Source organism: Pezoporus wallicus, unplaced genomic scaffold (assembly GCF_028554395.1).
Source record: "Pezoporus wallicus isolate ANWC-B61680 ecotype Strahan unplaced genomic scaffold, APGP_CSIRO_Pwel_v1 contig_3952, whole genome shotgun sequence".
Taxonomy (NCBI): Eukaryota; Metazoa; Chordata; class Aves; order Psittaciformes; family Psittacidae; genus Pezoporus; species Pezoporus wallicus.
Window position 1 is genome coordinate 4,654,418 of NW_026635034.1, and position 71,586 is coordinate 4,726,003.

Genomic DNA, 71,586 nt, shown 5'->3' on the forward strand with positions numbered 1-71,586 from the left:
CCTGGGGGGGGGGGGGGGGGGTCCGGGGCTCGTTGCTGCCGGGACGCCGAGCCACCCCGCCCTCCCCCCCCCCAGCTTAAAGGCTGCGACAGCGGCCGGTACTTGCACTAATGATAAAGATAATAACAATGATAACGTAAAGGGCCGGAGCACGGGTCCCGGCTCCCCGCCGCGCACCGCCGCTGCGGGCCCCGCTGCCGCAGCGCTTGGGGCCGGCCGGGGCAGCCCCCCCGGCGGCTGCGGGCCCGGGGGCGGTGCAGGGAGGCTCGGCCTGAGCAGCCCCCTCCCTCCTCCTTTCCGTCTCTCCCTCCTCCCATGCCAACCTGCTGCCGCCTTTGTCAGCGCAGCCCGGCGCTATGGCATCCTGCTGGGGCTCCAGGCTCGGGCTCTTCATCCTCCTCCTCTTCCTCCGCTCTGGGCAGCGGCTGCTGCAGAGGCAGAGCCAGCCGTGACGGCCGCGCTCCCCAGGCAAGAGGCAGGCGGAACCCCCAGGTGAGCCCCAGGTACAGGGAGGGGGGCACGGGGGTGCGCTGGCGGAAAGGGGTGCGCTGGCGGAAAGGGGTGCTGAGGACAACCGCCCTCCGCTCCCCAGCCCCAGGGATGCAATGGGGTGCGGGATGGGGGCTTCAGCACCGGCTCCCTCCGCCGGGTCGGGGATAGGGGGAGTAAGCGCAGATAAGACCCCCCCCAGACCCTGCGGACCCTGCCGGGCTCCCCGAGGTCCCTGTTCTTTGTCTGGCTCCCCAGGAAAGGGAGGACTCCAAAATCCTGGAACTCCATCTGTGTCTTGGCAGCTCCACTTCAGTCCCGCACGGCTGGGTCTGTCCCCTAGCAGCTGGAGGGGGGGATATGGGTGACCCCCGGTCTGCGCCCCCAAACCCTAACCAGGGAGCCTGGAGGGATGGGAAGCACCAACGATGGGGACGAGGGAAACCGGACCCGCTAGCGTGAGGAAACCAGTCAGTGCAGAGTCAGGTCCGGGGTGGCAGTGAGGTGGTTGTAGGTTTGCCCATAGATGGAATAAATTGCTCACACTTAACTCCATTAGACCTTTTCGTGTCTATCTGTTGGTGTTTGCAGTGGTGTCTCCTTGTTCAGAAAATTTGGAGGAAAAGCGTGACTTAGATGTGCTCTGATAACGTATTGAGAGGATGGAATTTGTGTGTGTTTGCATGGGCCGGTAGTTGGCAAAGAATAACCAAGAGCATATGATGCAGTAATAATTCAAGTGATTTATTGCAGGTTTAGAATGATTGTTTGCACTTTTCCAGATTATATAGATCCTGGATTGCATAACTGAACAATGCAAATAATTAGCCTAATGTTGTGCAAGAAAAATCTATGGCAATCCTTGTTTGACTTGAGCCCTGACACATCTGTGGGGGTTCGCTGCTTCTATCCACAAGTTTCCCTTTAATTTATGCATTAGGAGCCTTTAAAAACTGCTGAATTCTGTAGTGGGGGGAAGCTGAGATTGTAAAGCGTGGTTTTTCCAAGCCTTGTTCCCACAAGATAAGAGCCAGAAAATAGCAACTTCCTCCAGTGCTCGTCCCCACTGAGCCCCCTGGTGATCAGCGGATGAGGTTAGCGGTGGGATGCTCGGAGAGTGCTGTTCCTGAGCAGAACAGCAGCGAGCTGCGGGCGAGAGCGGGTGCACAAGCCCTGTAAGCAGCCAGGCTGCAGGCGTTCATCCCCTTCGGCTCTGGAGGGGTAAATAAGAACCACATCAGCGAGGCTGGGAGCCAGCACCCGTTTCCTACCTGCGCTGGGGAGCGGAGCCCACCCGGCTCCGCACAGAGGAGGGAGCGGTCCGGAGGAGACGGCTGGTGTCGGGCTGTTCAGAGGAGTGTCTCTCCAATAAAAGGTGGAGAGAAGTAATGGCCACTGCGTGGGCAAGGCTCCAAAGTGCGCTTTTTAGTTTTCTTTCTAAGGAGCAGCAGAAGGCAGGGGAGGAGGAGGAATAAGGTGTGCGGAAATAGGCAGTGTTTCCCCAAATGCCGGCTCCGGTGCGTGTGTGTGTAGGAAGCCAGACAGAGCTTGAGATGCCTGTTTGTTCATCACAGGTTTCTTAATGTTTTGACAGAGAAATGGATTTGTGAGTATGGGGAAAAGCAAAAACTGAATTCCATCCCAATGGGTTACATGTTTCACGCGAGGCGTGCGTTGCCTGTTTTGTTTTATAGTGTCTGTCTTTGGGGAGACAGGCTGAAAGACTTATGAGTTCAAGTTAATAGTAAAACAGCATATCACAGGCTCTATATTAGTGTTTTCCTGCACTGAAGTAGCTGGCTCTTTCTGGGGGAATTTATGTGAGGATCGCTTGCTCTGCCTGGCGTCGCCGTAATGCTGTTATAGGGTGGCCCGTTAGTCACTGTGGGGGGAAGCAAAACAAGGATGCTCTTTCCCTCTCGGCTGGCAAATCAAAGGGAGAGGGGAAATGATGGCTCCAGCAACCGCGGCTGTGTATTAGCTGCACCTGCTGTGGATATTGGGAAATGTCAGAAGCACAAAGAACAGGGAAGGAAATGAAGGAGGAAATAACAGGGAGATAATGTAGTCTCTCTGTTAGTGGCCACGGTTCAGGCTTGTGAAAAGTACCTTGGCACTCCACAGCTGCTCAGGGAAGTCGGGTGGTGGGACTTTTCTCTTGAATCTTGTGCTGGGATTTGTCTGCCCCGATGTGCGCTGCCCCCAATGGGGCAGGGTTTGAGGGTTCCATGGGGGAAAGCAGCCAGAGCAACTGAGAACCACTACTAATATGAATTCCTGCATGGTGAATAGTCAGGAGGTGAGGGGACCCCCTGCCCTGATGCTGACTGGGGAGGTGGTGAGGAGGGAAATCACATTTTGCTTTTCCTGTGGGGAACCAAGCTGCATGAAAGAGTGCACAGGTTCCCTTGGTCTGGAGAGCCACAGGGGAGAGGTCTTATGGATGCTTGATTCCTAAGGACACCAGAAAATAGAACAGTAGATTCCCTTTGTGCAGCAGGAAGCACCACTAGGGATGGAGGTTGTAATTGTAATATTCTTGTTCTCCAGAGGCTGAGATAATGGTAAGATGAGAGCTCAGTTCATTGCTCTTGGTGCAGGGCAAGAAGACATTGATTTGTGGTAAGCCTGGAGCTCATCTGCGTGCAAGGAGAGTCAGACCCCATCGACTAGCCATGCAATATGATGCTGTACGAGTCCATGCTGGGATATAATTGTGCTGTTAGAGCAGCAAATGTCAAGTCTTAGGGAGCTGAGTCAAAGCAACCCTCCCAGTGTTAATATAACAAAATCATTAAAGATGAAATGTTAAGTGGCTCCTTTGGTCAGAGACTGTCTTGTTGAAGATAACTAAGCTAGATCCTGTCCTTGTGTCTGGTTAGCTCCATGTCTTTGGAGACCTAAGTCAGTTTGGGGGTGGTTTGGAGGATGCATGTGGATGCTAGTAGTGAAGGTAAGGCACGAGGATGTCAGTGGAATTGAGGCCATCTGAGGAGGCTCCGTGCTGCTACTCTTGCTGTGGGTCATTTCATTTGATTTGCTGCTTTTGACTGATTCATGACGCTATACCCTCTTTAAAAGGCCTTCCTGTACTCTTTTCTCTATGGAGCTTTGCATTTATGTGCCACGTCCAGGTCTATTCTGGTCCTACTCTGAGAGATAATGAATGAATGTCGCTATAACAGCTGAGATGGTGCTCGGCCAAATGCTTGGCACCTGGGATGCGGCATCTCCCGGTGTGACTTGCCAAGAGTCACCTGTCTCTGTCGCAAGCTGTTAGGAGGCTTGACAAGAGGCAGAGGAGCTTAATACGCCACTAAAAACCTTGGCACTAGGTTTTTCATTCCTGACCTAGAAAACAAGATTTCAAGGCTCTTATATATTATTCTTATAGGGTAATACATCTTATTCTTCACAGTCTGAATCTTTTGTGTGCTCCACTAGCAACATTTCCAATGCTCTGGCATGAGGGAATACATTTCCATGCCTAGGCTGAAGCCCAAAGGTACCTTTCGCACCTAATGTGCACTCACACCAGAAAGCTGTTAGTGAACAGCCAAGAGGAAATTATTCCAGCTAGCTGTTCCTCAAGACGCACATCTGATTTTGCAACTTGCCTTTTCCAAATCCCATGTCTCATAGCTGAGCCTCAGTTGAGAGAACTGCCCCAATTCCCACTTCAGCAAACTCAGCTCTCTCCTGGTCACCCTTGCCTTAATCCCTCTGTCACTTCCCTGTCCTCTCACTGTTTTACAGCTGACCATCACCCCCCAGACTTGGTTCTGGGGTACAGGATCCTAGATGGAGCTAGACTAGGTCAAGCAGACCTTTTCTGCTTGGGATCCGTGCTTCAGTGTAGCTGCCTTACTGCTTGGGTATGGATTGGAGTCCCCAAGCCAAGGCTCCTTGATGGTGCTAAATAAAAGCAGTGTGAGATTTGGAGGTGTGCAGGGCTTCCACCTAGGTTTTACTAGATTCATAGGGTTTAGAAACATAATTTGAAGTTAAAACCTCTGATGGGAGTGATATGCTAAGAATGGGCTGTTGCAAAACGAATAAAACTCTAGAAACTGTACCTAGGATATCCTTACTGGGATGAGAGCTCAAAGGCAGAAAGATAGGGAACAAAATAGGTTTACAGTTTTAAGAACTATGTTATTGCAAGGTGTTCTCTTATGTATTTTAGCAGGAGTGTGAGTGGGGAGAAAGCAGGGCACTGGCAGGCCAGTGCAGGCAGTGTACTGTGTGAGAAAATGCATATCCAGGTGAGGGTTTTGCAAGAAGCTCTGTGAAGTTACAAATGGGAGGAGACAGTTGGTGTTGCTGGTATTGAGCCTGGAGGTGACAAAAAGACAGATTTCCACTCTTTCCCCAAATGGCAGGCTTATAACATGCAGAAAACTGACTTGGAATGCCAGCCCCTGGCAGCTGGGAAAGTCTCTAAGCCCCACATGTGAAGTTTACTCTGGGAGTGCTCGGTGGCTCTGGTGGCAGGTAGTTTGGTTTAGTTCTAGCTTGGGAGCTTCATTGTCTAATGGTGACATGCCAGAGAAATATAAAGGCAGGCTGTTAAAAAGCCTGTGCCTCTGAGCACAGACTGCTGATAAAGAGAAAAGGGATACAAACATCCTTCTGCAGCTTTTAGCATTACTGTCTGAGCCGAGCTCTGAGCAATTTCACGTTTTTGCTCTTTGTCAGTGAACAGACGAGTTGGGCTGCTACGCGTAATACAGGAGCTTTAAAAGCAAACACACCTGCAGCAGAGGTGTTGGAAAATCCCTGTAGCCATTGGTTTCTGAGAGCTGTGTTTACAATCACAGAAATACCTTCACATTGCTGCTGCTCAAGTTCTGATCATAAGACAGTAGAAAGATGCTACTTAAACAGCCAAGTCTGTATGGAGACTTGTTTCATATTCACGTGGGCAACCTGGTGGTTTTCTTTTTTCCCTCTGGAAGATGCTACTGTGACTTTTGCCACATAACCTATTTATGCTGGCTTTTGACGCTGTGTGATCACCAGTGTGCAGTGTCATGGCAAGATGAAAGGTTGCAAGAATGGGAGCCCTGTATTCCTGGAGTGGTGCTCAGGAGTACTGAGGTTTTTGGCTGGGAGGTGACTTGAAATGAGTGATAAGAAGCCTTGCAAGCCTGACTTAATATGCTTTGCCATTTGGGTGGATGGAGATATTAGTTCAGGGGTCATCTAAGGGTGGGAGTGAATGGGGAAAGGTACCATACCTTTTTTGGGAAATGAAAATACTTTTGTCGTTCCTATCTGTAGGAATAACAAAGTGACCAAACATAGGAATTGGCAGACTGCATCATTGCGTGCTCTGCCTCTCCTAGTAGCCAACAGCAGAGACACTGACAAGGATATTCATAGTAGGCAGATGAAAAATAATCTGCCTCCCATCAATGTCCTTTCCTAATCCATAATAGTTAGAGGTTGGTTTGAAATCTGAAAGGGCAGGGGTTTATATCCTTCCCAAGATGTTTGCTAGCGCTAGCAGTGCTCGTTCAGGCTATTCTTGTTATCCACATAAATGCTCAGCCTTTGCTCTCCACCTCTGCCCTATCATTTCAGGCTGGTGAATGAAGCTGCACTCCCTGGGTTTCTCTGGGAGCACATCACTGAAGAGGATGTTCTCTGTCCTTGATATTGCTCAGTTTTCAAATCCACCCTGATTGGCAGGCAGCCCTCTAGCATCTGCTGGATTGGTTTCAAGGTTCAGTGGGATTTTTTGTGTTTAACTCTTTCTTCTCTTATCTAAATTTTGCACTTTTCAGCTGAAATGGGGCTCACATAGATATTTTTCATGAGACCAGGCAGCTTTTCCATTCCTTAGTCATAAACTTAGGAAAAGGTATTTCTGGGAAAAGCCCCATAGTATCCGGAGTAGAGGTGAAAATAATGTTTTGAAATAAGCACGATGGTAATTATGTGTTCAGGTAACTTCTAAAACCACATCAGAAGTTTACTGTCCGTAAATCTTTCTGAGAGCCATCTGCAGTCAGGTATGAAAACAGCTGGGGGTGTCATGGTGTGGTAGATCATCTCTGGTTAGGCTAGGGCTAGAATTATTGTCAAACAATTTGATGTGTCTGTTCTTTCAACCTCTCAGAAGTTGGTAAGGAATTCCGTGAAAGCCCCACAGGAAGCAGGCTGGGATTGTATATATTGTATATCTGCCATTAGTTCAGCCCCTCCAAAGCTTCTGCTGTTTATTCACTTCCTTGCTTTAGAAGACACTGACATAAACGAGCCTCCTTGGATGAAATCCTGATTCCATTTAAGTATTAAATCCACCAGTGCTAGGATTACAGCCTGGAGTTCAGAACCACGAGGATGGGTTATACAAGCAAACCTTCGACTACATGGCTAGAGAGTCAAGTCCCATCTGGGCTGAATTACAAGGTCCTGAATCTTATCTGTGGGTGACTTACAATCTTTTTTGTTTTGCTATTGTGTGTTGCTATAGAAGTGGAGCACAGTTTCCAGGCTAAACAGCAAAATACGCTTAAACCATGGAGTCCAATCAAGAATCCTCACTCTTCCTCATGAAGATCTTGGAGGAGCTGGACACGAAGCAGAATACTGTTTCTTACCAGGACCTCTGCAAGTCCCTGTGTGCGAGGTTTGATTTATCCCAGTTGGCCAAGCTCAGAAGTGTGCTGTTTTACACTGCTTGCCTGGATCCTAATTTCCCAGCGACTTTGTTCAAAGACAAAATGAGATGCACTGTAAACAATCAGCAATCAAAGAAAATCATGGTTGCAGCAGATATAGTAACAATATTCAACCTCATACAAATGAATGGGGGAGTGGCCAAGGAGAAGCTTCCAGTTGCAAGGCAGAAAGTGAAGAAGAAAGAGTCCTTCGAGTCCTGTAGATCTGACACAGAAATCTGCAATGTGGCAGACTGCGTGCCCAACTGTGAACTGAATGACCAGGAGTTCAACCGGGGTTTTCCAGTCAGAAGGTCCTCAAAATGCAGAAAGATGGACTGCAAAGACTGTCAGCAGTTTGTTCCCTCATCGGAACCCAACTTTTTACTTGGTGTTAATAAGGACATGAAGGGCCGGGCTGCCTCTCTGGATAGGCTGCAGGCATTGGCGTCCTACTCCATTGCCACATCTCCACCATGCGAGATGCAGAGTACGTACTTCCCCATGAACATTGAAAATGAATCAGACCAGGACTCCTTGCCTATACATCCAGGCATAAAAGAAACTTTCATTTCAAATGATGAGCCATTTGTGATGCAGACATGTGTCCAGAAAAGAAATATATTCAAAGAAGATTTTCATAATCTGATTACAATATCTCCCAGCTTAATACCGCCCAGCAAAAAGCCAGAAGATGGACACAGAGAGCCTAAGAACAGGAAAGAAAGCTCTAAGCAGACTTTCTTCAACCACAGCTTTGAAATGCCATACAGCAGCCAGTACTTGAATCCAGTTTATTCTCCTATACCAGACAAAAGACGAGTGAAGCATGAAAGCTTAGATGATCTTCAAGCTTCAACGTATTTTGGCCCAACTACTATTCTCGGGCCCCAGGAGACCAAAAAGTGGACTGGAAAGCCAGCCAAGCAAACTGCCTGGCCAGCTAAAAGCTGGAGTTTAAATACTGAGGAGGTACCCGACTTTGAAAGATCATTTTTTAATAGGAAGCAGTCTGAAGAGAAGCTGCGATACCAGAGTTCAAACAACCCATCTCCAAACTTTCCTTCGGCTGACAGGCATCAGTCCTACCTAAATGCGAAGGATTCACAACCAATTATGCAGGCAAACTATGCCGTGAAACCAAATGGGCATAAACCCAAGGAAATCCCTTCTATTCTAGATGTGGAGAAACATGAGCCAGTCAAAAAGTTTAAGGATAAAAGCATTAACTGTACTTCTGTTCAGATCTTGAGCATTGACAGGACCACAAGTGTTGGGACACAGACAGAGCAGCAAGTTCTGGACCACAAGAAGTGCAAGGACTTGTGTGCAGCAGGCCAAGCCAAGTACGGAGAGCGGCACTCTCTGAAGCACTCAGATGACGACTCTGAAATCGTGAGTGATGATATCAGTGACATTTTCCGGTTTTTGGATGACATGAGTATCAGCGGGTCCACAGGAGTGATGCAGTCTTCATGCTACAACAGCACCGGTTCCTTGTCCCAGGTGCACAAATCAGACTGTGAGAGTTCACCTGAGCACAATTTGACAAAGATCTCCAATGGGAGTGCCTGTAACAAGCTGGATAAAGTGGCCCGGGCAGACATCAGTAACACAGATGATGAACTAAAAACGAGCGTCTGCAAACTAGTGCTGAGGATTGGTGAAATAGAGAAGAAACTGGAATCTCTCTCAGGTGTCCGAGATGAAATCTCCCAAGTCCTGGGAAAACTAAGCAAGTTGGATCAAAAAATCCAGCAGCCGGAGAAGGTCAGTGTGCAAATAGATCTCAATTCTTTGACAAGTGAGGCTGCGTCGGATGAGAGTAACTCCCCGCAGATATTTCAGTGCCACAATACTCCTCATGGAGGCAAACTGGAGAATAATCCAGAATGGTGCTGCTCAGATGCCAGTGGAAGTAATAGCGAGAGTCTTCGAGTAAAAGCCTTAAAAAAAAGTTTATTTACTAGGAGGTCATCCAGATCATTAACAGAGGAAAACAGCGCAACGGAATCCAAAATAGCAAGTATTTCAAACTCTCCCCGAGACTGGAGAGCTATTACTTACACCAACCAAGTTGGCATTACGGAAGAGGAGAGGAAAGAGAGAGATGGAGGAGAAAATAAGGACTGGCACAGGAAATCTAAAGAGGTAATTTAAACTTTAACTCACGTAATAAGCACTTAAAAATAATTTAGTTATGAATGTCTTCCATAGTCATCACAAGCCTTAGGTTATGACGATACTTTGCCCTGCCATATTATGCCTGTCTTCATTGTTACCTTAATTGAGTGATTTTGCACCTATATGTTCTCGCTTGGCAGCTGCAATATGGTCAAGTTGTTTTTTAAAAGCTTTGCCCTTTTGGAAAGGGAAGGGGAATAATTTGGTTGACATCTTTGGAAGATGATGGTATTCTTCCTCATCAGTGGCAATACAAAGATGCTGGGTAATCAATTTGGTGAAAAGGGTGTGGGGAAAATTGCAATTCTCTAGTGGTTATTTTAGAAGGGATGTTTTGCAGTTACATTGTGATGGCTTTTATCCGAGAAATATGTGCATATTTAAAAGGCAACAAAATAGATTCATGGATTCAAATCCCTCAAGAAAAGAATCCTTGCATATGTACGGTGAGATGCTAACTGTAGCTATGTTGTGACTTTCACGGTCATTTAAGCAAGTCTTAAACCTCTCATTGTGGAAATGCAGCATAACTGTGGTCTTGTTTTGATTAGCCAGAAAAACTGCCCATAGCTCCCAGCAGCTGCCCACTGCTGTCTTTGTGCTGGGGTCTGGTTGCTGCTCAGTCAATACTGTGCATGCTGTGGGTGGCTGTTTCTATTCCATGGACACTGGAGAGGGGTGGGGATCCTTCAGCTACCTTGCTGATAAGGACCATGTGATAGGCATGCTGTGCCTCCTTACAATGGAGAATGAAGGCAGAGAAGGGTTGAAAAAGAGAGGAAGAGGCTCGGTGGAAATAAGTGCAGTTGGGTGAACAAGAAAGCATAAGCCATGGGTTATGAAGAAGGGGAAGAAGGTTACCCTAAAAAAATGTGCAGAAAACCCCCAAACTTGGCTTTTCTGTACATTGATCTGCTCAGCATGAAACTCTGACTTTGAAAGTCCCTTCCTTGCTCCTGCAGTAGACCATAGCTGACCCTGAACTGGTACCATGGATGGTGTGGTGTCAAGGAGGTACTATCTGGGGGCTTCACTCAAGACTTATTCATATTAAGATTTGATATCCTAACAGGAATCTAGAATCTGCATGGGTCTCAGCTTTTCCAGATCAGCTGGGCTTCTCTGGGGGTCAGGACCATTTCAGAATAGTTTTATAATCTGTAAACAATACAAACCCTAATTTTTCTTTATTGCATCAGCTTGGTGTTCATGTTATGGTGAACATGGATTTGTGTCTGTAAAATACCTCTTCGGTTGTGAGACGAAGTGGGCAAATGGATTAAGGCCATCCAAAACCTTCTTCCTAGCCAATACTTTATCTTATGGTGATTCTGAAAGGGATACCTCTGTGCTTTGTGTTTAACCCCCTCATAGTCCTGTTTCTTCTCTCAAATTCTTTTGAACCCTACTGCAGGCAGACAGGCAATACGAAATCCCACAGCCACATAGACTCTCTAAACAACCAAAAGATGCTTTCTTGATTGAACAAGTCTTTAGCCCTCATCCCTACCCTGCGTCACTCAAGTCACACATGAAAAGCAACCCACTCTACACAGACATGAGGTTGACAGAGCTGGCTGAAGTGAAACGTGCACAGCCGTCATGGACCATAGAGGAATACACGAGGAATTCGGGGGATAAAGGCAAGATTGCAGCATTGGATCTACAAGTGAGTCCTATTTGTTTAATTTGAATGACTTGATTGTGAATGAATGTAGCCAGAATATGCCTTTAAGAAGGGATTTGGATAGCTCAGGAAAGAGCTATGCAGTGTTGAGCCTCTAATCTTACTCATCCCTATCCATCCTGGCCAGGGACAAAGAAGAATGTGGGTGTTTCATTGCTGAATGGTGATTCTTGACAGGTTGATGCTCCCAGCTTATTCTGCAATGGAGAAATGTCTGCTAAGCCATCATGATGTTAGTGGCTCTAGAGTTGAGGGACAAAGGGGTGCAGAGATGAACCGGTCCCTAATTGCAGTAAAGCAGAGTGGTGCAGGAGCTGGCATTGCTGCTTTCTCTTCTATCCTTGTTCTGTCTGAATTATTCACAGAAAATTTAAGTGTTAGGGATTTTTCCATTTTGCTAGCAACATGAGACATGAAATAATTGTAGAAGATGTTCAACACCATGACTGGTTTTGAAACACATCACCGTTGCAGCTTTGAAGTAGCTGCTGGAAACCAGAGTCATGTGAAGAGCAGATCAGCTAATGGTGTGTCTTGTTTGCATTTTAGTTCAGCTTGGAAATGTGCAACAAACAGAGCAGAGAAAGTTACTGGGAGACAAATTCAAATGTTGGATTTAAATTTTCCCAAACTGTGGTGTATTTGAAATCAAAATCCTGATATATAATGGAATGCCCAGACCCAGGACTGACTGTCCATGATGGATATCCTGTCTAGCCTGATAAACACAAGATATCTTTAAGGAAGGAAGGTATCTGAGCACAAATTTAAAGGGAAAGTATGAAGAATGGTGTCCAGAATGTGTAAAGACCAAACAAAAGTTGCAGTATTTGGTTATGAAACCCAAAATGTATCACATAATGAAATCCACACTGATGCAGAGATTGCTGTGTATCAGTTATATGCATTTATTCAGCTGGTAAGAACCAGCCAGGGGACTGCTGCTGACTGCAGGCGTTTTGGGCTCTTTGCATGTGTGTGCATTCCTCAGAGCAGAGCAAGCTGCCTCAGCTGGAGACAGGCTTGGCAGCAGTTGGGACACACTGACCTGCAGCTCAGGGCTCTCTGATCAGCAATCTGTGTGGTGCAGCCGTACTCAGGCAGGGAGTCTGCTTGTATCCAGAGCTTCTCTGCCAGGGAACGTGGTGTGTGGGAGCGTGGGACTTGCTGCTCCACAGCAGCTCTCGATGGCTCAGTGCCAAGGTACCTAACCCAGCTCCAGACTGTCAGATGAAGCCCTATGAGAGAATCAGGGTACTGTGAGAAAAACTTGGTTAGCCCAAGTCTTCACGATTGATGCCATGTCTCAGGACTCCGTGTTGACTGGTTTGGCGTTAAAATAATCATCCACATGGTGCTCTAGTGCAGTGTGTGTTTGTGCAGGTATTTGTGCGAGACAAATTCACCTCCTGGCTTGGCTCATGGAAACTTCCCCATCCTCACCAGCCCCTGCTCCTTGCTGTGGCTAAAGAAGTACTCAGAGAGAAACCAAGCAGCACAGAGACCAGGCTGTATCTTGCCCCAGCTGCCTGCTGCTTTTTGGGTCTTCAAAGCTTTAGAGGGCTTACTAAATTCCTATTCCTGGCATTGCAGACTGTATGCTAGAGTAGGAATAGGCTGAAAGAAGTTCCTCTGCAAAGCATCCCTTACCTGCTGTGTGGAAGCAACAAGGGAGGTGATATTTGGGAGCAAAGCTCCCCTGGGAGAAGTGCTCTCCATCTGCTTCTCGTAGGGCCATTACATTCCCTGTAAGCAGCTCCGCACGACTGTGAGCAAACCAGAGAAATCGGCTTATTGCCATCATTTATCTTTAGGATCAAGGTTATAAAACTTTACTGGTTTGATTCTCTCCCTCCAAAGGACTGTCAGAATTGCATTTACTCTCCAAAGCCCATGTCTAGACTTCGTAATAGAGCTTACTGACAAACTTAAAAAATAGATGCAGACTGATGAGTGGTTTTTTTTTTTCCCAGTGATTAGGTTTATTAGAACTGAAAGTAAATACATTATGCTTTAATGAACATTCCTACATCTGGCAATGAAATGGGAAAGGAAGCTGATTAACAGTAATGGGCCTTTTTAATAATGCATCTTCCTTCTGAAGTAGTTAAAAGGTCAATACCAAGTCAGAGAAGTCCAAAACTGTAGTTTTCTGTGATACCATGGGTATCTTTGGGGGTTTTCTACCTCTGCTTATTTAAAATTTCTCCTGGAACATGACAAGTCTGCTGGGTTTTCCTTCAGGAAAAGGCAAAACTAGTCAGGCAAGTTTGTCCCATGTGTGGGGTCTGTGTGAGATCTCATCGCCTTGCTCTGTGTATGATGATCCACTGGGATGAAGCATTGTCAGGCTGTTTTCTGATGCATTGAGAGATGAAGTTGCTGTATTTTTGTTTTTTTTTTCAAAAGACTGGAATAGGTCATTCGGAGCCTGAATGGTGCAATCTCAGGCTTGTCTGATGGTCTTTTTCAGCATACTAGCACTATCCTAGGGATCTCCATTAAATGGTCGTAAAACTGCTGCTCGATTTTAATTGTCTATTTCTGCGGTAGCTACAAAATCACTTCTTGTAGTAGTTCTGTATAAAAAGCAAATGCTGCTAGCAGGCAAAGCAAGGTTTCAATCAGTAGCTCGTAGCCACAATCTGAATTAGCCAATTAAAAGCTTACCCAAATCCCTCTCAAGTCAGCTGGAATTTCTTTGTACGGAGTCCAATGAGCTTTAGATCAGGTTTGTTACGAGCACAGAAATGGTGTGTGTTTGGGTATTCCCACTGGAACATTTTTATGTGTAATCTTTTTCATTTTTTAAAGAAATGGCCTTTTGGAGCCCCAGAAACAGGAGACAGCTCTGAGGAAAAGCTGTCATTTTTCAGTATGTTCTTTCTGCTTTGTTACTTTCTGCTGGTAAGTGCTATAATACCAAGTGTTTGGGTTTCCCCCTCTAACAGAAATGATGAAGGGAGAAAAACAAGCAAGGTGGAAATGTGAAGCTTGAAGAGCTCACAAATTCCAAGGAAAAAAAAAAAGCCCTAAAGATTAAAACCAAAGAAGTAAATTATTCAGATGATAAAATCCTGAACCCAGAGAGACTCCGACTTTGGGAATAAGCAGGGTACTGCTTCCCGTAGAGATACAGACTGTGCCATTGGGGTTAAATGGTCTCGTCTATGAAGATGGTCCAGAGTAATGTGTGGTACCAAATCTTATTCCAGGTATCCTGTTCCCTTTCTCCTTTTGCCCCTAAAAGCATTATGCATTCAGGTGACTTTCAGAAGATGAATCTGGAAGGAGAGGTCAAAGCTGAGGATCACTGTCCTGGGGGATTTCATGGAAACCAACTTGCAGCCCCCACTCTGTGGGATGCTTAGTGCCTGCTGCCTGTGATTGTGTATTCCCATGCTGGAATGAAGGGCTGGTGTCCTAGGCATTCCTGTTCCAGAGGGCATCTGCAAATTGTCCTTTGGTGATGTGTGATGGATGGGGCTGAGCAACTGTGCCCTTGAAAGCAAGCTATGGTAGCAAAATTAAGGTTAGCTTTATAAAACATAATGCACAAGGACTATATGTTAAGAACCCTTCTCATCAGCTGGGCTTTAATAATTTAAAGAGCAGTAACAGGCCAGTAGTTGCTGACATCTCTGCTGTCTAGCAGATTAAAGAGTTGTTATTTAAATGCCATCCAAGATGACAAAGTTTCCGGTGAATCAGAGGTACTTGAGGGGCTTTGCAGCAGAATTACACTGCTATAGGAGTTTATTTTTTGCAGTATTTTGTTGCCACTTTCATCAGCCTTATGGAACTGGGAGCAGTAGTTGAAGGGATGTGAGAAGCAGCAATAACCCACTTTCTCCTGCCAGCAGATCCAAATGCAGCTGGGAGGCCTTCAGGCACATCTGCTTTATTTATTTTGTTAATGACAGATCCCAGACAATTAACAATTGTTTCCTTTTAATTTTCAGACTCAAGAATCTTTAAACCCAAACAACTTGGAATACTGGATGGAAGACATTTATACTCCTGGCTATGATTCCTTATTAAAACGCAAAGAAGCCGAGTTCAGAAGAGCAAAGGTTTGCAAGATAGCTGCTCTGATAGCAGCGGCAGCTTGTACGGTCATTCTGGTCATTGTAGTTCCCATTTGTACAATGAAATCCTGAACCTGTGGACAGAGCCGTGACTCCCAGCTGTGTGCATCTCGGATAGCTCATGCTGTGTTTCAAACGTCTGATGGCAGAACTGTAAGGAATTTGCTAAGGAAGAATGTTCCGAGGATAATCCTGATGGAGAATGCAGTAAACATAGTAAAACACAACTAGGGAAACATTTTTCGTTTTGAGTTTGATTTTAAATAACAGACTGGTGGAGTTAATGGGAACTCGGTTCAATTTTTATGCATTTTTAAAAGTGCAATATCTTTTTTTTCCTACAGAAACAATATAATGTTTTACAGAATCAGAGACTGATGAGAATCCAGGCAAAAGAGGAAGGTTGTCTGAGCTATGTTGCATTTAACGGAGGTGTGGGTACAAGGAGGTAGCACTGTATAGAAGGGAATGTTCTATATGCATTACATCGGGGAGCTAGGGAAGTCTTAAAGCTCTCTACAATGTAGAAAACTCTGAATGTATTGTATTTATTTTATAGTATTTATGTATTTCATGATCATTTGATTGAAAGCAGAATGTGTAGCCATGAACAGAGTTCGTTCCTATGTTCAGATTAAAAAAGGGCTCTTTGTATTTGGTCTTGCCCTAAGACCCACTCTATCATCACTGAGTACTTAGATAAGTGCAATGTGCTGCAGACCAAAAAGATTATGTTTTAAAGCAATCACAAGAGGTTTTAGTTGCTTCTGTTGAATAACATTTGCATAGAGCTGGCAAACTTGCCTTGCCAAAAGGGTATTCTTTACCTCCGCAGACAGTGAAATTGTCTCAGCTTCACTCCTGCCAGCAAGCAAAGCTGGCAAATCAAAGCAACGCTTGGTTAAAGTTCTTGGAAATGTAATCTGAACAGTTATAATTTTTTTCACAAAGTCTTTGTGCCTTTTTAGACTGTAGATTAAATAGAACTGTTTAATTTTGCTATTTTAAGCCCATAACATAAATCACTGCATAATGGGTACTAATGGAGGTTCTTTTCCCGCAAGCCTTCTATACAGTTCAGAGTGCTCCTCAAACAGCAGGGCTGGTGGTTGCTGAGCACTTATATTAAGGGCACAATTTTTCAGCACTAGTGCAAACTTGCTATTAATGCAATGCATTCAGCATGGGAAGATCTTCTGCTTCCCTCTTGCTAATGTACTTAAGAATGACGGTTGACTTTACCGGACATCAAGCAGCCTGTATCCCATGGGAAATGTCCATTTGATGCTTCATCCCAAATGCAAATAGCAGGTTCAAGGGAATTCTCAAGCTGTGACAGAAATGACCTGCCATGGTTAGTGAAAGCAGGTACACAGACAGTATTATTCTTCTGTCAAGCATAGATGAAAACAAAAAAATGAATTAAAAAAAAAATATATTTTCAGGAGATAACATGATCTTGCTGGTCCTGTAAGGGAAAAGAGATTCTTTTAGTGAATGTTTTTTATGTAGGGTAGTTTGTTTTCTTCAGAAGCAGCCTCCCTATGCGATGACACAGCAGCTAGGAAAGCATCGGATGCTCGTTCCTCCCTCTTGCTCTTTGTTTCTGGCTGGTTTATAAAAAGTAGCGAGGAAAGCGAAGGCTTTGTTGTGACTTTAGAAGTGTGTCAGTTCTTTCCTGCAGCTGGAGAGCTGTTTATGCGCTGCTCATATGCTGTGTTTGATTTAAGGGTAGGTGATCCTCATTGGTCTATCAGAAAAACAAGTGTAAGCACAAGGTTGGGTGTCCCATCAGCAAATACAGAGCAAGGAGAAACCCCTAGACCAAAATATGCCCCTTCCTGGCCCGAATCCTGATTCAAATTCTGCGTCTTTGGCCCATTCCTAACACCAAGATTATTTCTCTTTCCTCCCAGATGCTGCAGGATAGAGTCACAGCAGGGAGGGAGCAGTTCACACTTGTCTATTTTAAGCTGCCTTTGGTTATGGTGTGATTCAGAGCACCTGAGTTTAGGAGCTCAGGATCCATGTGTAGTAAATATAGACAGGTAGAGAAATGTCTCTGGGGATGATGTGGAGATGCCAGCAAGATATCTAATATTAGACATGTGAATATGCTCTGGAGCGCATTGCTCTGCAGTTTATCTTATGCACAATTTAGGTTGATAATATATGTAAAAAAATCTATTCCTGGTTCCAGGTAACATCAGAAAATCCTTCTACACCTCTTCCCTGGCCTGGCGACAGCAAGCACAAGGGACTGCAGGAAAGAGCAGCGTGCCCTGTGTTGGCACAGTCCCAGTCCCCTGTCTGCCAGTGCTTGGAGGGGCAGGGTGAATGTGGGACACTGGGCAGCACCCCCACCTTCACCAATCCCCCTCTGCTAGCATAAGCAGTCTGATCCCACATCCCCCAACCTGAAAGCAGCAGTGTTTCCTCGGCTGCATCTCAGAAATCTGATTTTAGAGAATATCTGAATGTCTAAGCGGAGATGTGAGAAGGGTGCCCTGGATGTTATTGATTGCTGGGGCAGGCTGGGGTTGTGCTTGCACTGATGCATTAGGGATGTAATGACCCCTGTTTTGTCTGTGCAGGGATTTTTCTTTTGTCTGTGCAAGACTCATCCAGTTGGCACCAGATGAGTTCTTTACATTAGAGGTTCCCAAAATCCTGGGAAGAATTTGGCAGGTTATGGAGCTATGGGTGATGTGGAGCTGGCCCAACCCAAGCACTCAGCATCCAAAGCATCCATGCTGCTCTTAATTTATCAAGGTGCTTTTGCCCATCTTACTTTGCACAAGCAGCCAGTGGCACCCACCTCCATCAGGGCAGCGTTTTCCCTATGTGCCATACAGTGATTTGTCATGCATCTCCCTCTTGGGGCTTGATCTCCACAGTGCCAGAAGCCCAAGGGGAATGGGGAAATCAGAGCCTGGCTCCTTGCCTCCCTGCTCCAAGAATACCTCTGTGAGCCACTGCTTGCCTTCTCCACTCCCTGTCTGCCTCTGGCACCACTGGGATGTGCATCCCCAGCCATTCCCAGTGGGTTCTGTATCTGGCACAGAGCTGTTCACTTAAAAATAGGTAAAGACATGGAGCAGTGGGATGCTGCTGCCAGAGGAGAGCAGCCTGGGAAGGAGGGACCCACGGCTCTGCACAGAGTATACAAGCTAGGGGAAATCCTGACAATATTAACCTGCAAGAATATTGTGATCAACCTTGTGAACCAGTTACCAACTAGAATATACTGTATACTATATGATAGACTTTTGTATTAAAAAGAAATAAACAAATTAAAGCTATAGGTACATTGTAATCCTTGGTGTGATTGAAAAAAGTGTCCTAGATTGTATTACTTAATTAAAATAATGATGAGCATATTGAACTGTTTTTCGTATTTATGCCTTATGAACTTGATATATTACACATGATAAAATGAAACGACAAGAATTAGAAAAGAGATATTCCATTTTTGGGGGCAAATCCCATTTGCTTTTCTTAAAACAAGAGTGCTGCTTGAACTGAGCTCAATAAACAATGTATGCAGAAGAGCAGGAGCAGGATCTGTCCCCAAACAACTTTTTAGGATTTTTTTTTTTTATTGGGGCTTTGGTTAATGTACTATGTAATAATTTTATTTTATAACATTACTGTACAACATTGCCTTTTGGTTCATTTAAATATAATACCAAATAAACTTGAACATTTCAGCGTCCTAAGTTTTAATGGAACTGTTATAATAATTTATTACTCTACTGCTTTTCTTCTTTCTTTTTTTTTCCCAGGGACATCAAGATAGCCATGGGATGCTAGTATCTCAGTGTTAAATAACTAAGCAGCCTATCTAGTTCTTGGCAGAATTGTTAATGGATTTCTCACTTGTGAAATAATAAGATGGCAGAAGATAATGAAAAATGAGTTTGTTTGGTTTCTTTTACAAGCTCCTTTGCTTGTCTGGGCTTCTGGGAGATTAGCTCTTGACACTAATCATAATATTTTATTTTATAGGTTATTTCATGACTGGGTTTTGCCATATCAACTGTTTTAACAAGGTCATGACTAATATTTTTGTATCTATTTCACTTACATGTTTATGCAACCACTGTCCTTTTTAAGTCAGTACTTTATATAACTATTTGTAGTCACCTACTAAAAGGTAATCAGTCTGCTTAGGATATCTTTATTAATACAATTTGCTGCTTTTGACTCATTAATTGCAAAACCATGTTGTTGTAAAATTCCGAGTGTTGAAACAAAGATAATGCTGAGTCTACCACTAAAGGTAATCCAGTGTCAGAGGTTGCAAAAGACAGTCTTAGAAGAGGACCTACATAAATAGTCAGCAATGCCATGAAAACATAGTAATGTAAGGTTTTGGTTCCTTCATCTCTACTGCAGAAGCACCTTTAATGCACTGGTTTAGCAATCATGGTCAGGATGGGGTAGTGCCAAATGCCCTCAGCAGGGTGAAGTCACCAGCTCCAGCCTTGGGTATTCGCATATTGTGAGTTGGGCTGCAAACCATCACAGGTCCCCTTGGGAGGGACTGTGATTCACAGTTTAGTGTTGGTTTCAGTTTTGGGGATGGTGGCATGATTTTGCATCAGTTTCAGGGTTTTACCCGTCAAGTCCAGAAGCTTACAGGTGTCCTTACATTACAGAAGAAATCCAGAAGCAGGAATTTTCATAAAGATGCTAAGTGTAACCAGGCTCATGCCACAAAATCCTAAGCACTGGTACAGAATTCCTCAGTCAAGAAGCTGGATATGCAGGATATGTGGACCTCATCTGAGCCATCACTGTGCTGGAAGATAGGGCAGCTGCAGGTTTCTACAGTAGCTGCTGGATAGAGTCACTTGAGTCTCATGAAACACTGAAACGGCAACCAGGATCCAGTCCCACGATCACTGCGCTTCTTTGAATGTATTGCTCACAGCAATCAATTGTACTGGTTGAATAAATTCTTTATTTCAGATCTAGCTTTGATGACTGGCTCTGCCTAATGCACAGAAGAGTCAAAAGCAATATACTGGATCTTGAAGCCGTATTCTGTCCTCTGAGGTGCTACAGTGACTTCATCCCATCGAATCTACATATGGAAGAGGAAAAAGTAGCCAGTAGTCTGCCCATAGCAGCGTGGTCCTATTGAAAGAAAAGGTCATTTGTGTTGGTGTGCACTTTGGGGTAAGACAAGCACCCGTGGAAGTTATGAAGATGAGTTACTTTCTTTCATCTCATTTTTAATTTATCTTTTCAGGAAAGAGTTCTATATCTTGTAAAGTGCTACTCTGCCAGTAGCTCTGCAGCAAGCTTCATCACTTCAGATTGCATCTGAGACCATGGACCACTCCATATCTTGCAGGCTGTTATGTGAATCTGTGACATTCACTTAGAAACAGGAGCAAAATCTTCAACAAAGGAAGAAGTGTCCTGTCAGCAGTCAAACTCCTCACATAAGTAAGTTCCATTTAGTTTTATTTGTTTTCTGCAATATAGCACAAACTATGTCTAGAAGAGCCACAAAGCTCTTCCAAAAGCAACAGGACATCGTTCCCAAGAGTCTGAGGTTTTCAAAGAAATTAGTTAATGGTCCTGGATTAGCACAGCACAAGAAAGCAGTTGTGCTTGGCCTATGCATGGTACCACTACACATCAGTTGTCCTGGATGCAGGAGCAGAAGATGTGCAGAGCTTTCTTCCTTGCCAGGGAAGTTGTCCACAAGGCTTAATACAGTTTAGGGTGGGAGAAATGCTAGACATCTGGAGACATGGTTGCTGTTGAGGCTGGAGGCTTTTAGAAATGAAGAGCTTTATAGCAGCAATTACCCATCCCCTGCTCTGCTTCTCACTGTCCTCCTGCACCCTGGAACTGTGGATTTTGGGATATTCCTTTGAGGCACTAAGCAGGTCTCTGGACATATGGTGCAAGCTCAGATCTTGTCCTTTCTCAAAGTTAAACAGCTTTCCTCAGAAAATAGAGGGAATTTTCTGCTTTGACATTGATGCTTTGACCTCAGCTAAAAAAACTGCCTTGAGATCTGAGATCTCTGTGTCTTACTGGTGGGGTTGACAGCACTGTAAGAAATGTGACCTGGCCCTTCCTCTCATCTATCCCAACCCTGGAAATGGCAGGTTATGAAGATGACTCCCATATGCTTTCATGTTGAGCTTTGTGGAGGTAGCATTTCCAGGACAGACTCTGCAACCAGAGGATTCAAAACTGATTTCATTTATTAAGGCTGAAAATAAATCAGTGAAGTCCTTGGGTAAGAACATGCAGTTCTGATTGCTGGTGCTTCATGTAAAATGTCAAATTCTACTACTCACAGCAAAATTGCTCTTTTTTTTCCATGCTTATTTTGAGCCTGTATGTGGTGAGCTGCCTGCATGTTGTCCCCCAGCACGTGGTGGGACTCCAGCCTGTGTCCACAACAGCGGGTGTCCCCTGGAAGGGAGGAAAAGAGGGAATTACATATGGTAAAACAGCCCTACCTGGGAGAGGGACTAGAGAAATGCTAATTATTCTGCCTGTCCTGGAGACGATGGGAAGTCTGGTCCCTGTTGAAAACCTTTGCTGTAAACTCTGCTTTAGCACCAGCCAAATCTCTGCTTGTATTGAAAAATCCTTCTGATTTGCTGTCCTGCAGGGCTGACATGCTTACTGTAACAAAACAAATCTGTGCTGCACTGTGTGTTTTTCCCCAAGTAATAGTGGGGGGAGAGGGGAGAACCAAAGAGGCTGAGTCATTTGTCTTCTTTCCCTGTCTTGGTAATGAAATATTGCTGTTAAACTCTGCCCTGCCTTTCCTGTTACTAATTTATTCTTTTTTTCTTTTTTCCAATGGTTACCTTTTAAAAGGTTTGTAAAATTGCATTACTGAAATTTATGACTGTGTAGCAATATGTGCCCATGCATTAATTCTCTTCAAGGCCAACGTCTTGTAGCTGCAAAATTAATGTTATGGCGCAGCTTCTCGCATGGCTAATGGCTGTTCAATAATGTAGGGCTCACATTTTGCTCAGCTTATGGCACTTAATTCCTTGAAATAATTCTACCTGGAAGAGTTTGCCAGGTAATGGTTAAAAACAGGCACGTGCAGAACACGCGGATATGTATTTTAATGCATTTTTGTTTATGCAATTAGAGGCTTGAAAATCTTGGCCTTGTGAATTGGTTCAGTTGGCTTTCAACTCCTTTGAATGGCATTTAGTTGAAAGGTTCAAAACCAGATGTGTCTGAATGCAGTGGACTAAAAATGTGCCCCTTAATCATGACTGGTCTGGAGAGGCTGAATTTGATGTTAGTGTTACCCTGGGAGTTACACCCTGTGCTCTTTGGAATGAGTGAACAATAGCAGTTCAGTAAATTATGAATTAATTGATGTTATCTATGTTTAGATTTACATTTTCTTACTACGCAAAAAGAAAAAAGCCACTTTCTACTAGAAGGGCGGATTAGTATTTGTAGCCTCTTTACCAATTGAAATGTGATATTCCAGGTTAAAGACAGATAAAACAATGCAATGCAGATAACCTGACGAGGGTTTGCTTGTATTCTGGTTGAAAAGAAGAGGTTGGAGGAATATTTTGAAAGTGCCGAGACAGGAATTTAGATGGTGTCTGACAGTGCTTGTTTTCTTCTTCAAAGCTTTGTCTGACAGCTAGAAGAAAACTCAGTGCTTATGATCTACCTTGTACTATAGACTTGTGTCTGGGATATGGTACATGCAAGATCATTGTTCTTAAAGGTAAAACCTTGGGACTCAAAAGGAATGTATGAAGTGTTGAGCAGCTGAGATGTAGTGGAGCTCGAGGGCAGGGGAATGCCTGGTGATTAAGTTCAAGTTACACTATGCATGAGCCCACCGGTCTCACAGGGTGGCCTCCAACCACACCAGACCCTGACTTCACATCAAGTGATCTCTTGTCAAAGTGCTCAGTGACAGCAGCCTGCAAAGATGTGGTAGAGAGCAAAAATATCCCTGTATGTACGGGAGCACCTTTTGTCTCAGCCTTTTGGGGGAACAGTGACATCTTTTCCTCTCTGCTGGAAGACATGAGCTGACAAAAGTAAGGCATCCCTGGGATGGAGAAACCAGAGCAGGAGGAAAGATAATCTCATGTGAAAGCTCTCAAGGCATTACTGTATGTTTTCTGTGTTTTGGAACCAGTCACTTGATCTCTGCAGGCTTTAGTTTCATGCCAGTTATTCACTGTGTCTCCAGGCTTTTTCCTGGAACAGAGCTTTCCCCTTGCTGTGTGGTTGTGAGGTGCTGAGGAAAAGACATGGGCTGAGACATTTTACAAGCATTGTCTTGATATTTATAATGGCATTACCAGTATCATAAGCAGTTACAGCCAGATCAGTCATCAAATTTGAATCTCTGTTGGTAATCAGTGGCACAACACCTGGGAGGTATTTGGCTTAGTCTGTGTAAGAGTTTTGGTATTATTTCAGTGATGAATGTCACCAGAAAAGCTTTTTGGGGAGTATAGGAGGAAAGAGAAAAGCAGGGAAAGCATGATGCTCTGCTGGGATCGCAGCATGGGGAGAGCAGGATTAGTGCTGCAGGAGATGGGCAGACAGCAGCATCTGCTGTGGGCCACCAGGATCAGAGCACAGCAGAAATGAGAATTCTTGGACCAGTTATCAAGGAATTGGGAAACTCCAGGATACTGTACTCATGGGGGATTTTTACTACCCAGACATCTGCTGGGTAACAAATGCAGCTAATCATGGCGATAATGTACAACCCTAATTCACTATAAATCCTCTCCCATATGTTTAGAATTGTATTTACAGTAGGAAGAGAAGGATAGTTATTCATGAATAAAGGTGAACTCAGTTGCTGGTGCAGAGTCAGTCATATACTGTGGAAAATAATGTACGACAGACTTGAACAGAATCCCTCTGAAAGCATGGCTGTATTTTAGGTATTTTCAAGTGTTGCTGCAGTTACTGATTGCTTTTAAATGCACCGATTGAACTCCTTATATCTCCGTAACTTTTGCTGGCCTAGAAGCATGAGTTCAGAAGCGGAGCTGATGAAGAATTTTCCTCAGGATGAAATATGCCTCCTTGAAATCAATTCTGCTGATGAGGAGGTTGAAAAGGTTTAAGACAAAAACTAAGAAAGGAACCATAAGGGCTGCTTAAGTCACCGGTAGCACATGAAAGTATGTTGTTTTATTGATATACTTCTATGGCCTTTCTTCAGTTGCGGCAATAATTTTGCCATCTAACTCACCGTGGACCTAGAAGATCACTGTGACCTTAAATATATCCAATATTGAGGCAAGAAGGAGATGTCCCAGCCACCAGAGTTCAGGGCTAAGCACAGTTACTTATGAATTATGGTGCCTTTTCCTGCCGTTCAGCAGTTCCCTGCTCCCTGGCTGTGCTTGGCCCTGTGCTGCCTCATTGTCAGCATGAGTTTGTTTCAGTAAGAATGCTCTATACTGAGCTCTGGCTTCGGCCACTCAGTGCCCGGGGATTTGCATAATGTCATTACTGCTTATTCTTCAATTACAATCTTTGAATATGCAAATCTGTCAATGCTGGTTACTGTAATCCCTCTGCCCTGGCTGGTCCCCAGCTGGGGAAGTATTTGAGCCGTTTGCTGGCAACAAGGGTTTTCGTGTTGGTTTCCCATTTCCAGCTGTGGGTGAAGGGGAAAACCCCTTGATCAGCTGCCTGAAACAGATGGAGAGCAAAAAGCAAAGAGAAACTCTGTGAAATTCAGAAAAAAGAAATGTCTTTTTTTAAAAGAACTCGAATGCCTTTTCCCAGTGATTTTCCTTGCAGGAGCTCACATTCATTCTGGTGATGAGAGGTGGAATGGGTCGCCTTGCTCCATCCCACCCACTGCAGCAGGGGTTTGTCCTTGCAGTAACTGTCCCATGTTTCTGTCTTCCCTGGCTGCTTCCCATTTGAAATATGGTTTCAAAGTGAGAGAGCTGAAATAACAACCAACAGTTTGGAAGAAGGCTGTCTGTCCACTGCTTATGTCCAGGGAGTGGAGTATCTAGATAGATTTGAAACGAACACTGTGCATGGGAACATGTCCCATGCCGGTATGTGTTAATGGATATTATCTATTTCAGGAAAAAGGGGAAAACCCAGGCAAATGTAGAACCAGTGATTTACAGGAAACAACACCATTGCAGTACTAAATGCAGACAGACAAGCAGCATATTTGTTGCTGATGGCGCTATGTTCCCTGGGATAATAAAGCCGTTTCATAACTATTTGTCTGTGTCTTGAGCTTCCACACATTTGTCTCAAAGTTTTTCATTTCTAATGAGGTTTCGTATCCTGGATATTTTACTCAGATCAACAAAAAAGGTTTGAAATCCATTTGTTAAGAGTCGTCATTGCCATGTATTAGTACATTCTGTTCTCACATCAGTTTCTTCTGTTCTCAGGAGCTTCCCCTGCCACATGTAGAGGAAGACACCTGCAAGTAAAGATGTATGTTGTATCAGGGCCTGCTGCTGAAAATGTTTTGAGTGTTCCAGAGCTCTGTTTTCATGCCACACTTGGCAAAAGGTTGTCATGCTTCTCTCCTGATAGATTAGTATCAACTGAAACATTTGGAGAGCAATTGTACTTCATGTGGTTTTGACCCTTTAAGTCATTTTGGAGGTGTTCATCTTACTTTCACTACCTGCATTTCTGCTGTACAATAGAAGTAATGGAAAAAAAAATAACCAGAGAACACACTTTTAATGTCACTCTATTATAAAGTAGTACTCCAGAATTATTTTTCACTAAGTACAAATGAACTGTGTCTTTTTCAGTGAACTGTAATCATGAAAGAGAAAGAGTATCCTGGGAACTGAAGAGCTATGCTTATGGCAAGTAAAGGACAGCATTTCATGTATTATTTTATCATCATGTATCTCTAATCTGGAAGAATTCCTCTGCAAACTTTAGGAATAAGAGGGTAATCTAGTGCCTGGTTTTATTTAGTATTTGGCTTGTCTGCTGGAACCAATGGGAAGAGATGAGTTTATGATGTTGATATTTTCAGGAAGCTGAGACTCTTAAAGCATATGAAGTGTCAAGGCTACAGGAATCAACTCTTTCTATTTCAGAAATAGTGCAGGTAAAATGTAACCATTCAAAAACACTGCAAAGAATGAACATGCTGCCATTTTTATGGTGCAGAGCAATATGGCAATGTAGAAGCAAGAACCAGTCCAGTAAAGGGAGAAAAGTGTCCCACGTCCCAAGTCTTGTCTTGACTCAGCCTCCCTGTAGTCAAAAACAGTAGTCACTGTAAGACTTGCAGTGCATTAATCAGAGAGGTTTTCCTGCACATTGTCAGTCTGTGAAGCTGTCCAACCTCCCTGTCTGAAGTTTGTTCTATTCAAGTTTTCTCCATTAACAGTGGGTTATCTTTACTCCTGTCAGTTTGCCGTAGGTTGTAACTGGTTGAAGTGAATGAAATTCCCAAAGAATAAGTTCTGCTGCAACGATTCCTTTTACTTAAATATCTGATCAAGTGAAAATTCAGCTTCTGAAAAACTAGAACAAGAACAAAATCTGTCAACTTGTTAGATGCCCTCAGTGACTGTATGTAGTCTTACTAGAGACTTTGACCACATCTTCCTTCATTTCTTTTCATGCTACTTACAGAGTAACTCCATGTAAAAATGGAGTGCATGATTTACTTTAACCAAGGAAAGACAAATCCAGTCTGAAGGTGGGAGATGGCCAGTTTCTGGGTTTGAGTTGTGTGTAGGTTTTGAATTATTTTGGAGCAGTTCTTTGGGGGGGATGCTGAAAATGACTCACAGTGGGGCCACACCAGAGAGCACCATTGTGCTCGTTATCCGCTCTAATGCTATAATGAAATGGAAAAGACTATAATGAAATGGAAGTTGCCTCCTGCACTCAAGTTTCACCGTTTCAGAATTGGAGGTGAGTTTTCCCCCAAATTGTATGGCATAATGGGTATCTCTGTGCTATCCCTCCAACCAGCCCCGTCTGCATACCTGCATTTTGAAGTTCTTATGGGCCAGGAGCCGTACGCTGAAGCAGGACAGTCTTCTCCAGGGCAGCTGTGGTGGTTACTGAGGGAATTCAGCCTTTATTTAGCCCATAAGAAATGGCTCCCACCACTGCTGAATTGTAGGTACTGCTCAGTTACTGTTCTGCGAGTACATTGCAGTATTTCAGGAGGAAAAGTGGAGAATGACTTTTCCATCTGAAGCTATATGAGGGGATTCAGCCAGACAGCATGTAATTACCCTAGCTGGAGCAAGGCCAAGGGAGAGGATCTGTGGCTCTCCATCTGCAGGCTTAATTTTCAGCACTTCAAATGAGGGATTGCACAGAACACATCAAAATTAATGGAACAAACTTAATTTCTGTCTGGACATCTCCTCCATCATGCCCACATTAGACACAAATAACTCGCCAGTATGGTGTACCATGCAATGCCCTTCAGTGGCTCAGCTTACAAACCCAAATTGAAAGAGCAGCTGGAGGCAAGGAGCCTTTCCCCTTCATTCAGGTGAGTTGTGCAGTGGGTAATGAAAATGCTATTGTTTTCCAAACTGGACAAAACGGGTTATTCAGGCAAATAAATTCTGCTTGTGACTCTTCCTTTCACAATAGAAACCGTGGCCCTAATCCAGTAAAGCCTTTTATTATGTGCTTAACTGGAAATTTGTGAGTGGGCCTGCTGATTGCAAGGGATCAGCTCTCGTGCTTAAAGTTAAATAGGAGGAGCAGGAGCTGGCAGGTGGGTGGATGTGCGGTGTGATTGCCCAGGGGCCAGGCCTTATTATCTATGATTATACGGGCTTAGAGTTTGGCTGGATCCGGGCCCGTTTGAACAAAGAAGCGGGATTAGCAGGCGTGCAAATAGGGAGCAAAGCCAGAGGGTTCCAGCAGTGTTGAACACAACTTTGTTACTGTGACAGAATGCATAAAAGTGAATGAAAAGGCTGTATGATTGCTGTTGCCATCCTGTTAATTAGGCTGAACTCATGCTTCATTAGTGCTACAATATGCTTCCATTTTAACAAAGCCCTGTTGGGTGTACGGAACCGCTTTACTATTAGTAAAATGAAACCTTATCAGAAAGCCCTGCAATTCATTTCAAAAGACAAGTCATGACATATATTGTGTTGAAATTGCACCGAAGAGACAGATTACTTGCTTAACACTTGCTATTCCTAATGAACAGGAAACTATGTTTTCAAAACTGAGTTATTTATTGCATTAGGAGCTCTTCTGACCTCATGCCTAATTACATTGCATAGTCCTTTATCAGTGGTTCAAGTAGTTCCTAAATAACACAAATTGAACTGAGCTGCTTTTGCTCGTTCACATTCTCTCAGTGGCACTGTGGAAATACCATCAAGTCCTAAAACCCTTGTTTCTTGCTGTCATTGAGGGGAAGAGAGCTTTGTGTATAACCAGTACAATATCCCTGCAGCAGGAATGCAGCAAAACCACTAGCACAACCCACATTCCCGTATTCCCTGCTTGCAGCAATATAAAGCAGTGCTGATCGAGCAGCACAGTGAAAACTTGACACACACACAAGAAACGATGTGTACTGCTCGCTCACTGTCCCCAAGAAAACACTGTGCTCCCCTGACACTGCCCTACTGCCGAGAGTGTGTAGTAGTGCAATGGTAGATGCTGACCTGGCAGTGATTTTTCTCTGGACTCACTATGCTGGGAAGGGAGTTTGAATGAAATCAGGGCACAGGTCCACATTGGCTTCAACTGCAGAGCTGACTTCAGTCAGTCTGGCCCCACCAGACATCCCCACTTTCTTAGTGATGTTAGTCGGTTTCTGTGGCTGCCTTCAAAACCAGATTTCTGCAGATTAGAATACACCAGGACTAGCATACATACAAATATCCCAGAGAGTTTTGGCTGACTTTGGTTGTTTGGCCCATCCATCTAGCATAGCATACAGCAGCTCTGCAGCGCCGTTGGCGCTGTGGGAATAATCGGTTGTGGGTTGTGAGAGAGAAAGAACAAATAGGTGAGAAAGTGGATATAGGGAGGAGTGACTTTAATGGATCTACTACTGAGGGTAAAAAGAAACTAGCTGTGTTCACAAAGGTATGAATGTGAAGCTGAATAATTTCCTAGCCTCTGTAACTAATTGCCAGTGGCTGTTGGGGATTTGGGGGCAGGTTGTGTTTTGTGCTCCAGGGATTGTCTCACACGACTCTCTTCTACAGGCTGAAGTCAAATGGCAAATGTTGGCTTTGCTTCAGTACAGCAGGATGAATACCACGGTGTTCCCTCACCTTCCCTGGAAGGTCCTGGTTTGATGGATCCCTTCTGGGGCCCCCAGTGGCAGCACTGCGCTCTACCACAGCTGAAAGCAGATGTGTCCAGCAGAGTAGGTCATGTGTGATGGTTAGATTCAAGCCCATCCTAGCTCTCAGCTCTTCCTACCTGAATGATCTGGATTTGCTATTACTGGTGGTAAGCTCAGGGGAGGGAGAAAAGTAGCCAGATCTGTTTGTTTTCATGTATCCTCCTTGTACCATTCTTTAGCCTTACAGAAAACATCTGTGCTTACTCATGTCCTCCTACAGTACACCTAAAAATATCTCCCTTCCTCCATTTCCAATACTATACTTTGGAGACCTGAAATGACCCTGTGTGAGAGGGTCTTAAGAGCACAGTCTAATGGAGAAAAAAATGTGAATAGGTAATGTAGTAAAAACAACTGTCTGAAAGAGCGTCTCTGAACTGCTCACCAATTCTGTTTGCTCTTCTAACTCAGGCTACCTGTATTGTCATCCAGATCCAGGGCTGAAGGGCAATTATTGGTGTAACCCTGTGAAATCTGCTATTTTACCCCAGGCTGGCTGCAGTCCCAAGTGAGTGCTGTGGATGATGGGTACAGTGTCAAGCTCATGTGCCAGCTGCTGTGTGATTGCACGTCCCCAGTGAAATCAGCGCCAGCCCTGTGCACCCAGGGGAGCTGCACTCGTTTGCACCAGTTCAGATTTGCACCAGTGCTCCAAAGTGAGCTGTATCCAACTGTGATATGAAGTTTCTAACAGTGACAGAAACAGAGGTAGTTTTGCAGAAGGATTATTAAATAGAAATATCTTATTCTTACAGGCATGGAAAATGCTGCACTACAGTAAATTTGGAAAGATCATGTGAGTTTTCATTCTGAGGTGGAATAATGCCTTTCTTGATGCCTTAGGGCCAGCATCACCATAAGCCACAGTTGTTGATTTTCATCAGGTTACTTTTAATCCACATCCGATCTCTTGCTCTGCTTTGCCATGCAACTGTAGAGATGCTTGAGCTGAAACAGAGTGATGGGACAGGACAAAGCAGTGCAGGACAGGAATGGCTGTTTTGGTGGCAGAACCAGCTTACATCAATTCAAAGTGGTCGCAGAACTGTCACATGAGACAGGCAATGCTCATGTTCTCCACTGCTTGTGGCCAAGGACATACCTACAACTGTTTGGTTACTTAACCGAGTGGTTTCCTAAGCTCATTTTTGTGTAGGTGACTTTTATATCCAAAAGTGAAGAAAGGAAACTAGTGTCTCAAACAGCAAGAAATTATAACTGCTGACTCACAGTTGTGTTTTTTAGCATATACTGGCCATAAGAGTATCTAATTGCCTGTTGTTCTGGCTGGATTTGTAAATGTGAATATGAAATAAATGACCCGTTACCACTGCGTTCCCACAGAATATCTTGAGCAACAATACAAGTTACAACCCATTTGCCAATGTCTAATTCAGTTACTCTGTGGGTTATTTTCAGATAGCTTTCCTGGGGTGAAATTTATTATTTAATTTTATTTCATTTAGTGTAAATACAGATTTTTAATAAGTGGATGGTCAAAATTTAACATGTTGAAAATCATAGGAAAATCATCCCACCTTCCTGTTCTTGTGAACTGAGTTTGCAGGGATGGTGGGTATCACGTGGTACTGGATTTATTTTCCTTCACCTATCATATGGCTTAGCTCACCACAGTGTTTTGCATCTGGGTCAGCTGCATTTTTATCAAGCATTAACATGCACAAGGGTTTGCCAGTACTTAATAAAAATGCCACTGAAAACTGCATTCTTCCTACTCTTTATTGAAGCAGATTATATTGTGTTTGAACTGTGTTTGAACTGAAGGTACGCTCATGTGAAAACTCTTATATTCATAACCCACACCCAAGCAATAACAAAGAACTCAGTTAATGAAAATCACTCAAAGGAAATCACTGCCCACCCCTTCCAAGATCAATTAAGAAGATTATTCCAGCATACCTAATGCTGCCACCCTGCTGTTGGATTGTAAAGCACCGTTTCCCTTTAGAAGGCTAAGGTAGGGTGTCTGACAATACTGTGTAATAAACAGCGCTGTGAAAAAAGCATTTATGGTGCTATTACCACCATCTATCCCTACAGCAAAGGACAACACTTGGACGGTGTAAATATATAAGGTCTCCCAGGGAGGCTCACATTCAAATGAATGAACCTTTTCAGACAAAGGATGGCAAAACTCTTTCTCAGGGGTTTTCTGTCTTCGGAGGACACTCAGCATGGCTTCCTAATGCTCAGTACATCAAGGATCAGCTGGAAGAAGACTGTTCCTCCAGACAGAGAAGAGAACATCCTTTCTGGCAGTACACCAGCAATAACACCATGACAGATGGAGTAGCTGACAGAGAAGAAATACATGTGTAGAGCAGGGAATCCAACATTTTGCTGCGTGGCTATAAGCATGACAGTGTGTGCAAACCTCAGCTGCTGGGAAATGATGCTCCACTGGCTTCAGAGATACGCAGCAAACTATACTAGCTGAGAGTCTGGCTTTGTTGTGGATATTCCAGTTTCTAAATGTGTTTGTTCTCCTCCTCTTTTTCCTCTCCTCTCAGGTCCCTGTTGACAGTAACAGGTTTCTCCTGGGGATTTATCTTCCCACAAGCATCAGAAGGTGGGCCTGAGCTTTGATGATGCAGAGCTGAATGCTGGAAGTTCTTAATAATGGCAAAGGTCTTAAAAACTGAGACTCCAGTGTATATCCATAATGAGAAACTGACAGAACTGCTCTGAATATTTGTCTGATACTAATTGTTCTGCCAAAAATAGCTGATTTTTAACTATGCAAAAAACTAATATTGCCAAAACATTACTTCTCATTGCGAAAATGCACCGATCCTTCAAACAGCATTAAAGATACAATTCATTGGCTTATGCAAATGAAAAAATGTTCATAATCATTTTGGTAAATATTTCATTTAGTGTAAATGCAGATCCATTTTAAACTGCAAACATATGCAAAAGCTGGTAAGGTTTATTTCAAACAGTTCACAGAGCAAAAAGCTGCTGCATTTTCAAGTGAATCCTTTGGCCCACATATGGAGGCTAAAAGGGAGGAAAGAGAAGAGGGTGAACCTTTTCTCCAGTGGTTGTGACTAAACCACTGAATAACTGCTTTTTTGCTCTTTACAGCGTGTTTTAATATGTAGTGTGATTCACATGCTACACTATGAGGGGAAAAATGCCCCAACCCAAATAGCTAGGAACAGAAAATAGAAATACTATTTTTTTTCCTCTGTATTTAAACCAGGGGATTTGTGGGGCACAGAAGGAAAAACTGAGGCATTGGTTCCCTTTGACCTAAACCTCACACTTTTCTCTCTAGCCATAAAGACCTACAAGGGTTAGAAGAGATTTCAGGACAGGGAGCCACAAGCTGCTCTGGGCTGGAGCAGGGTGTACCAATCAAGGTGTTGCTTTGTAAGTGAAAACACATGTAGACCCTTCTCCCAGCAGGCGGCACTTATCTATGGCCTTTGTGATTTGTTGATGTAGAGCAGGTGAGCCTTCTTGCCTATGCAGTATGGGAAGTGGATGGTAGCAGTGCTCCTGGGGATCTTTCCTGTTGTCACTGCAAGGTAAGGCCCTGCTATGGCCAGGGATTTAGTTTTTCTCTTCTTGTGTAGAAAGACAAAGATGTGAGAGGATTCTTCATTCATTTTTGAGCAGATTCATTTGGGGGTTGCAGCTCTCTTGCTACCTCTCTGGGTGTGAAACAGTTGTTTGGTGAGGGAGCTGAGTAGAAGCTTCTCCCCCTAGGGCCAAACTTGGTAGAAATGGAATAATAGAGTTGTTTAGGTTTAAGAATACTGAGTTCATCTGTTAACCTTGTATTGTCAAGTCCATCACTAAACTGCATCCCTAAGTTCCACATCTACACTGAGGTGGTTTGCTTGTTTTCACCTTTCTTGCAGTATCATGGAAGTGCAGTTGGGTTTGGAAGTGCAAGACAAAGAAAGGCTCTGTGGCTTGCAGGAATGCTCAGCATAGCTTTTATCTGGTGGTCAGCACAACCACAAGATTAGGTCAGAAGCATCAGTATTCTCAATGTGCATTTGGTCGAAGGGAAGATGTGACCTTTCTGCTGAGGTTCTCACCTTTAGCATCCCTCTCAATAGGAAGGATCAAGAGAAGATGCCAAAATACAGCTCAGATTTTTCCCTGAACAGTAATGGCAGGGTGGAGGCACTGTAGGTTTTCATTCCAGCTAAATTAAGTACCCCATGTCTTAAATTGCAAAGCTACATTTTTTTTCCCTTTGTGTAAATCAGTACTGTTGAGTGCAATTGGTGGAGTAATGATAATTCTCCAGGTGCATGTGGCTCTTGGTTTTTCCCTAACATAATCTCTCTGATGCTGTCTCCAGGTGCTTCTTACAGAGTCTGAGGACTTTGCTATTCTCTGGTAACTGCAAGGGCAGCCTGGGTTAGCTTGCTTTCAAAGAACAGAGTAATAATGGTCTGTCTTTGTGAGGACTGCAGAGTTAACCCCAGTGGTTCATTAATGGGTTGTAAAATGAAAGAACTGTGGATTTCTGAAATTAAAGGATTTCTTGGTGTACCTGAATGATCACTCAAAATGTAGGACACATTAAAAACCAAACCACTACGAGCCAGAGAGAGTAGATCAGGAACAAAATAATCAATGACTGTTTTAAAGGGCCCTGTGCAGATACTGAATTCCTGAAGAGCAATGCTTTCAGAAGTACCACAGCAACTCCAAATCACAGAAACGCTTCTGTGAGTGTTTATCTCGTGTATCGTTTGTGGATCTGCCTCATGCCTGAAGCGTGGGGGTAAGAAGGGAGGGCAACGTCTTTGGGGTGTTCACAGATCAGTGAAGTTGAATAATTTTCACACTTGTATGTGCTTTGCTCAGAATTCTGCAGTGTGCAGAACTGTGACCTGGGTCACACAAATATCCATCACAAAGGGAAATAACGCTCTCATGAACAACCACACTCCTGCAGGAACGCCTCTTTTTTTGGCCATGTTACACAGTAAGGTGCTCTGAGCTCCCAACATGCCCCAGCTCACCCGTTTTTCACCTGTTTGGCTTCTCTCTGGCACGTTTGGTTGAGGCTCACCTTCAGCATAAATTATGATTAAGCCTGCCAGTTTATACACAGACAGCATCGCTCCATACCCTCGTTTTCTTAACTGATCTCAGTAACAGACTGGGTGTCTTTAAAATCAGTAATACTTTAACCCCAGTTAATTTTGCAATAGCAGAAACATATTACTTGGAATTTGCTTGATGTATTTAGTAATGCCTTGCAGCAGTTCTGGATTTCCAGTGTGTCTCTGTGCAGACCCTTTCCCCTCCTGCCTGTGGACCTGTCCTAACTCTATCTTGTCCCATTACAACTTTAAGCTGGCTCTGGTTTCAGTTCTGTGCTACTTTTCTGTGCCTTCCCAGAACATTCACAAGGCAGTGGGATGCAAACATGGCAAAAATTGGCTAAACTAATTTGGATGAAGACCTCCCAGCCTGCTTTCTGTAACTTTCATGGAGCTGCTGTAACCTGTTATGGCTCATTATAAAAAACATTGCTTTAGTGTTCATCAGCGATGGCACAATCTTTGCCATGAGGGATTGGATTTCTGCTGTGCCCATCTTGGCAAATGCCTAGGCATTATTTCTGCAGTCAGAAATAAGCTGCTGAGAGCGTGAATCTTTCTCTTGCTCTCTTCCATAGCTGAAATGTGAGGTAGCTGATACATTCAGTGGTTTCTCTGACCATACCAAATCGGACAAGTGCTGTAATAACAAAAAATAAGTCATTTCTCACATGATAAATAGGGACGTTTCATCCTAGAAAGGGTGCCCAAGGGAAAACTTGCTGGTAAAATGACCCAGGGTCACTACTTACCGAAGTCAAGCCCACTGGCAGGCTGCTTGTGAATTTCAGAGATAATCTAAAAGCTGAGTAAAAGCTCAGCCTGTATCTGAGATTGTCAAAACCAATGTTAGCAGTAAAGCTGACAACTCGCTTGTCCTAGAAAATCACTTGTGAGGGTTTTGTGTTTTGTTGGAGTCCCCTCAGTGGTTGAGAAAAGAAAATATAGATGTACTGAAGAGAACAGGCCACATGGAGCCCTTGGAATAGGATGATTCTTTCTGAGGTTTATGGACTTCTGTGCACATGGTGATGGCTGCAGTGAAAGGAGAGCACCTGGAAAGTGAATGATAATAATCTCAGTGCCTGGGACAGGTGGTCCAATAAACAAGGTTACTCCTACAAAGCAAGACAACAGTGTTGTATTTCAGATAGGGAAGGAATAGCATGGAAAAAGAGTTCATGCAATAGAACAAAAGAGTTTACTTCATAAAGGCTTGCAGTTTGCTTGCTAACCTGTGAATGGGTAACTTTCCTTTCTTTGACTAATCCTGGGTGTCTAAATGGCATGATCAATACATGGTTAATTCTCAATAACCTCAAACAGTGAAAGTCCTATACACCAGCTAGGACAAGAGCATCCAAGAACGACAAGGCAGCAGTGCCTGTGATAAGTACCAAGCATCAGCAGACTTCACCAGGTGTGTGGCCAAATTCACATAAACCCAACTGGGCACAGACTCCAGAAAGACCCAGCAGTATCTCCTGCAAAACTGCATGGGTAGTAGGAGCTACCAGAAACATGCTGAAGTACTTGGGAATGTTAAGGACATAAAAATCCACAACTTTTATTAAGAATAGATCAGAACTTATCTCTGCAGTGTCAGAAATATTGAGAGACCTGCAACTGTAAGAAACTCCCTTGGGTTTGCTCTCTTTTATGAATTCTGACCTATGCCTTGGCTGCCCATACGCTGTTTGGATTTTACATTGGTTTACCTCATAATTGGATGAAGCTCAGCAGTTTCAGCTGGGTTTCTGGGTTCAATCAAATCATCATATATATGAACTCAGAAACTTCTCATGAAACACCTACTGGGAATTCACATTGCAGCCCAAAACTCAATAGAAAAGTCTCAGGAGAAGTGCCATTTGAAGTGGCATCTCGTACAGCTGCCCAGAGGAAGGTGTTAAATATCCTGTGGTACTTTTGACATGATCCAGCTATTGCATCTGCTGTTCCTGCGTCTCCCTCTAGCTTTCAGCTCCAAACTGTTCTGTGAAGTTCTTTAGCTTGGGCTAAGCTTGATCTATCTTTCCTAAACAGTGCAATAATTTAGTCTCATGTGAAAAGGCTACATGAATAGCTGTGTGTTCACATATAAAACTTCCCTTCCTTTGAACACTTGTTTTCCTGCACTGATGTGTGCAAGAATACAGCAGGATGCTTACTCCCCAAAAGCCTTCTGCCTGTGCTTTTTGATAGCATCCTTCCTCTCTCAGGCAAACCTGCCTCAGTCCTCCTGTCTTTGATTCCTGCCTCACCCATTTATGGGAGCAGGTTATCTGAAGTTTCATGGTAAAAAGAAAAATGTGAAAATATGGTGAATTGCCACAACCTGTGATTAAGTTTTGGAGGGCCATCCCTGTAGTTGGGCAGGAAGTGGTTGCTATTTAGATTGTACTGTTTGTTATTTGGATGTAGCTACAGAAGCCTTTAGTCATCTGTTTTGTTTTTGGTTTTTTTTTTGTTTGTTTGTTTTTTTTTAAGTAAATTGAAAAATATCTCTGGGTCAAATATTGCTTTTGCATTTGGGCTCTGTATGGTGATAAAGCATTTCAGTTTTTGCATTGCTTGCTTGCAGCTAATGCTATGCCCCTAGAGGCTCTCTTAGTAGAAAAAGCATTTTCTGTAGAGGAGCCATATGTGTAGAAAAGATCAGATTTGCAATTGCCTATTATATATATAAATAAAAATAAATACATAGGTCAAATAACCAGCTGGTCTAACTCCTGTTCTCAGTGAGCTTCCCTATGGCCAGGCTCAGCTCAGAGCATTTATGGAAGCATGGCACCAGTTATGGCATTGTTTGCTGAACTGGTATTAAGCAATTAGTAGGAAATAGCCCAGGTGAGAGACAAGGAGCATAGGAAAATCCTTAGAAACCTATTCAGTGCAGTGAGATTTTTTTCTGAGTTAACCTTTTCACCAGGTTACTGTACCTGAAGGAATAGACTTTGCAGGTGGTGCAAGTTTCTAGGGCAGTTTTAGATGAGCTGCTGAGTTTTATCTTAAAATGCATTAAAAAGTTGCTATTGCTCTGTCCTCGTCCTCATTGTTTGTGCTTGGGGCCAGGCAGTTTAGGAGGTGAGAGATGGGTTCCCGTCCTTACCTGTACTCTGCCATCCCGTGTGAAGAGCGTGGAAGTGCCGTGTGCCACCTCTATGGTGGGACCTGGGGCTGGGGTGGCCACAGGTACCAGCTCAGGGCAGTGCCCTTGGAGTCTGCACCATGTCCCACTTGAGCACAGAAGATATCCCAGGGCTGTGACCTTGGGAAGATCAATGTGAGATCTGCTTGTGTTCTGGATTTGGTATAACCGTCTCTGCCATAAAATGATTCTTCTGTGTCTTTGTTCAGAGGGGTCAATAGATTTAGAGGTTTTCTGCATAGCAACATACTGACTTCTGAATTACCTGAGCTCTGGAGCCAGAGATGGCTGAGCTGCTTGTGCACACACCCGTTATCGCAGTGATTCACGATGCAAACCCCCTGTGAGTACTTGGGACTGAGTGTGGTGATATGAGTTTGGCTGAAGTTTTCAACCCACTTCATGAATTTGGTTTACCCATGAAAATTAAGTGGATACCAGAGGTCCAGCCCTCTTGAAGGGTGTCTGGAAATTGTGATATCAAGGTTGCTGGGGAACAGATTTATGTTTTCATCATATGCCCTACTTCTCTTTTGCTGTTCCTTGGCCAGTTTGTGTGCTGAGATCCTTCTGATTTAGGATATAGATTGTGCATTGTCCTCCCAGTCACTTCCCTGCTGACAGTGACATGGCTTTTTTAGTGAATCTGGGAACACAGATCCATCAGAAATTTCAAGGAGAGTGGCTTGCTTGGAAAACAGCATCTCCGAGTTTTGTGCATCTGCCTCCTTACGAAGGTATATTTTTATGTGCATAGAAAGGCATTGCTTCTCTGGAGAAGGGTTCTTGTGGTTACCTTGCTTCTGTGTCTGAGCTCCTTGCTCTGAAATGAGCAGGGTGAAACCTCTGACCCTTTCAAGTCAATGCAAGTCTTTGTTAACTATTTCAACTTTATTTCCACTGGCCTCTCTCCAGGTCAGCGCCATGGTAATGTGTTTATTAAACCTTCTCTCAAACCTGTTTCTCTGCTCTCTTTTTTCATCTCGGGACATTAAAAGCAGTGATGTTGCTGCTTGTTTTCACAGATGAGACAGGTATATACAGATTTATTTAGTATTTTTCATGAACTCAGGAAATCAGTGGTACAAGATAACTGAGCTATGCAGTGGTCAAGGAATGCTAAATACCCCAGGCACATATGCAGTTCTGGTGTCCTCAACATAAAAAGGACATGGAACTGTTGAAACAAGTCCAGAGGAGGCCATGAGGATGATCAGGGGACTGGAGCACCTCCCATATGAAGACAGGCTGAGGAAGTTGGGGCTGTTCAGCCTGGAGAAGAGAAGGCTGCGTGGAGACCTCATAGCAGCCTTCCAGTATCTGAAGAGGGGCTATAGGGATGCTGGGGAGGGACTCTTCGTTAGGGACTGTAGTGATAGGACAAGGGGTAACGGGTTAAAACTTAAACAGGGGAAGTTTAGCTTGGGTATAAGGAAGAAGTTCCTTACTGTAAGGATGGTGAGGCACTGGAATTGGTTGTCCAAGGAAGTTGTAAATGCTCCATCCATGGTGGTGCCCAAGGCCAGGTTGGACAGAGCCTTGAGTGACATGGTTTAATGGGAGGTGTCCCTGCCCATGGCAGGGGGGTTGGAACTAGATGATCTTAAGGTCCTTTCCAACCTTAACTATTCTATGATTCTATATGCAAATGGCTTATTAGAATCATAGAATAAATTGATAAAGGGCTGGTCAAATTCAGCCTTAATTGCAGGGTTAGGAAGGTTGCTGTGGATAGTCTGGGATCCTTGATTCTCAATGCAGCTTCTGTCATCCTATGGCTGAGGATGGTCAAGGAGGGATTCTCTTGAGTTGAGTCCCCAGCCTGACAGAGACCTTCCTAGATGAGCCACTGGAAATGCTGGAGAGGGATGCTTCTGCAGCTTCCCAGTTTGCTGGTGCCTCAAGCCCCTAATCTGGGGTGCTTACCTTGCACTACTTGAGTTCTTCTTCCACTCCCAGGTCCCCTAGCGATGGGCCACTACCCTGCTGTAGCCTTGCTGGTGCCAAAGGAGGAGACAGAGGTGCTCCTCTTGGTTGCCCTTACTGTCATGGTCTGAACTGGCAAAGATCAAGGGACAAATTGCTGTGTGGCTGAGGGGGTTCAAACCCACTTCTCCCAGCTCCCAGGTAATGTCAGCCTCCTTTTAGGGTGGCACAGAGACCTCTGGTCTCACTTTTTAGTAACTGTGGTGTGCACTTGTGAAGGTGTCTTGGGATTGCTGGTGCTCACCTGCACATGCCAGGGCTGTGGAGACTTCCCAGGCTGAGAATCTCAGGTGGGGGAAGGCTCTGAGCTACCTTGATGGGGTACTAGCAACCTGCAACTAGCACAGGGACAAAACATAGAGTACATAAGGAATTTGCTAGCAAAGGTGTGTTTATTGTTGGCACATGATGTGATGATTATGTTGAAAGCTGGAGAGGGATGTTTTGCATGTAGTGATAGAACAAGGGGTAATGGCTTTAAACAAAAGAGATAAATGCTTTACTATGAGGGTGCTGAGGTGCTGGCACAGGGTGCCCAGAGAAGCTGTGACTCCCCCATTCCTGGAACTGTTCAAGGCCAGGTTGGTTGAGGCTTGGAGCAACCTGGTCTAGTGTGAGGTCTCCCTGCTCATGGCAGGGGGTTGGAATTGAATGAGCTTTAAAATTCCTTGCAACCCAAACCATTCTATGATTATTGAGAGCAGTTTTGAGGGCAGTCGCTCTGAACTCAAGCACCTAAATTGCCCTCATCCACTGCTTTGGGCTGTCGACTTCTTTTGTGAGTCTAATCTTCAGTCTAATGGGGAAGAGGTGTGTGTCAAGAGACAACTGCCAGACCCGGCTCATCACTTGTGCTGATTTGAGAAGTAAAGTATGTTATGGAGAACTTCTCCCCTAATTCATTTTCATTTGATGGTTAAGAATAGCTGTCACAGCTTGAAAAGTGCAGCACATGTACTTTGGGAAAGTCTCAAGCCACAGTGGGAAGAGTTAAACTGCACTTAGTCTTGTTAATCTGATTTATTATAAGCAAAGGTACTCCAAACAAAACAGCAATCGCTTAGATTTCTGTAAGAGATCTGACAACTGTTTTTCAGAGGCATCAGATAACATTTAAGAATATTAAAGTGTATATAATTGCCTCCTAGGAGAGGCATTTTGCGTAGTGGAAATCAAGAGAGTGGAAAGTGGCAGTTTTGATGAATCACGGTAGAGAAAAGCTGAACTCTCAGAACAATATCATGGAAGTGTGATGTCTAAAGAATATTTTCACACTGGCAAAACTTTACACAAATATTTAGAGACTGAATCACTTGTTTTCAAACTTTGAGGCAGCTTTTATCCCTCCTGGGCTCAAGTGAGACACGCTGCAGACTCCAAGGGTACTGCCCTGAGCTGGTACCTGTGACCACCCAGCCCCAGTACAGGTAGGGATGGGAACCCATCTCTCGCCTCCTAAACTGCTTGGCCCCAAGCACAAAAAAGGTACAGACTTCTCGCTTTCTTAAGTAGCAAATATTGGACCCTGCCCTTCAAGTTTTGTGCCTTAGAATTCAATGGGCAGGTAAGTAGATCAGACCTGTAACATTAAAGGTAGGGGAGAGGATTTGGATGGTTTTGGAAGTTGCATTTTGGGTTTTTATTTTTTAAAATTTTTTTTTTAAAGTCTCCTTTATTCTGAAATCAAATGGCAGAAATTTATTTTGACATTAAACATTGTGATCAGGATATTAGAAACAGTACATGTACACATCTTGGAAGGACAATACATGGGGAAATTAGTCTGCAATGGGAAGAAGCATAGGCTTACTGGATCTGTATCAGTGAGATGTAGCTGTTTTACTCTGGCCTGCTGCAGCCTTATTCTGAGCAGACCTGCCTTTGCCATCTCTATTTCTAGGGACACGCACAAAGATTCAGCAGTGAAGCTGAGGCCAGTGGGATGTGAGAGGGAAGTCAGAGGGACTTTGCTGTTGTAAAACATCTGTTACCTGGGCCCATGGGGATGCTTTTTTGGCAAAGGCAAGTATTGCATCTGTAAGGCATTCCTTGCCATGGAAATGCATCCAGAGAAGTGCAACTGTGGACTGTGCATCTAGTAACTTGTTTTTTTTGTCCAGAGAATAACAATTTTGGGGTGTAAGGTAATGTTCTAAAGGAAGGTCTTCTGCGCAAGAACCCACCCTGGAACAGAGCAGATTGTGAGGAAATTCCTTGGGTCTGCAGTTGAAGCCTCAGTTTTGCCCTGGCTGCTGATTCAGGAGAGCTCACCACTGAATTTATAGCCCTTCCTCACATGGGATAAAATGTGAACAGAGACTGGAAGATGCTGTTGCGAGCTTTACTTTGGGCCTGGTGGCAGCAGGACTCCTTTGGATACTATTGCATGGGGAGCTCAGTGATTAAGGGGATCAAGAAGATCCACCACACTTGAAAAAGGAGATGCCTGAGGTCCTTCCTGCTAGCTGCTCGCCCAGCAAGAGGGTCAGTGGGAAAATTCCATTCACCTGACATCAGATTAATTTTCCTAGCATTTAATATTTGCAGTTTCACTCCCATTAACTTTCAGAGAGTCTGTTTAATCCTGTGGGTCTGTTGCATGCTAATTCTTCAAAGGCCTTGAAGCTCAATGGGCTATCTGTCAGTGACATGGAGCTATTAGAATGATGGATGTGCTTAAAGTCCAATAGCAGTGAGATGCTGTAGCTGTGGTTGTCAAGTAGCTCTTTCAGCAGGTGACCAGACTCCTTTTTATGGGGGAGCAAAGTGCCCTGTGGGGTTCTGCAGGTCTTCAGAGGCTGCCAGCTTTATGCTGGGGAAAGATTTGTCCTAGAAACCCCTCCCCTTCCTTAGCTGTGAAGAACTTGGGGGAGAACATCGTCCTGCTTGCAAGGATGAGGGCTGGGAGCCGCCAAGCCTGACCCAAGAGCTCCCTTCCATGGCATGCTGTTGGGGCTTCAGAGCCCTCTGTTCAGCTCTTTCACATGCAGTGAAGTGGCCAGCCTGAGGGTGAAGATTCTAATTTTCACCTTGATAAAGCTGTTATTCAGGGCTGTGTGTGAGATTTGGGGGTTGGTTTGTTTTAAATATGAGGTTTTCTTCCTTACCTTCTCGGATTAATTCAACCACTCTTGTTTCTGAGGCTGAGGGAGCTGGAGATTGCTGAGATGAGGCCAGTTGCACTTGATAGCGCTTTGGATACCTTGAGAATAAGAAACGTGTGACACTGGGATTTATTTATTACTTTAAAGACTTATTAGGAGGGGAAAAAAAAGGGTGGTGAAAAGAAGTTTTTAGATTGGATGCTGAAGACTTGATAACGCCATCAACCTCTGCAGCTTCTCTCATGGGTTAGTATTTTATACCAAGTTAAAACCATGCAGTTTAGACAATATAATGCCAAAGTCATTATAGAAGAGGATAATTCCAAACTTTTATTTAAAACAAATGTTGTGCTAATCGCTTTCATTATCACTGGTACAAGCAGAAGACTTTGTGAAGTTCTCTAAAGAACAACTCGGTAATATGGAGCCATAAGCTTTTAGAGTTTCAGATTGTTTGTTGTAGCCCCTGTGAATATGATCTGTGTGTATGTTGGCTCTTCAGGGACGCAACACTCGTTTTATTTCCTCCTTCCTCTAACAGCAGAGCTCTCTTTCAGGAATTACATTAATGACAAAACCTCAGGGGATCCACCAGAAAGGGAATTTTCTGGATTCTATAAAAATATAATGGGGTTCCATGGAAGTGGTCTGAAAAAGCCCAGAGAATTGGACTTTGTCTGTGGGGGTTTCAGCCATCCAAGGTAGTTCTCTTGTGGTAATGTAAGTCTATTAAACCCTACTGAATATTTTCCCATAAATGGTATCTCTTCTTGTTGGGATACTGAAATTCTGCACCTTTCCACCTAAAAGGAAATGAGTATTTGTTTCCTAATCTCCTTGGTTCTTTCAGACTGTTGTGGTTTAAACTCTGTCAGCCATGCAGTCTTGCTTTCTCACTGCCCCTTTTTTTCCCTCCCCCCAGCTCCTGGAGGGATGGGGAGGAGAATCGAAAGAATCTAACTCCCATGGGTTGAGATAAGAACAGTCCAGTAACTAAGGTATAACACAAACCACTGCTGCTGCCACCAGTAATAATAATGATAAAGGAAATAACAAGGGAAGAGAATAGGATACCACCCACCGACTGATAATACCCAGCCCGACTGAGCAGTGAACTAGCCCTGTTGGGTAACTCCACCAGTTCTACATCCTGGGCATGATGTGCTGTGGTATGGAATACCCCTTTAGCTAGTTTGGGTCAGGTGTCCTGTCTCTGCTTCTTCCCGGCTTCCCCTCCTCCCTGGCAGAGCATGAGGCTCAGAAAGTCCTTGGTCAGAGTAAACATTACTGAGCAGTAACTAAAAACATTGGTGTTATCAGCACTGTTCCTAGGCTGAAAGTCAAAAACACAGCACTGGACCAGCTACTAAGAAGGAGAAAAATGACTGCTACTGTTGAACCCAGGACACAGACTCAGAATGCTGTGAATGTCAGGCACAGGAGCAGAAGGCTCTTTTCAGTGTGTATTTTGTTTTAATTCCTTAAATGAGAGAACTCCAAGAACCACTGTACCAGAAACACTGGATGGAGCCCAGAGTGACACATGACATGCAGCAGATGAGGCGCCTTCCAATGTTAAGCATTCAATATTCCATTTTGAGTGGTATTTAAATTATCTTTTCTGCTGAAGCCTGGAGAATTAAGAAATAGTTGATCTCATGTCACTGGGCATCCAAATTTCTGCGCAGCCAGGGAATCTAAGGCAGGACACAGAAGGAGCTCACATGCCTGCAGTACTTGACTGTTTAGGCAGCATCTGTACCAGGTACAAGCAAAGTTAGGTCTGCCAGATGGGAATGATAGCTAAAATCAGACCTTTGGAAACTTGTGCATTATATAGAGCATCACATGGAGGAGTAACATGAGAAATATTTCAGTATTCTGCAAAAGCTGAATTTGAACACTGTTCTATTGTGGTCATTTTTTTCTTTTTCTTTTTCGACTTTATTCCTTCAACCCCATCTGGGGCCAGGCTCCTCACTGGTGTGTGCTGCTCTCACTTTGTGAAGCTGTGTTAATTGAGAGCAGCAGAGGATCTGTCCCTCTTGTGTTACATTAAAATATTCATATGATTAAAGAGTGCTTTGAAGTGCTTTGGGGCTAGATGCACTCTGCTTTACTTTGGGTGGCCAGGAGATGAAAATGGGATTGTTTTAATTGGATTTGGTCCTGAGAAAGTGTGCCATGTCCTTGTTGGAATTTCTTTGCTAAGCGATACTGCACCTTCTCCCTGCAGCTCAGAGCGGTTGGCCCTGTGCAGAGGGGACCATGATAAACGGTTGGTTTTAATCATCTCTACTTTGGAGTGAATTAGGAAGGAGGGGCATGTATTTATTCACTGAGCTGTATTACTCTACAGGGAGAGACTTGAACCAAGAGAAGAACTCAAATGCATCTTGGCTGTAGTACAGGTTTGGACTTGGTTATTTATTTTGAGAGGGTTATTTCTGTTGTTTTTTTACAGTGGGGGAAAAAACCCATTTACTCCAACTTCTTGCAGCTGCATAACGAGGTGCCATTTCCTGATATGCAATATCTAAAGGTCAGAGAAAGCCTTGCTGCTGTAAAGTGCTTATACACTTAGAGTGTGTGCGCACAAATATTTCCTGTCTCAACCCTGAGCACCAGCCCAGCTGCAGGCAGAAGCTGTGTGCAGGCAACTGGGGCTATGGCACCTTCCCTATGTGATCATGCCTTGCAAAGAAACTGCCATTGCTAGTGACACAGCATTGAATTGTAAAACGTGTTTTGCTGGTGGATGGGTGTTTTTGACATATTCGTCTCATTTCAGATTCATTTACAAATCTTTCACTCTCTGTTTTTGCAAAGCTTTCACTCAAAGTTGTCACATTCCCAAGCTTTGTTGGGTAACATCTTGTTGGCGATATACCTCTGGCTCAGCTAGGAAATAACAGATGTAATGTATGTAGCTTTCCCTCTTTGACAACAGCAAACATTGATGCTTTCACAGAAAGCTTTTTTTTCTTCTTGAGTTCTAAAAATTCTGTATGTGTGTGTATATATTTACATGTTTATGTGTGTATGTACAAGTAAAATTATGTATAATGTGTGTATATATAATATATACTTACATCTGCATATATATAAGCATGAGCCACTTGGTGATATTTCTGGAAGGTCAGATGACATTGTAATCACTCAGAAGTTTGCTTCCTTGAAAGTTTAAGCTGAAAAGCTGCCGGGAATATTAAATGCACTGACTTTAGTCACTGAATGGTCTTGCCCCTCAAATGTATATTTCTACAGCAGCCTCTTTCCACTGCAGGTCGGTTCTCTTATTATTTTCCTCTTTCATCTTCCACCTGCTTATCTGTCCTTCCAGATTCATTACCTCTCCTTTCCTTTCTCTTTACTTCCCTTCTTCTCCTGCTGTGTTCCCATTTTTAATGATATATTTTATGTTTTATAATGTTATATCTGCAGAATGAACTGGTTTTATAACCCCCTAAAATGAATCCTATAATTTATTTTCCTTGTGAAGTTAATGCTTGTGGCTGCTCAACAGCCTCTTGCTGATGGTGATGCACACTCTGATGCTGGGTTATTTCACTGCGATTCAGGACACATTTTGGTAGAGTCAGAACTGGATCATGAGGGGGGCACCTATGGTGAGAAGACGAGGCTGGGGTAGGAAGTTAAATATAGCCATTCTAAACCAGACCAGTTATCCCTTCATCTCAGTCTCTTGCATTTGGCAATAGCAACTAGCAGATGCTTAAAACAAGAGTAGGAGCAGTGCTTCCTTAAGCATCCAGCTTCTTTCCCCTTCTTACCGTTGTATACATCAGTCAGAATTTGGCGATGTCCTACACAGAAATTGCATCTCAATCACCCCATTTAATAGCCATTATTTGGTCCTGTTTTCCATACGTTTTCTGATTCATCCATGAACTTATTTATGCCTTCAGTATCTGTAATCCCAAGGCAGAGAGGTACTTGGTTATGCATGGAGGGGAAAAAATATTTCCTCCTGGTTGTTATAAACCTGTGGCCTGATCATTTTGCTGGGTACCTTCTAGTTTTTTAAGTGTGAAAGACAGTCAGGAACATGCAGTGCTGGGTTTATAGGGGGTTATGAGCCTCAGTTCAGTGTCAGGAATCTTTATCTTCTCAGGGCAGAAACACCTCACTGCCAGATGAAACCTAATGTTCATAAATGCAAAAGCATTAGTGAGGGCGTGTATGAGGGCTGCAGGAGGTGCATTAATCATCCAGAGTATTTTTAAATAATAGCAAGTCTCACTACATCCATCTCCCTTGAGTTTATTCTTCAGCCCCTCGGTACGTTTTGACATTCAGAGTTAATCATACCTCCCAGTCAAAATATGCAGCACAAAACTGTCTTGGAAGAAAGCTGCAGCTTCCTCAAGCCCACAATGCGGATTGATAGGGGCCAGGCAGAGTGAAGGCTAGGCTGATGCTGTAGATTATGGTACTATAAATGGTACATAAATGGTACTAGCTTCACAGCATCCCTGGGAAATCCTGGTGGCAAGAAACACAGCTGCTCCCACGGTTATCCTGCACCTGGGTAGGAGCAGCTTGGTGCTGGGCAGTGTACTTCTGCTGTTCTCTCCCTGTTTTTTCATAGTCATTCTGGTCACTGAGCAGAATAAAAGAATAAGTGTGCATGTGACCCAGTGGATGGGAGTGACAACCCCGTGGGGGTCCTCGTTCTCATCCTGCATCTCTGACCATTGCCTGGGATATTTGGGATTGCTTTCCTAAGTGGCTGTGTGCCATGAGAAAGTTTATCTACATGCAAATGCTGGAGCATTTAGAAGCCAGAAGGAAGGGAACCAGGATCCAGATACTGTCTTTAGGAACATGACGTGATTCCCAGTGGCCTTTGTCTGGGTTTTATCTGTGATAGGTTTGCCCTACTCAACTGCCTGCATCCTCCCCAGCGTGACACAATCTGACACCAGAATCATAATGTGCATCTTCCAACTAATTGACGTTGAGCTCTGCTGCCAGTAGCATGAGAGGGAGATGGTGGGAAGAGCAGTGGGAGGCAAGCAGTGCACTCACTTTCAATTTACCCATAAAGGAAGAACAGAAAGAGAAGGATGATGTGGTGGCCCGTAGAGCTTTGCAGAAGGGAACATCTTTTTCAATTATCAATGTCTGGATTGTATAAAGTATCAGGAGTCCCTGTACATACTCCCCAATATTCCACTTATGTCAACATAGATCAGTTTAATGCACAAAATGATATGTGACATGAACAGCTTATCCAACACAGTAGATAATTGCTGGGCACTCCATCCAAGCAATACACCATACTCTGGGAGGCCTTAGCTCTTTGGCTCTGACCTCTGGGAGTGATTTTAAAGCTAGAAATCTCCTTTATCTCCTCCTGTAGTTTAGGAATAAGAATTATCTTCAGGAGTGACCCAGGCTAAAGATCCCCTCTGTAAAGAGGCTTACTGGGAAAACACCAAAGGCTGGTGACCACCTTGGAAAGGTGGGATGACACAAAACCTCTGTGTGTGTGTAAAAATATATTAATTAGAACTTCTCTCTGCCCTCTGTAGTCTTGGTCTGACACAAGCCTGCAGCCCTCAGACTAAGACAGACAGCAATTTCCGTCTCTCAAAGTCCTTCAGAGAGGAGCATCCTCAAAGCTTCATAACACAGTAGTCTCTGGCAGAGACAAACTACATGGGACTCTGTTTCCCCAGGCTGCTTCTTGATTATGCTGCTATATACTGCAAAATAAGATAAAAAGTCCTTTTAGCATCAAGGACACTATCTCCCTAGCAATCCAGTACTTGCCAGCCTTAGAAGTGAGACCAGATGTGCTTTGCTGCTCTTGAAGTATCGAAAAAACCACTGACTACAGGGTTATTAACTTAGGAAAGTTGTCCATCCACTGAGAACCATAAATAATCCACGACAGCCTCTCTGCCCGATTCCGCATCCCATCTCCCCTGCTTGTGCTGATTCACAGCCAGATGAGATTCTCCTCTTCTCAGCTGTCCAGCAGATTATTTTGGGCAAAGACGTGATGAACTCAGCTGGAACCACCTGCTGCCTCTGGTTCTTGTTAGCTCCACACAGCTCTTGGCATTAGCCTGGACAATTGCTTCTGGGAGCAAGAAAGGATGGAGGACTCAATTATAGTCGGAGACCATTGCCATATTCCTGAGGATGGCAGACAGAGTTGTGGGCGCTGATGCTTGTTGGTACAAGAGCTTAATGTTGCACCAGTGGGGGTTACGGGCTGGCTGTGGTTTGTGAGCTTACAGCACATGTAAATAGCTGTAGGCACGTGTGCTTTGGTACTCTGGAAGAAGTTCCTGTCAGCTGGTGACTCGGGTTTTGAGGGCTTTGTCTCTGCTTGGTGGGTCTGGAGAAGGGCACTTCCTGCCTGCTGTAGGAGTGCGGGGGCTAATCCATGCTGCAGCTCCGGCTCTGGGTTTTGGGTGCTGTTAACAGCTTAGTGAACTCTGATATCAAAGGGATAATGCAGAAGGGGCCTGGGAAAAGGAGCGATGATGCTTTGATAAGGTGTTGTACCAACATGTAATTTCTGATCATCTCTGGTAAAATTATGATATTATCATGACTGCTTCTAAATTTCAATTCCATTTTCATGCCTGGTGCTCAAAGATGGCCTTTACTTGCCCACACGCATATGCATCTGTTCACAAAGCCTACTTGTGTGTTAGCAACATGCCTCTTGCAGTGGGAGAAATTACCTCCTTAATTACCTTCAGTGAGGGGAACTGCCAAAACGGGCAGAAACAGCTTCAGGGCTTCATTGTTTGCAGTATCTTCCTCATCTCCTACTTAACATGAGAGACTTAAAGGTTGCTGTGAAGAGAAGAGAATAATCTTTTCTTCTCTCCAGCATAAAGTAATGGCTTAAACATCAGCAAGGAAGATTCAGATTAAATAGGAGGTAAAACCTTCTAACAGCAAAGATGAGTTTCCTGGGGAGGTTGTAGGGATTCCACAGCTGGAAGTCTTCAAGCAGGGTCTGGATAAGTATGTATCAAAAGGGGTATAGCCATGGTTGAGCTTTCACAGGGGAAGGGACAAGACAAAATGGATTGTTGAGATGCTGGGGTTCTTTCCAGCCTTTTGATTCTATGAAGTAAGCATGAAAAAAATCATTCTTAAAAGTAAAATGAAATCTTCCACCTCTGTTCATGCTGCTGCTCTGGGATGCAGAGTCAGGAAATGAATTACCTGTGCCAGGAAATGTGAACTGGACAGAACAGGACAGAACATGCCTTCCCAGCCTGTACAAATCAGCGGCGTTACGTGCTGGATCAGCTGCAGTATCTGAGTGTATTTACTGTCAGTCCTAAACCCAGCAATAAGGCACTCAAAGGGAACAGAAGTTTAGATCTTTGTGTTCATGCATATATTCTTCTCATATTGCCTTAACTTTCTGGCATGGTAAAGCCCTCCTTGGGAAGCACCGTTGTCAGTGTTTTGGTTATTTGCTGAATTTATCTTTTGCTTCTCTTTGTATCTAAAAGCTGCTTTGGTTACTGGAAGTCCTATGTGCACTCCTTTGGTCTGCTTGTACCTTGCTTGCTACAAGTGCCCCGGCTTGTGTTCTGAATGGGCAGTTCATGTGCTCTGCCTGGCCAAGAAATCTGAGACTGATGATGGCATTGATGCTCTAAAACAACTTTCTGTCATTACCATGGAGAAATGGCTGCTGGCTGGACGGCAGTGGGTTCACTGGAACCCATTGGTCTGCCTCAGGAGCAACCAGAGGTGTACATTGGGCATCTCGGTTTGCTTCCCTCTTCTGGGAGGGCAGTGCCTGCATCTGCCTATGGCTGGCCCAGCACTTGTCCTCCAGCTCTCTGGTAGTAGTTGGACCATGTGCTGCCTGTGGGAAAGGACTAAATCTCTGCTTTCCTGCAGGGGCAGCAATTACCCGTAGAGGGGAAATGGTTATTTCTTTCCACAACCTGGTACCTGAGGTGTGGGTGACAGGATAACAGTGCCCCTCACAGTACATATGGCCCAAATTCCACACTGACTGAGCACTCCTACCCAGGAATGTATGAAGTGGTTTATTTTCAGGGAATTGGGACAAAAGAAGCCTGTGGAAATTCACTTAGCACTAGGCTTTGGTTTTAGCTGTTACAGTAGCAGATGAGGTTTCTATGACCCCAAGACAATCCATCCTCTTGAACAGAGGAGATGCTGTGAGCACAGGGCGAGGTAACTGGGTTTTTCCATTATTTTTCACAGCCCCAGCTGCTCACCAATGGCTGTCTCTCTTGTCTCAGTTGATGTGGAGCCAACTGCTTCTCATCCAGATCTTATTTCACCTGGAGAATGGCACTTTATGGGTAAATCTGTGTTACTCACATGAATGAGGAGAAGAGAGGAGCACTCTGAGTGCTGGAAACCTGTAGTTTTGCAAATTTTCCTTTAAACTGACAAACTACTTATGCAGATCTTGTCATTGCTGTAGGTCATGAATATATCACATATCTGGTTAGGTGTTAACCTGCAAGTGATGCTGATTTGGGACTGAAACAAAGGTAGTTTTCTGGCCATTGGGCTTAATTATGTACCTGTGTCTAAAGAGTCCATCAGCAGGGAAAAATAGGTAGCCAAAAATAACTGAGGGGAAACTGCTGCTTTGTGAGAAGAGACTGGGTCTCCCCATTTGGAGAGGAGAAGGTATGGGGGAATAAACTGAGTTTTGAAAAATCACAGATCCAGAGGCTAAACTGAACCCAGAGCTGTTCTTCGTCACATCCCACAGCATGAGGAAGGAGCTGGCGTGGGAGATGGTGAACTGTAGCTGTGCAGTGCTTGGCTATGCGCTGACAGCCACCAAAGCTTTGTTGGGAGCTGGAAAGAAATTGACTACTCCATCAGCCAAACAGGAACATCCTGAGCTGGCCAGTACTGGCCCAGTGGGGAATACTGGGCCAGCGGCTGACGGAACTAGTGTGGTTTGTACTGTGTGAATGTGGAAAGAACCCAGAACACAAATCCCTAGGAGGGGAGCTTCTAAACATTGCTGTGCTCGCGTGGAAGCCAGTGCTGGAGGCCAAATGTGTACAGACATAACAGATTTGTTAACTTGGTGGGTAGATGCCATACCCCATAGGTATGCTCATAAAGCCATTTGAATCTGTTCTTAATGTCACAGTGTAGATGGTCTGGGAGGCCACCAGTTTTGCTTGAGCATTCATCAAATTAACGTACCACCAGCACCATGTTATTGCCAGTAGATGAATTTCATGCAGGCAGCAGCACTGTTATTTCAATGGAAAAACCTACAGCTTCAGGGTGCTGATGTGTCACATAGCTCTCCTGCTTTAATATTCACTCCCTCAATTGCTCTCTTGGATGTGTTAATTCTACATGCCTTTGTCTGCTTGTTCTGCTTTCCTCTCACAAAGCCGGGAAAGAATAAATAGCAGTGTAATGCAATGTACGACAGTATAAATGCCCTCCAAAGAACAACTGCTGAGACTGTTGACATGAGAGTTTGTAAAAGAAACAAAAGGAAATCTGCTGATTCTGCTGCTTTGCTGCCTAACTCGTGCTGAGCCTGACTAAATGTTATGTCAGAGCTCCACTGCTCATAGTTTGCCGATGTTTCACTGAGGAGTAAGTGTCATTGTTTAAGTTATGTTGCTAAATCTCAAGCTGCAGGGTAGGAGGACTCGCCTCTTTCCTATGAACCGCCTATCTAAACATACCTTTAAGTACAGACATTAGATGAGAAATCTTACTTTGTTTCACAATATTCTGTAATTAAGATGAGGAGGAAGATACCAAACCACCCCTGACTGCAGCACCAGGGTTACCATCGCCCCCCTGCCTACCAGCTTGGATCAGCATCACCCTGGAGGGTGGGACTGGGGGGAGCTTCCTGCTGGAGGGAGAAGGGGAGCTGGATCCTCTCCTGGTAGGAACTGGTCTGTGACCACTGAAATCTGGTTCACAGCCAGGTCACAAGCCAAGAGGAGGCTGGTATCAGAAAACAGCATAAAAATACTTGACATTTATGGGGATTTAATGAGGGAGATCTGTATCCTCCCCACCAACATCATCAAATGGAAGAAGTGGAAATACAGGAAAGTGTTTAATCCAAGGGCATAGGGTAGGCTGGTACTGAGAACAAACTTGAAGCCCAGGCCTGAGGACATCTTGCTAAGACAAAGTAAGGGTGCTCCCTAATTCCTCAAATACATAGGGAGCCTGTAATCTTACGAGGGCCCTTTCTGGTCTGCCTTGCTCCAGATGACTTATTCCCCCACACCATATTTCTCATTCATGTTGCATTGCAGAGGAAAAATAGCAGTGCCCTGAGAGCTAAGTGCCAGGTGACGCGTGGAGCACCAGTACAATACCGGCTGTGGAAGGAGTAATGTATTAATCCACTTTAGAAGTGTACTCTCATGATGACTGTAAGACTCTGCCTCTTCTTGGCTCTGGAAACAGTTCAGGTCTGGAGTGCTGTTGGTATTGGATAATGGGATATTGCAGTAGAATAAATTCCATTGCAATTAATGATGAGACGGATGAAACCGTCTGGGGCAAGGAGCTGAGGGAGGTGGATGGTCCATGCCTTCAGCTTGGTGAGTGCCAGTGCCACTGCATCCAGGGGTCCCAGCTGAAGAGACCTCGTGGGGCTGCAGGGAGCAGAAGATATTCCTAAGGCCCTGTGCATCTACCCATGGGAGAGTGAGTCATGGCCACAGTGAGCAGCAAAGGTCAGCTACCGAGCCTCAGGAGCCACCTTGCCTGTCTCAGTTAGGTGTTCAAGACCCACTGTGTCTCTTTTCCATTACATATTTTTATCTTCCCATCTAATTATCTAAGGCTCTAAAATGTGGAGCAAGGCTTCATTCAAGAGATAGCAGTGATAATAATAACTTAGCATTTATCCAGTAATGTCCCAAGGTAGGAAGCGCTGCTCTGATCTTTAGTGCTTATTGATACTGGTTTCCCTCATGTGTCAATCTAGGAATTTATCAGGGTGAAAAAGCATTCATGCAGTAATCTCCATTTGAAACTACTGAAGAGCAGCACATTAGCTGGATGCAGGAAGTGGATTGGGAGAGCTTGGTAAAGCTAAACAAGGTTTGCACTGGCAATCTGTTTCCAGATTTCAGGAGAGTCAAACTGGCTCTGAAGATTTACTGCAGAAAGGTTTCAGGTACTTGGCACGGGGTAAATGGTGGGCTTCTGTAGTCTGGATCCCCAGGAAGATGCCAAAATGGCATCTCTGCATGCCTGTTGTGTTCTTAGAGTAGGACTCTGCAGAGGTTTTGCGCTAGGTGAGATGAATCCAGGCCAAGGTTCTTGATGCGTTGTAAGCTTCAGGTAACTCTGCAAGTAAGGCAGAGCTTTGCTGCCCTGGGACAGTATTGTCACAGCCTCTGACTAAAGGAAACTTTCAGCTCCAGCCCCTGGAGCAGCTGATTTCTTTTCCTCAAACTGGTTGTTCCGGCCACAGGGCTTGGCTAGAAAGGGAGCAGTCCCTGTGCTTGGAAGTGGGCTGGGATTTAGTGCCGGTGTGGTCTATCTAGGGATTACCTTTTGCCCGGGAGGATTCCTGATCATCCCTGAAATAGACCAATACAGTCTGATCCACAACAGGCTTCCAAAGTCTCTGTGACAGATGAATTAATTGCACAAAACTATTCACAACAGCAGCACCTGCCCATGTAAAACTGACTGGCAATTCCAGTTAACAGCATCTGGCAGTTCCAATAGAAGTGTCAACAACCCATGCAAAGGTTATTGGAATTAAAGGGAATTACAGAATTGGTTTTAAAAACTTAATAAGCTCATGAACTCAGAAGATTGGATACACAGGCTCTGGTTTTTAAAGCTGTTCTAGTGAATCCTTCTGGCAGAGGTTATTTCTTTGACCATCTGTGAATGTTGAGCACAGAAATAAGGCTGTTGGCAAACTTTCCTTTCACTGTTTCTTTCCTAAAGCAACACTGTTCACAAGCTCCCTAAGAAGAGAAACAAGTAATTAGAGAGAAATAAGGTAGCACTGAGTATGGCTGACGCAAAAGTCCAGATCATTTCAAGTGATGGGACTTCTGTCATGGATTAGAGAGACTGGTCAGGCATTTAATTTGTGAAGTCTGCACATAAACAAAGTGCATCACAGCATTAAAAACAGTGACAGTTTTTCAGTGGACTTTGGACTCCAGTTCAGGCCCTGGACAAGAAGCCTCTCACCCCTGAAATCAATGGGATTTTTGCTGATGATATCAGTAAGATTTCATCTACTGACCTCTGCCTGGCTCTAAAATGGATCCTGCAAAGCTTCTGTCAGCCAAGCAGGTTTTAGTGACAGTTATCCTTTTCCTTCAGAGCAACCACAGACATGACTAAGGGCTACTCAGGGATGGAAAAATTCTCTGAATCTTCCTGTGTGCTTCTAAGCCAGTTTTCATCATTCATATTTCTGACTATTAAATACTCATCACATGCACCGCCATACCTACAGGGGAAGTGTTGATGCTTCTGGGTAAATCAAGCTACTGGAGGTTTGCCAGCAGGGTGAATATGAAAAGTCTCCTTTCTAATGCAATGACAATGATGTATCCTCACACCTGTACATTCACCTCTAAGCCAGCATCCCTGTTCCTCCTAAAAGCCCCCTGACTATGGCCAACCTGGACTGAACTATGTACAGTGTATTTGTAGGCTCAACAAACAAACAACTTTGTACTCCCAAATCCTTAACAAACTGGAAACCCTTCTTAGTCAGAAGCAGAAGAGGTGCAGGTTCCTCAGTGATTACTCCCTGGTAATGAAAGAGTGCATGTTCAGCTGCCCCCCCATCAATCTCACTTACCTAAGGCTGGGATTCTAAGGTTTTATATCTTTATGTAAAACAAAGAAGAGATTCACAGGCAAACAGGCAAAAATAAGTAAAAGGAATTGAAATGAACTGTCATCCTTCATTAGGCCACTCCCCATGTCCTTCATGCAGACATGAAATATGGCAGTGTAGCATCGTTGTTGCTTTATGTGCTTGCTTCAGGAAACAGCTTGCAAACATTCCCTTTAATGTTTCTCTTTGTAAACTGGACAGCTGAACCTTAAGTTAGCGTCTCTGACAGAGCTGCACTGAATGAAATGCCAGCATTCCTGGCTTTGGGAAGAGCTGGGCAGCAGCTTTGTGGTTAAGTGAAGGGAGGGGACCATGGCTGCTAGTTTCCCCTCAGCTTGACTACTCTTGTGCTGTGCAGCCTTGGGCTCCTCATTTAACCTTCCTGTCCTGGCTTCTTTTGTAAAGCTGCAGGATGAATGCCTGCCTCCCCTGCCACTCTCTGCTGCCAGGGGTTTTATACAGAATAATAGAAATGAGTTCAATTTTCGAGAAAAATGAGTTAAAGACTCGGGCACTATCACTCTCCTTTTAGCACTGAGTTATGTCTCCCATCAAGCATAGCTTTGGGCAACAAGGTGAATAAAGTAGCAATGTCATATTGCTTAGACACCTGATAACTGTACAATTTATAAAGTTTGCCCAATATTAGCACAGAGAGAGAGAGGAAGAAAGGCAAGAAATTTGGTCTATCTGGAATTCATGCTTTGCTGCTTTCGATGCAAGTTCTTCCTAAAGCAGTTGAAGGTCTAGCTGGCCTTGGATATGGCGGGGTGGGAGGGAAGAGAAATCTCCTGCCTCACTTTGAAACATGCTGCTTCCCTATGGAAAAGGCAGACATCTTGAATGTGCTGCAATCTGCGTCCTTCTTCTCACCAACTGGTTGTCGCAGGCAGCTGCCAGGAACAGCAGCAGTCCACAAAGAAGAGCTCTGTATGTAACTGACAGCATTTCAGTGGGTTTTTGTGAGTTGGTAGAGCTGGAATAATGTCATCACTGTGTAACATTGCCAGATTCTCTGATCTCCACAAAAATATAAACTGTACCCATAATGTTAGAGAACATTTCTCATTTGCAAAAATTTGCATTCCTAAGATGTGCATTAGAAAGGCTGAATTCTTCGCAGAAGCTGGTTTGCAGAGCAGCAGGGCTGGCCGATGCAAGCACAGGCTCACAAATGCTGTATTCCTAAAGGAGCAGAGAACAAATAAGGGGAAAATAGTTTCCAGAGCTCCTTTGGAGAAAGTTTCAAGGACTAACAGGGTTCAGGGTGGGGTGGTGGTAGAGCTTTGGGCCACTGGAGGATGTTAGTGCTGGAGCCATGGGTAGCAGTGGGGCTCTGCTACCTGCTGGGTGGCTTTCCTAGCTGCTATGTGATCTGGAGCCCAGGCTATCTGAGAAAATGAACCTACCAGGACTAGATCACCTAGGCTCAGTCCAGGTGTGACATCAGGAACCCTAGCGTCAATGTCATCTTCTGCCCATAAGCAATCCTCAGAGATCCTATGACTGCTGTCCCCAGAGCAGAGAGGAGCTAGTTGTGGTCCTGGCTGGATGGAGGAGAATTAGGCGTTTTGCTGTGATTACCTCAAGGTGAGCTGCTTGTCTTTGCTTTCGTATGTAGTGGTTGAGGAACATCTCCACTGCACTAGTTCAGTGCATTCGTTCTGTGCTCAGGTTTTGAGGCTATTATTATATTAGGGCATTTATCTGGATTCCTATAGGCTGCCTGACATTCCTCCTGGCAAAAAAAATAAGTTTTCCAGCTGCATTGCTGCAAAATATGTGTTTGTTTTCTTAAGTCGAGGCTGATAAGTGCAAAGCAGATGGGGAGGTGTCCTCTTTGCCTCAGAGAGGCAATTCCACCAGCTGCTAACGTGCACAGCAGGTCACAGCTTGAGGAGGAAAGTTGATGTTCTCTCACATTTTTGGGGCTTGGTGGCAAGGACAAATGTCTTTTTTGCTTTATTTATTTGTGGATAACAATTAAGGGATGAAAAAGTGCAAGGAAGTGTCTGAAATGAAATCTGGCTATTCCATTCCTAAGGAAGAAACAGGCTAATTTTGCTCTTGGGCTCAGACTGTGTGCCTCTTTCCAGCACAGACAACGATTTTTTTAAGGAACCTTCTTGAAGTGAAGGTTTTAATGAGTTCTCAACACCATATTGCATCCCTTGGATTTGCATCATTTGATCCATATTTCTAGGGGTAATTTTTCAAAGTGGAGCACAGCACTATCTGCATGAATGCCTCTGCAGGAGTGATTCACGCTTCTAAGCTCTGGATGTACAGAAAGGGGTCCAGGCTTTTGAACAAAATGCGTATAGCTACTTTCTGTTTTCAGTGGTTTATGAAGGGAAGGTCAGTGTGTCATTCAGTCAGGAGAGTCTGCACAGTGTTGTACCCTGCAGAATGGGCAGGCTGCACCCCACATCTCATCTGTGCTGTGGCAAGGGATGCTCTGGGCCTGTATTGCACGTATGTAAAGCACTGACTGATGAATCTATGAGTGGTCATATCCCCAGCTTGCACCCTGCCCAGGGACAGTGGAGCTCCCTGGGAGGCATTCATTAAATTCTTGCTTTGCAGGAGGATATCAGAGAGCCTGTAGATGGAGATCTGCTCTTCCCTGTGCCTTCATCTTTGTATATCTGAGCTATGCCCAAAACCTGGAGTTTACTCTGACAACCCCAAACAAAAGAGAAACCTAGAAGAGCACACGAAGGTTTAATTCACTGATGTAATCATGTGCTAAAAGAAAATAGCCCTCTTGTCCTGGAAATTGACACATTAAATAACTCTCCAGTGTCCTCAGTTCAGTGTTCAGCCTGAGCATTTAAAACCTTTAAAACAACGAGGGAAGCCATTTGATTTTACTGTGTCAGTAATGATGCCGCAGCTTTGAGAAATTAATTTCTTCCCTGCTGCATGCTCTGTTTGAGAAACGATATCACATTGTGAGATACTGCACCAAGCTCCACTGTTCACATTGCATAACAGGATGCTGGCTAATGATCCAGGATAATAGAAGGCAAAAGCTGAATACATTTTTAAGAATCATCACTCGATACAAAATAATGCCAGTACTTGGTATTGTGCAGAAGAGGAGATGATCTTTAAATGTGCTACCCAGATGCTCCATCAGAAAGAACACATTTTCATAATCTAAATCAGAATGAGCCACTTTGGTGGTTTTTTTCCAATGATGGAATCAATGAAACACCTTAGGTGGGATGCTCAGCAGGTGTAAATCTGCAGTGCTCCACTGGAGTAGATGGATCATTATTTCCCTGCTGCTGGAAGAGGAAACTAAGAGTAGACACAGTCAGCAGTTAAAAGTTCTCTAGTCCCAAGCAAGTGTTTGTAACATGGGCATCATTAACATCGAGCAGAAACCTGCCCTCGTTGTAGATTAATAGCAATGTTCTCATCAAAGCTTCAGAACTACCTACAGCAGGGACCCTGGGTGAAATCCAGCCGGCATCACTTAGCAGTAGTTAAATCAAACCACCACTGCTTGTTGAGGTTAAACTTTGCAACAAGGACACTACAGCCTCTGCAAGCGGTAGCTTGCCTCCCCTGACCTTGCTCTGTGGTTGGTGCCACACATTTCCCACCGACACTGCAAACTTCAGTATAAATCCAAAATTACATGGAAACCCCAGGATCTTCCACTTCCCAGAGCCTGGTGATGCTCTTGCTTTTACAATGCTGAACCTGTGAAAATCCAGAGTAGAGGACGAGAGGAGACATGAGAGAAGAGGAGAGATTAATTGCTCTACTCAATAAAGCAGCCCGGTCTATTTTTTTGCCCCCCTTGCAGTTCATAACTCACAGCTCCTTGGGTGAATGGGTTTTTTCTTTCTGTTCAGAATAATTCTCAGATTTCCTACCAAAAACCCCCAACAAACTTGTTCAGTTTTCCCCTGGAAAAAAATGGAGTAATTAGGAAGCAGAAAGAATACATATGGCCAGCCATATAGTCAGAATAATAACCAAGAACAGTGGGGGGTTTGGGAAGGGAAGAGTCAGACGGTGCTGCCTGTGAGACAGCCCAGGCTGTTTGGAAACCGTGCGCCCAAACAGCATCTGGTCAATTATAAGAAATGCATTGAATGAAATTCAAACTCATTCACAAATGAATTAAGATGAGAGGAAAAGGGAAACATTTGCAAAGAATCTAATTTGAATGAATAATTCAGGCAGTCCTATGTTACCTCTTCAAGATACTGTACAAATATTTACTCTGGTTTCCCATGCACAGGCCTGTGATGGTACTGATCTTGCTGCTGCCACCACGGGGTGATCCACTGCTCTTTTTCTTGGGGTTATTCTTGTAGTCGGATGTGTAGTGTGCAGCACAATAAGTCCCTCACCCAGAGCTGCTATTTTGCCTTCATACATCTAGGGCTTTATGGTGACTTGCTGTCTGAGTGAGAAATGTGAGTTCTTTGTGTGTATAGGCAGGTGTGTGCAACAGGAGGGAAAGATGCCTTGTGATTCCATGCAGGATAAAAATACCCTATGGTTACAACCAGGGCTGGAGGGTCTCATCAGGAGTTTTTCCTCTGTGTGCCCCGGTTGGGATTGTTGCCTGAGCCTGGTTGTCCTCTCTCTGTGAAAGCTTGAAGGCATTCATCACCTGTTTAGTTTTGAGGGGTGGCATTTGGATACCAAATAGGATAACTGAAGTCAAAAAAGGAGGGAAAGCCAGAACAGAGATACTCTTTGGTGAGGTTCTAAGTCATGTACCATAGCTGCTTCTTTCTTTCTGCAGCTCCCACTGCAGCACGTCATTACTCAGCTTGGTGTTTCTGCACGTATTTGAGCTCTTGCAAAAATAGAGGTACAAGCTTAAAATTAAGCAGGCTCTTGAGCACCATCCTGAACCAGGTCTGTGCTTGTTCAGCACAGAATAATGAGGCAACCCATTATCAAAGAGTGGACAGAGAACAAAGACACTCAGTAAATAAGTGTTTAGTTATAGTATTTCCTCTAGTGCCTGTTTTTGTATCCCTCCAGGGTCAAGGGCAGAACTAGCTCTTCTGCACCACAAGCACATTAGCTTTATTTCATCTCTTGAAGTGGTGGACACGGATTCTGACATTTAGCATGGAAAAGTAGATCTTCAGCACCAATCCTGTGACTGATTGTTGACATTTCCTTTGCCCCTTTGATGTGTGTGACGAAAAATAACAAATATATATATGTAGATTTAACGGGAGGCGAGAGGGAGAAGAGCAGCACAGTTAGAGGACAGCTGGCAATGCAGAGCAGAGGCCACCATGCTCCCTTGGGGTATTAAGTCTGGTGATTGCTCCTAATGAGAGCAACAGCAGTGAGGAGCAAGGTGAGATTCACAGAGCCTCTCTGAATGCAGGAGGTGTCAGAAAAATCATTCATCGCACATTTCCCACCATTTACCTCCAGCATATGGCTCAGTTGTTTGGAAGTCCCTTGCATTGGTGTCTGCATGCACAGAGCCAGCACAAACAAGCAGCAAGTGCTGCATGTATGGCCTCTGTTAATGCTATTTCTTTGTTGCCTCCTGCTATTTTCAGTGGTGAAAAGGGAGCATGAGGGCTATTGAGGTTATTTTGATGTTTGCATCATGCTGGATGAGTGTTTGTGTGGTTTGGTAACAGCAGACATGACCAGTTGTGGCTCAAAAGCCAAAGAGCAATCTGAAATGGTCTCATCACTTCAGTCACCTACACCATACTTAGGCAGGCAAAACAAGAGAATGGGCAAAGGGTAGTGATTGTTCAGCTCTGAGTCTGAGTGCTAAGACAGGCTTCTGACAGGTAACAGCTTTAAAGTCCTGTTTAAAGGCACAATGAATGGATGCTTGAACTCAGGTTCCTAAAATTTTCTCCATTTTGGACCCTTCCCTAAGGCAGCAGAAAGAGAGAACATATTACTTTATCATAGGTCCATAATTAGGATTGTTTTCCTGTTGCACATCCTGTTTTAAGCTGGTACAGAGATGCCAGAGCCATTCTTTCCCTCTCATCATGACTGTCAGGCATTGAAGCTGAACCTTCCCCAGAGAACAGCAGATGTTTGCTGCCTGCATCCTCCTGGAGCATCCCTGATCTGCCTCTAGGTTGCTGCCACGTGGCACCGACAGCATGAAAGTCAAATGGTGCCTTCAAACACAGCATCACTCCTAGGCAAAACCTGCCTCATGAATAAAGTAGCACCAGGTGTGATCTTTCCCTGATAAAACACTGTGGATAAGGATTTGATCTTCCCAAGAACAGGAAGATCTGAACTGTTGCTAGAGGGACTAAGTACCTAAATACTTTAATGAGGAAAAAACTTATCATTACTATTACTACAGGCAGACAGGAAGACATCGCCAGACAGTAAATCTGTCGTGGTGGTTATTGCCATTTAATACTGAGTCAATATAAGTAATGTCTTGGAGTCTTTCCACACAAACTGATAAAGCATCCAGGATATGGGCTGCTCTCCAAGTAGCAAGTAGTTTGAACCTGAAATTTCTGTAATAATTTTTCTCACTCTGTACTGAGGAGGAAAGGGTAGACCTGAGGGCTAAGGCATCTGCTGGAGAACTGGATTGAAATCTTGGCTTTGGCTTCCCATGTGACCTTGGGCAAGCCATTTAATTTCCCTGGACTGCTGTAGAAGGGAGATCCTACTCCTCCCACTCCAGGCAACTTATCTGGGGTCTCTGGGATACAAGTTGTCTCTTATTATGGTTTGTACTTTCTCGGCTTGAGTCAAGATCTGGTGCATGTCATGGATTTGGAACATAGGAGACACTTGTGAAAAATTCTATATTCCATAAAATTCAGTTCACAAGAATCTTTTAACAGAGACCAGAGTCTTTAATTCGTAAAAATCTGGTAAGAGATTTGGTAATGCCATTGTTTTATTTAGTTGTGCATGCAGCCTTGGGAAATTCATTGTCATACCTTGCCCTGGTGGATTCAAACCGTGCAGCTCGTTGCTATTGAAAAGCATGGTTCTTGCTGCTGCCATTGAAAGGACTTTTTGCTGTAAATAGTATCTCAAAGTAATTCCCAAGGAATGACTGTATGCAGAGATCAGTTTGCTAGTAACTGGTCCAAGATAATTAAATAACAGGATGTCTTCAAAGCATTAGGATTTAAGACAAATGTCCTGTGCCCGCAGAGGTATTGTGCCTCCATTGTGTCCTCTGGGTCCAGCCCAAAAGCTGTGGTGGAGAATGGGCCCAGGACTTGGTCCACAGCAGATGGGGAAGGGTGAGGGGAGGTTTTGCAGCCAGGGATCCCTCTTGTGAAGCAGGGATACACGCTGTGACAGCCAGTGGTATACGCAACCAAATCCTGCTACACTCCTCCTTTCTCCTCCCTCTATTCTCCATCACCTCAGTAAATCCTATTACCTGTTACAGCCTTGTAAGCCCTGGGGAGCCACTTTCTGTACTAATACAGGATTAAAAGGAAGAGGGGAGCATCAGTTTTTACTGTCAGTGAACTGTAAGGTTTTCAAACTATGGGTAATTCTGGATATGGGTATTGGATATGAAGTCTAAGGCCAGGTAATGAGCCAAGGGACTGAGACAGTCAGTAGCAACAATGCTTAACTACTCCGGTATGTTGTGCTCCACGTCCCCAGTTCACTCATCTTCATTCCAGCAAAACCCACCTAGATGGTCGAAGGCCCATGCAGTCACAATGATGGGGGGTACAGTCACCCATTCTCTGTATCTGTGTTTGGTTGACTTCCTTTGCTGTTTTTCCTTTTCTTTTCCTGGCTGGCTGTGCTGTCGTGGTCCCCTGTAGATGCGGAGGGAGGGCAGACATAGCTTGGCTGATAAATTACACTCCTGCTCCCTGCTCGTGCATTGTGGCTGGTGGTCACCAGCCTGTGGGGTGATGCTGGGATGCTGCCTTCTGCAGCTCAGGCTGAGCGATAACAGGTTAGTCGCTTAAGTCTTACCTAGTCTACTGAAAAATCTTAGTAGACTTCTCTTTGTTGCCTTAAGAAACCTTTTCACTTTCTTTTGTTCAACTTGTATTCCAGTTCAACTCAGCACAGAGTTCTAATGGGGTAAACTTGGCAACACTCTTAGATAAAACTGTACAGAATGGAAAACAATTTCAGGCTTGCTGATTAGAAAAAGCCTCAGTCAGAAGTTTTCTTCAAGATATTGAATTGATCTAGCAGTTTAACAGTTACTTAATATTTATATGTTCATGCCTAGCATCCAAATAGGTCAGGAACCTATTGTGCTATGGAAGACACAAACACATTCACATGCACAAACTCTCCAGCATATTTTGAAAGCATCACGGATGCCTCCAGACTGTTACCAGTACCTGCCTAACAGTAGGAAATGGGTTTTGAAGGTGTTTCTTAATGCAAGAAAACCCTTTGTGGAAGTGTTCAGATCATGCAGACAATTGTGTTTTCTTAGAAATTCTGTTCTTGAAGGCTTAGTTTCAGCCAAGGAAGTCTTTTGAATTGGTGGCATTTAATTCCTACCTTGGTGCAAGCAGGTTCTGTATTGATTCTGGATTCAGCCACGCTGGTAATCAGGGATCTGGTCCAGGGATGCTCCAAGAACTGTACAAGGGAGTTTGTCAGAGTTTGTATTTCTGCTTTCCCTTCCTTCTGCCTTTCTCTGCCCCTAAACACTCATGCTCAGGTTGTTTACACGTTCTTGTACACAGCTGCAGGAGGAGTTAGGTGTGCAGAGCACTGCTCTTATATTAAGCAAGAGTAGTATCACTCTTACATTTCTGCATAGACCAGGATAATTCTGGGCTCTGAATAGTTTGATGTTAGTATTTCTGCACATTAATTTAGCAGCCCAGGCCTTTGTGGCCTTGATTTGCTGGTGCCAGGATATGCTCAAAGGGAGCTGTGATCATGAAAAATCCTGGCAGAGGGGAAAGGGAAAAAGAGGGAAGAAAAATCAGCTCCAGCCATAGCTCTTCTCTGATAGCAGTGCAGCAGATGGTGGAGGGTTACTAGACAGCAGTTCCTTGAGGCTTAGCATAAGCCAAGAAACAACAAAAGAAAGGGGGGGAAAGAAGATAGAAAAGCGAATTTAAACAGATTGTCGTGTCACTGTCCTATTCCTGCCACCTCAGCATGAAATTAATCAGATAATGTCACATAAAAAACTTACTCTGAAGGTTCAATGCAAAACTGGCTCTGCCTTGAGGGCATGAGTGAATTAAACCTCAGGGGAGAACAAGGGAGCACAGTGATCAGGGGGAGAGGGAAGCATTGGCTGTGCTGGGCGGGGGGGGGAAGCAGTTCCTACAGCCAAAACCCAGGCTCAGATCTGTCCCATTAAAAAGTCAAATACCTCTGAAAAGTGGGAGGAGAGCAAAAGCTGCAAAGTCAACCTGGGGAGATGCAGCTCCCCTGTGAAAGCGTTTCTTTGCTCTGGGCAGGGCTGCAGCAAGGCATACAGGGAAAAGGGCTTGTTGGCTGGTGGAACCACCAGTTAGCAGCGTCTCAGCTGTAAGTAAATGGACCGTTTGCTTAATTGCAGATTTATAGCCAAGATGGGTACAGAGGAGTCCATATTTCTTCGTAGGAGTTGGATGGCCGTGGAGAGAAGGTTCCCTGGGGAGATATCTAGGATATGGATGGACGTTACCCATAAATACAGTGAAATAAGTTTCCCATTAGACTTAAATCCAGTGAGGTGGCATGAATCACCTTAAACATGCATAACTCTCCCTTATATATCACCACTGCTGAAGCATTAATTAACCCATAACAGCCATCCCTAGACACTCAAAAAGATCCCATTCTTCACTCTATCCCAGCACAACCGCTGGAGCAACAAAGTGATGGTTTCTGGGTCAAACGTCAGCCTGTGCATTTGGTGCTGTGTAAAGGCTGAGATGAGTCTTCTCCTCTTCATCTGGGAGGTAGCTAAGGACCCATGGGACTACATGGCCCAGGTGAAGGGAAGGCTTTGTGGGATCTACTTGGTTCTTTAAGGTACTCGTATGTTCAAGTGCTTTGCCTGGATGATGCTATGTCTGATGGTAGAACCTGGTAAGACTAAGAGACATGCTTGGAATATGACTATTTTCCATTTACTCGCTTTATACAACACTACAAAAAGAATAAATGATGTTGGCTTGCATTAGATTGCACAGATTGGTTTGAACTGGGCTTCCAGTGAGAGAGAGGCAGCTGAAGGAGCAGAGCAAGGCAAATAAAGAAAAGGCACTAAGCAAATAAAAGGGCTATTTAAGGTGGCTGCTTCCCCAGCTGGAGCTCCTAGTATTTGTATCTGTGCCAGGAGAACCAGAAGCCAAAAAACAGAGAAAGAAAGGGAACCAAGTGTAAAAGAGAAATTAATCCTCAAGTAACTGAGAACAGGTGCTTCATCTGGGCACTTGGATGGGAATATGCTGCAGTTGGTTGCTGTGTTGACAGGGGAATTCAATAAGTGAGGCTGGTGCACTGATGACAGAGCTCAAAGAATGAAACCCATGTAAATTAACTCCCTTCCACCAGACTGTGCTTTATTAAAAACCAGAAGCTGTCAAGGCAATACCTTGAAGGTCACAGCTCCGGCAGCTTGGGAAGAAAACCTCTAAAACCTGAACCTCCTAAATGCCTCCTGTAACTGAAAGGACTTGACTTGCAATCCTTTATTTTTCCTTCTGCTGACAGAAGGCTGGTGCCTGCCTGACTTCTGTGATGAAAACGTGGTTTTCAGATTCCCATGCCATGACAAGGGAAAAAGCAAAGGTTTGTAGAGCTTCTCACATCACCAGAAGGGTGGCAGAGGAAAGAAGCCCTTGGCTTGGCTCAGGTCCGGTGTATGCTGCACCAACCAGAAGGTGGTGTAAGGAGCTGCTAGAATGGGCCAACAACAAATTCTTCCTCAGCTCCCAGTGTAAGAAAGAAGCAGGACAGGAATTGCACCTCTCAGTTAGGTCTCTAAGCAGCATTCCTAAGCAGCATCCCTTTATTTAAGTTGGAAGGTAAGGTATAGCCTCACCCAGGGGGGTTGTTTCTATTGAGGTTGATCTTTTGTGTGCCATCCATAGGGAGCTGGGAAGAGCAGCAGCCATGATGCCCCCATGTCATGGCGTGGTTGATGTCTGCTGCTGCAGACAAACTTATGGCATCCTGACTCCATTTGATGCAGGATGATGTTCCAGCAAAGAGTTAAGAGCATCATGTCAAATATAATTACAAGACAATAACAGCCTATTAGTTCCAGTGCCTAATTTTAAACCTCAGAATAAAAACCCTCCGTCTGCTTTTAAAAGAGCTGTCAGCTCCTCAAGGTATAAATAAGCAGCATAGAGAATGGATAATCTCTGCCTGTCTTAGGGCCAAATACCATTTTCCAGAAAAGGTAAAATTCTCATTTCATCACTTACTCATTGAGGTTTCTCTTTCTGCCTAAATGTGAGCAATTTCCTGTGGGATGAGTAGGCTAACACCATTTGTCTGCTTTGAGACATTGCAGTTCCTTGAAAAAAGGCATGGGGGGAAGCATCATCCTCTGAGCAGCTCAGCTCACTCCTCAGTTATCCCAAATCTGACCAGTTTCTCCTTCCTTTGAAGCATCACATCTCTGCTCTCTTCCCTCTGCACACTACTGTAGCACTGCTTCCTGCACTCACCCCGGGTTGTGTTCTCTGGATTCAGGAACAGATCAGACCGTTTGCTCTGAAACACCCTGGGTAATTTGCAGGTCAAATTATCTGTGGAGAAAAAGCTAATTGGTCATGTGGGCATGAGCTGACAGGAAGGATTTATTGTTTGAAAGTCTTCAGCTAATGTTATGCATATGCAAATAATGCCTTTTAATTTTAGAACACTATTTGGGTGACTATTGTAGATCACTACACAAAATACCTCCCCCCATCCCCCAAATATCCCCCCCTCAACCCTGTGATGTAGAGTTTAACACTGTATATGGGAAAGATGCATCACAAGTAGCCCATATACTAAGCCAGGATATCTTCCACTAATGAAGTCCCTAAAGAAATGCACTGCAGACCTTCTGAGCTGAGATATTCTGATGGCTTGGATATATCAAGAGATAGCTAAAATAGCATTAGATAGAAGATCTTCCCAGTAAAATTCACCAAAGAAGCACACAAACATCAAAGAGTCTTAACTTGTAACTGTTATAAAATATTCTTATATTTGGATTGATAAGAAAGTAGGGTAGTGCCCTAGATGCATAGCTATAAGAAGTAATGTGGCTGTTAAGCTGTTGTGGTGACTTATTTTTATAGAATTACACATTTTGAAATGAATTTATTTTTGCCTTACAAAAATAAATCTGTTTTTATTTTGAAAATCTAAAGTTCATAGTCATGATATACTTGATTTTTCACTGTTGGCAAAATACAAACACTAATAACGTTCAAAGGTAGCACAACTAAATTGAATTTAAAAGTGCCTGATATTAGTGTCCTCAAAATAACTCCCAGCTACCTGTTACAGTATGTTAGTTAATTCTTTATCATATCTTTATCAGGTCAGACCTTATCTTTTGAAAATAGACACTGTCACAGATCATTCTACATGATGAAATGATAAGTTCCTATCATCATTTCTTATCATGAAATAGAAAATTTCATCTCTGCACCCCGTGTCATAAACAATGATAAAAGACTAGTAATTCCATTAGAAATCAGATTCTTTTTCTAACGAGCAACTGTACATTGTGATATCGGTGTTCATGCATAGAGCTGAAGAGTAAATGTTTGCAGGCTCGCTTGCAACTTCAGTGAGCTCTCTTGAAAATACTGACTTCCTGGTGCTCAGCCTTTGAATGTCTCTGTTAGACGTTCAAGGCTCCACAAGGTGATGAAGGTTAGATATGCAAGTCACTCTTGGCAACTGAAAATTAGGTGATTATTACATGTTTCTGTAGTAACGCTCTTTCTGGGTGCCTCCTGAATTCCTTCTCCATGTCAAAGATGGCGAAGTGTTGGAGCACCTCCATACCTCCTCATGGAGAAGCCACATGCCACCATGTAGCAAGGAGTGGACCCTGTCTCCTACCCTCTCTGTGGCCTCTCTCCCCGAGGAGCAATGCAATCTGTGCTCTTACACTGCTGCTTTGAGACGTTTTCTTCCTAGAAAAGTTCTTCATGCCGGTGGTTGTGCATAGATGGTTGCATGGATGTGCCAGGAGAACTGCTGCAGGAAGAGTTTTGCTGTCTCACTGCTGCAGAGCCCTGTTGCTGTGCTTTAGCATGTGGCATTTGAAAACAGAATTATCAGAATAAACCTTTTAGCTATAAATTGCAGGTATTAAAGATCCATGTGATAATTGCCTTATCTGGTTCCAAATGTGCTTATGATGCTGAGAGAGAACAAATTGGATTACGCCTGAAACAGGCTCTCCCATTTTCATAAATTACCCGGGAAGGCAGCAAGGGCTCAGAAATACAAGTGCCTTGCTTTTGACAGGCTGTAATTTTTGGTGAAGGGTCTTGTGGAAGGGAACATGCAAACAAGCTGAGAAAGGTCCTTCAGGATGAAGGGATGGAGGGTTAAAAACCATATATCAAGGGCAAAAAGACGTATAAAAGTGGCAAAGCTACAACAGAAGAACTGGTGGGGATTTTATATTAAATATCCTCAAACCAGGATTAGTTTCTCAGAGAACAGATCTGTGTCCCTGAACTCTGCAGCCCTCAAATCCCACTATTTTTGTCTCCTCGTTCTTCTGCATTTTGTTGTTTGCTCTTGGAGTCTGCAGAGAGAGGCAGCAGCCCTTTGGGCCCCAGTAGTTTAACACCAGTGGGTGCAACCTGGCTTTGCTGGCAACACCTTCCTCTCATGTTCAGCATAATTTGAATGCTTATTTAAGGTGCTGGTGAATTTTTCAAAGGACCTGTCCTAGGCTTCCACATGGGTCGGACATTTATGGCTAGGGAGATACATGAAGATGTGACAGCTCTACTATAACGTCACTGCCAGCTCAACCTAAAATGGCAATGTGCTCCCACAGTGTACCATCTTCCATTCAAGTATACATGAGGGCTGTTCTTCAGGCTGGGAAAAGGTGTGGAGGTGTTCAATTAGAATGGCTTCGTTATCCCACACTGGGTGGGTCAGAGATCCAAACCCAACACAAAGCAATGCTGATATAAGGACCACTCTGGTCTTCAGCTGCATGGGACCAGTTGAGACTATTGCTTTTGCCCTCACTCCCCTGAGAGCCACTGCAAGCCAACTATCTCACTGTCCAGCCCAGATAGAGTTGGGTCCTTTGCCCTGACTGTGCTGGCTAAATGATGACTCTGACAGAAGCTGACATCCAGGGGCATCACTGTTTGCATTATTGGACCTAGTCTGCACCTTGGTAGCACAGAGGAATTGCATACAGCATACATTATTTTACATGTTATTCTAGCTGGTTAGAGGCACGTGGGACAGGATGGTATTTTAAACTAGGGAAGCTCTTTCAGAATACAGGAAAGAATGCAAAATAGCTGTAATAAAAAAGAAAGCTTGTTGGGCTCTGGCATCAATCTTGAAAGTGTTTGGTTAGTGATATCTGCCATAGCCCCCATGCAGATTATTTTTTCATTTCTCCATCTTTCTTTCCCTCTCACCCCTTTTTGGAGCAGAAAGGCTAAAATACTTATCTCGGAACAGGCTTCTGAATTCATAAATTATGCTTTAAGTTAGTTCTTTTCGTAAAAACTGCTGGGTAAGCTCTTTGGAGGTCCAAAGTGGATTTTTTCCTCATTGGTTTGTTCACGGTGCTCATTGTTGAAAATTACTGGTCTTAAGAAAAATCCCACAAGCTTTAGAAAGAGAAGCTCAGAAAGGAAACTCGGACAGAACCAGGAATGCGTTAGCATTAAGAAATATACTGGAAAATGTAACAAGGCTCCAACAGCACCAAGTCGGGCTCTTTAGGTAGGAAATCAGCTCTCACAAAGCTCACAGTGGCTCTGAGGAGCTGTGTATGTGGGTTTGTTCCAGAGCCAGGTGTTACGAGTTGAGATCAAGAGAAGCCCTTTGCTATGGTTTGGGAAGCCTATGACCAAGGTGGCCTGTTTCTAAGGAGCACGTAGTGCTGCAGAATACTCTATTTGTCCCATATTTACAAATACCCCTTCCCTAGTGAGTTGTGTCAGGTCAGGCTGATTTCCTGATATCAAGACTGCAGCAGCCAGAAGCTGTGGGATAAGAGATAACCAGGCTGATGCTTCTTTCTTCTGCTCACGCTCCTACTTGTGAGAAGGGAAGCCAGGCTAATGCAGGATACTGAAATTTTACTGTCTTCAAGGCTGATCCTCCTAAAGCCAACTGCCTTAATTTTTAGGGCAGTAAATTGCTGGCAGCCCAGAATAAAGAGACTGAACTTTTTTCATTAGGTTGAATTTTCTTTATAGGCCTGCCAAAGTGCTGGGTTTTTCCATTCAGGTCTAGCTCTCTCTTCATGCTCCCTCCCTATTTTCTGCTGATTTTTCTGTATCTGCAAACATAACTGACGTCCTTAAAAATTAGTGTGGTGCTTGTTTCTCCCTGTCACCTACCGCTTACTCCAGACAAAGTCATTGGCACCTGATGGCAGTGTAACTGCCACTGAGCAGCTGAGCAAACACATGATTTATTGTTGGTTGCTTCCAGTTAGGAGAGAAAAGATCATCAGAGCCTTGTACCTTTGGATTGCCCCTGTTTATGTATTAGGAATGTCTACCAGAAAGACTCATTTGACAGACAAAGAAACCAGAGTGAAAAGAGTCTGTTCCTATGCACAGAACACAAATTAACCCAGCAGTGACCTCTGAAAGCTTCATTCCAGGCTGTCCTGCAGCCTTGCTTGTGCCATCATCTCTGTAATGTATCTGCTGCTCTTCCTTTTATCTTTCCTGCACACTTAAACCACCCCTTCCTCATCACACCCCCCCATCCATA

General features: G+C 44.1%; 1 protein-coding gene across 3 annotated transcripts; it reads left to right on the forward strand.

The window, feature by feature from the left end:
* Nucleotides 1-302: 302 nt before the first annotated feature.
* On the forward strand, nt 303-15,360 carry MINAR1 (membrane integral NOTCH2 associated receptor 1). 3 transcript variants are annotated; one of them, XM_057425484.1, is made up of 5 exons: nt 303-492; nt 6,076-6,217; nt 6,971-9,308; nt 10,756-11,010; nt 14,991-15,360. In XM_057425484.1, exons 3-5 carry the CDS (start codon nt 7,017-7,019, stop codon nt 15,186-15,188), a joined length of 2,745 nt encoding a protein of 914 aa, XP_057281467.1. In that variant the 5' UTR covers nt 303-492; nt 6,076-6,217; nt 6,971-7,016; the 3' UTR covers nt 15,189-15,360. The 3 variants fall into 3 exon arrangements, with proteins under 3 accessions (XP_057281467.1, XP_057281539.1, XP_057281610.1); XM_057425556.1 differs by lacking the exon at nt 6,076-6,217; XM_057425627.1 differs by lacking the exon at nt 14,991-15,360 and having other exon boundaries at nt 10,716-10,929.
* The last annotated feature ends 56,226 nt before the right edge of the window (nt 15,361-71,586 follow it).

Coding starts and splice junctions, on each gene's coding strand:
- MINAR1 (XM_057425484.1), top strand. CDS start 7,017: ATGGAGTCCAATCAAGAATCCTCACTCTTCCTCATGAAGATCTTGGAG. Junction 9,309..10,755: donor GGCACAGGAAATCTAAAGAG/GTAATTTAAACT, acceptor ACCCTACTGCAG/GCAGACAGGCAATACGAAAT. Junction 11,011..14,990: donor TTGCAGCATTGGATCTACAA/GTGAGTCCTATT, acceptor TTTAATTTTCAG/ACTCAAGAATCTTTAAACCC.